Here is a 72,089-nt window from a genome sequence, read left to right on the forward strand (position 1 = left end):
TCCCAGAAGTGGCTGGCTGAACTCTGGGAGCTTGGTTTGGTCTCCCCACAATGCAATCACAAAGCCCAACACCTGCTCATCTGTCTCCAATAGAGGCCTTCCCATGGAATATAGACCAAAAACCCCAACTCTGAAAGGACCCAGTGCTCTCATGCCACAGGTCCAAACAGGAAGGGTTACAAAATCAGCCCTGCACAGGACTCAGATCTCTCCAAACTGCTGGTCTCAGCAACGCAGGGGCCAAGAATCCCAGCTCCTCTCATGCTCTCAACTTTCCTTAGTGCAGTCCAAAAATCTCCTGTCTTCCCTGCTCCTCTATGCAGTGCTGCCAACCCCACAAGATGGAACAGTCTGTAAACCCACAGGTGGGGGGAGGGGTTCCAACCCACATTGGAGGTAGAATAATCCTTTCCCTTTTCCCCAAAGCCAAACAGTTTAGTCACTAATTGAGGCTCTGCACAATGCCTTCCAGAAAAGTAAAGGGTCCCTCCAAGTCACTACTGGTTGCAGGCCCCAGGCCCCAGGCCCCTGTTTTGGACCCACACACCACAGAGCAGTCTTTCCAGTAGTCAGAGCCTGTGGAGAATTTATCAGACTGGGAATGCTAACAATAAGCAAGCTCCTTAATTGAGAAGGTGCAGTCCCAGTCTCCCAAGCAGACAGAATCCTCCTGGTTTCCTCTGTCCAATGCTGCATGAGTTCTTCTTCCAGACTCTGCTGCTCTGGGTTTGAGATTTCTGCATGGGGATGAGAGCCCACACTCTCAAGGGGAAGGAGCTCTGCAACCAATATCACCCAGGCCTCTCAGCTGAGTTCCAGTTCCAGGGGACTCCCCCTTTCCAAGACTCCCCTTATATTACCTGACTCTATGTTGTTTCGTCAGTGCTCCTTAGATATAATATATCCAATCAGCTACACTTCTCTTGTTGTTTGTTTGTTTGTTTGTTTGTTTGTTTGTTTCAAACTGATTGTTCAGTCTTTTAGCTATAAATCCAGTTCCTGGCTTGGAGCAAGGGAATGCATCCTTCTGTTATGCTGCAGCCATATCGACCCCTCTCAGTTTTTGCTCAGTTTATCAAGTTTATTGATTTGCATATCTAATACCAATTTTGCATCCCCAGAATAAATCCTATTTATCATGGTATACAATCTTTTTAATGTACTGCTGTATCTTCTTTCTTAATATTTTGTTAAGGATTTTAGCATCTATGTTCAGCAGAGATATTGGCCTATAATTTTCTTTCTTTGTAGTCTATATCTGGTTTTGCAATTAAGTTAATGTAAATCTCTTAAAATGGGCTTGTACATCTTCCCTCTTGAAATTTTTGAATAATTTGAGAAGGGTAAGTGTTATTTCTTCTTTGAATGTTCGGTAAAATTCATCTGTGATGTAAACTAGTCCAGGACTTTTGTTTGTTGGTAGTTCATTGATTACTCCTTAAATTTCATCAGTTGTAATCCATTTATTCAGCTTTTCTGATTCTTATGATTCAGTTTTGAAAGATTCTATATTTCTAGGAATTTATACATTTCATCTAGATTATACAGTTTGTTGGCATAGAGTTACCTTAATACTTTCTTACAATCCTGTGTATGTCTGTGGTGTCAGTTATTACTTCTCTTCTTTTATTTCTGATTTTATTTATTTGGGTCCTCTCTCTTTTTTCTTGATGAGTCTAATTAAGAGTTTGTCAGTCTTGCCTTGGCTGGTGTGGCTCACTTGGAAGGGCATCATTCCATGCACCAGAAGATTGTTGGTTTGGTTCCTGGTCAAAGGCACCTGCCTGGGTTGCAGGCTTGATCCCCAATAGGTTGTGTACAGGAAGCAGCTGATTGATGTTGTATTCTTACATCAATGTTTCTATCTCTCTCTCCCTCTCTCTAAAAATCAACAAATTATTCTTTAAAAAACGTTTGTCAGGAAATTCCAACATGGTGGCAGGCAGGACCGGAGTGATGGTGAGAGTGTAAGTTAGCATGTGTGAGAGAGAGTGTGCTTGGGTATGAGTGTGGGTAGGCAGCTACCTGTCAATGGGGGAACCTAGGGGAGGCCATTAAAATGCTCCTAGCAGAGGGAGCTGCCAGCAGCAGAAGTGCTCTCCCAGCCAGGTGTTTCTCCCCACTTTGGATCAGAGAGTATGCTATTTTGGAAGATCCATAGGGTCCTCCTAGAAAAAAGGCTTCAGGGAACTGCAGAGACACAGCACCCTAGGCCACAGATAGACACTTCTAGCCCCACCGCCTCTCCCCTGGCAGCAGAGTAGACCCACCAGTGGCAGAAGGGCCTGCCACCCCCATGGGACCCACCAGCAGCAGAGAGCAACCATCCTACTGGCTCCACTGCAGCAGAGAGCCTCCAGCTCCACTGCCATGGCTGAGAGCTGCTAGTGCTCCCAAACCACTGGACTGGATCCCAGATCCAGGGTGCATGACCCACTCTGACTGACCTGACGTACCTGGGCACACAACCTACTCCTATGACCCAGCCTGTCCCACCTGGCCTCAAAACACTGGGCCAATAAAATGGTTAGACAAAGAAACAACCCCAAAATGAAAGAAAGGGAGGAATTTCCAGAAAAGGAACTGAATGAAATAGAGGGAAGCAATATATCGGATAAAGAATTCAAAGTAATGGTTATAAAGCTGCTCACACCACTTAGTGAGAATTACAAGTGACTCAATAAGAATTGTAAAGAACTCAGACACGAAACTACATAGGCATGAACAAAGAGGTGGAAGCTATGAACAAAAGTCAAGTGGAAAAGAAGAATGACATAGCTGAAATAAAAAATACCTTGGAAGGAGTCAGCAATAGATTAGAAGAAGCTGAAGACCAAATCAGTGAGTTAGAAGACAAGGTAGAAAAAAACACCTAATTGAAGAAGCAAATGGAAAATAAAATTTTAAAGCAGGAGCAGAGTTTAAGGAAGCTTTGGGACAACACAAAACCTAACATTTGCATGATAGGGGTACCAGAAAGAAAAGAATGGGAGAAAAGAATAGAGAACCTTCTTGAAGAAATAATGATAAAAAACTTCCCTAACCTGATGAAGGAAAAAGATACACAAATCCAGGAAACACAGAGAATCCCAAACAAGATGAACCCCAAAAGACCCACACCTAGACACATCATAATTAAAATGGCAAATATTAAAAACAAAAAAGGAATCTTAAAGGCAACAAAAGAGTCAGAAAGTTACCTACAAGGGAGATCCCATTAGATTGTCATCTGATTTTTCAATGGAAATACTACAGGCCAGGGGGGAGTGGCATGAAGTGTACAAAGTAATGAAAGTCAAGGGACTGAATCTAAGACTACTTTATCCAGCAAGGCTATTATTCAAAATTTAATGGAAAATAAAGAGCTTCGCAGACAAAAAAAGGGGGGGGGGGAGAGGGCTGAAAGAGTTTACTACCACCAAACCAACACTTCAAGAAATGCTAAAGGGACTGTTGTAAGAACAAGAAGAAATATATAGAGAGAGAGGAATACAGGCATAAAAATAAAAATAGCAACAAATAAGTACCTATCAATATAACCTTAAATGTAAATGGCTTAAATGTTCTAATCAAAAGAACCATGACCCATATATATGCTGTCTACAAGAGAGACACCTCAGAACAAAAGACTCACACAGGATGAAAGTGAAGGGATGGAAAAAAAAGTTTTCAATGTAAATGGAAAAAAAAAATAAGCAGGGGTAGCAATACTTATATCTGATAAAATAGACTTCAAAATAAAGGACATGTCCTGGCTGGTTTGGCTCAGTGGTTACAGCATCTGCCCATGGACCACTGAGTTGCGGGTTCGATTCTAGTCAAGGACATGTACCTCAGTTGCAGTTCATCCTCGACCCTGGTCAGGTCATGTGACATGGAGGCAACCAGTTGATGTGACTCTGTTTCATCAATGTTTCTCTCTGTCTCTATCTCTCCCTCTCTCCCACTCTATCTGATGATAAATGGAAAAATATCCTCAGGTAAGGAATTAAAAAAATAAAAATAAAGGACATAATAAGAGACAAAAAAGGTCATTACATAATATTAAAGGAATAAATCCAAAAAGAGGATATAACCCTGGCAAACATATATGCACCCAATATAGGAGCACCAAAACATATAAAAAAACTTCTGGAGGACTTCAAGGGAAAGATAGACAGCAACATAATCATAGCAGGGGACTTTAACACACCGATGACATCACTGCATAGATCTTCTAGACAAAAATTAACAAGGAAACAAAAACCATAAACAATGCACTAGATAAAATTAATTAAATGATATTTACTGAATATTTCACCCCAAAGCTGAAGAATATGTATTCTACTCAAGTGCACACAGGAAAATTGTCAAAGATAGACCACATGTCAGGACACAAAGTAAGTCTCTAAAACTTGAAGAAGATTGAAACCATATCAAGCATCTTCTTGGATCACAGTGGCATCAAACTAGAAATTAATTACAATAAAAACATTCAAACACATGGAGACTAAATAGCATGTTATTAAACAATGAATGGTTTACCTATGAGATTAAGAAAAAATCAAAACCTTCTTGGAAACTAATTAAAATAAACAAACAACACAAGATCTATGGGACATAGCAAAAGCATCCCTAAGAGGGAAGTTCATGGCATTACAGGCCTACTTCAAGAAACAAGAAAAATTTCTAATAAATTATCTAACCCTACAATTTAAAGATTTAGAAAGAGAACAAAAACCCAAAGTAAATAGAAGTAAAGAAATAATAAAGATCAGAGCATAAATAAATGACATAGAGACCAAGAAGACAATACAAAGGATCAATGACACTAATGCCAGTTCTTTGAAAGGATGAACAAGATTGGTCAACCTTTATCCAGACTCCCCAAGAAGCAAACTGAGAAGATCCAAATAAGTAAAATCAGAAATAAAAGAGGTTAATTAATAACTGACACCACAGAAATACAAAGGATTGTAAGAAAATACTATGAACAATTATATGCCAACAGATTGGACAATCTGGACAATAATGGACAAATTCCTAGAATCACACCGTCTCCCAAAACTGAATCAGGAAGAGTAAGAAAACTTGAACAGACCAATAACAACTAAGACAATTGAAGTTGTAATCAATAAACTCCCAGCAAATAAAAGCCCGGGTCTGGGTGGCTTCACAAGAGAGTTTTACTGAACAGTCAAAGAACTGACACCTATTCTCCTCAAACTATTTTAAAAAATTCAAGAGGAAAAAAGATACCAAGCTCTTTTTATGAAGTCAGCATAATCCTAATTTCAAAACCAGATAAAGACACTATGAAGAAAGAAAACTACAGGCCAATATCCCTGATGGACATAGATGCCTAAATCCTCAACAAAACAGTAGCAAATTGGATCCAACAATATACTTTTTAAAATTATTCACCATGACGACCAAGTGGGATTCATCCCAAGGATGCAAGTCTAGTACAATGTTCACAAATCAATAAATGTGATATACCACATAAACAAAATGAAAGATAAAAACCATATGATCATATCAATAGAGGCTGAAAAAGCATTTGACAAAATCCAGCACCCATTTCTCATAAAAAATGTTCAGTAAAGCAGTAATAGAGGGATCATATCTTAACATACTAAGAGACCATATATAACAAACCTACAGCCAACATCATACTCAATGGGCAAAACTTAAAGCATTTTCCTTAAGATCAGAAATAACTGAATGAATGGAAACTACACAAATCATCTCTCAGGACCAAACTGGAATTATAACTAAAATAAAGATAAATCGTTGGGGGAAAGCAACAGAAAAGCAGCTTGTGAGGACCATATAACCAGGGACACTAAATCAATCCTGGTAGGATTGCAGAGGGGTGAGAGCTGGGTTGGGATCCCACAGACAGCAGCTGTTTTAGCTGTGAGCAGCACCCTCAGGACTAAAATACAAAGCCCACTCCACAGTGCAGAGGGCTGTGACAGAGCACTAAAATAGCCACAGCAATTCACCCTGGGCTCCAGCACAGGGAGGGCACACTGAACTGGAACTGTGTGGGGACACTTGGGACTTGGAGAGTGCACAGAGCTTTTGCTGAGTTGTGGCCACGCAAGAAAATGGCCATCTTACTCCTTCCCAGGCCTCTGGGGAGAGGTGTTGACTCCTCCTTCAGAGATTCAACCCCTCACAAGTAAGCCATTGAAATGCAAATTAAAGCTCATTAACAACCAGCATCTGCCCCACACTCCAGAAATCCTCTTACACTGAACACTTGAGTGAGTTTTTCATTCAACTGAGAACCCAAGGCTCTTCAAGTAAGCTCGACTAATAGCCTCCAGGCAAAAAGCTAGAGGATAACTGAACCTTTCCTGGGCTTGCAAATCTACCCAGGAAAGTAAGACCTGACAGTGCTGATTAATGTGGTCCTCCCATACTCATGCAAACCCAGTAGAGGGAGCCACAAACAGCAGAACACCAACACCCACAGGGAAAACTTGGAAGGCTTCAAAACCCACTGAGACAGCCAAAATGGTGAAACAAAACAAACAAACAAAAAAAAAAAAAACAACAAGTCCCAAATGAAAGAACCAGAGACCTCTTCCAAAGATGAGATAAATGAAACCCAATTAAGCAAGTTAACACAGCAAGAATTCAGAGCCATGATCTTGAGGAAGCTCAAAAGCATTAGTAAAGACATAGAAACATTGAAAATCAACCAATTGGAAATTAAAAACCACCAAGAAGAAATCAAGAATGATATAGTAGAAATAAAGAACACACTGGAAGGACTAAACAACAGACTAGAGGAAGCTGAAGACTGGATCAGTGAATTAGAAGACAGGGTAGAAAAATCAACCAATCAGAAAACCAAAAGAAAAAAAAACAATTAAAAAACAGAAAGACAGCTTAAGAGAACTGTGGGACAACTGGAAACGTAATAACATTCGCATCATAGGAGTCCCCAAAGAATAAGAAAATGAGCAAGGGTTAGAGAATATATTTAAAGAAATAGTGACAGGAAACTTCCCTAATTTGGTGAAGGAAGAAGGCACTCAAGTTAAAGAAGCACAGAGAGCCCCAAGTAAGAAGACCCAAACACTCTCACACCAAAAAACATAGTAATTAAAATGACAAAAATTAAAGACAAAGAGAGAATCCTAAAGGCAGCAAGAGATAAGCAACAGGTTACCTCCAAAGGAAACCCCATAAGGATATCAACTGACTTCTCAACAGAAACAATACAGGACACAAGAGAATGGCATGAAGTAATCAAGGTCATGAAAAACAAGGATCTGAATCCAAGACTACTCTATCCAGCAAGGCTATCATTCAAAATAGAAAGTCAAATAAAGAGCTTCCCAGACAAAAAAAAAAAACAAACAAAAAACAAAAAAAGGCTAAGAAAATATATTAGCACCAAAACAGCACTGCAAGAAATGTTAAAGGGACTGCTATAATTACTAGATGAAATAGGAAGAAAAATAGAACCACACTAAACAAAAATGGCAATAAAGAAGTTCATATCAATAATCACTGTACATGTAAATGGATTGCATGCTCCAATATATAAAAGGAAACAGAGTAGATGACTAGATAAGAAAGCATGACTCACATATATGTTGTTTTTAAGAGACCCACCTCACAACAAAAGACTCACATAGGTTGAAAGTGAAAGTATGGGAAGAAAATCTTCCAAGCAAACGAAAAGGAAAAAAAAGCTGGAATAGCAATACCCATATCTGATAAAATAGATTTCAAATAAAGGTCATAACTAGAGGCAAAGAAGATCACTACATAATATTGAAAGGATCTATCCAACAGGAAGTTATAACCCTGGTAAACATATATGCACCCAATATAGAAGCACCAACACATATTAAAAATCTTCTGGAGGAGTTCAAAGGAGTAGTAAACAGCAATACAATCATAGCAGGGGACTTCAACATCCTGCTGACATCACTGGATAGATCTTCTACACAAAAATTAACAAGGAAACACAGACTCTAAATGAAGCACTAGACCAAATGGATTTAATAGATGTCTACAGAGAATTATACCCCAAAACTGCAGAATTCACATTCTTCTCAAGTGCACATGGGACATTCTCAAAGATAGACCACATGTTAGGGTACAAACTAAGTCTCTACAAGTTCAACATCAGTGAAATCATATGAAGCAACTACTCAGAACACAATGGCATGCAACTAGAAATCAATTGCGACAAGAACATGCAAAGATATTTGAACACATGGAGGCTAAATAGCATGTTATTAAACAATGAATGGGTTACCAAGGAAATCAAGGAAGAAATTAAAAGCTTCCTGGACACCAGTGAAAATGAACACACAACAACACAAAATCTATGGGAGGCAGCAAAAGCAGTTCTGAGAGGGAAGTTCATAGCATTACAGGCCTACCTCAAGAAACAAGAAAAATTTATAATAGTCTATCTAACCTCACAACTTAAAGAACTGGAAAGGAAACAAAAAGAAAACCACAGAGCAAGTAGAAGGAAGGAAATAGTAAAGATCAGAGCAGAAATAAATGACATAGAGACCGAAAAATCAATTCAAAGAATCAATAAAACAAAGAGCTGATTTTTTAAAAAGATAAACAAGATTGATGGACACTTAGCTAGACTCACCACGAAACAAAGAGAGAGAACCAAAATACACAAAATCAGAAATGAAAGAGAAGAAGTAACAACTGACACCACAGAAATACAAAGAATTGTTAACAACTACTATAAATAATTTTATGGCAACAAATTCAACAATCTAAGCAAAATGGACAAATTTCTAGAAACACATAGTCTCCCAAAACTAGACTGTGAAGAGATAGAAAACTTTAACAGACAAATAACAACTTAGGAAATTGAAGAAGTAATCAAGACTCTCCTAGCAAAGAAAAGCCCAGGCCCGGACGGCTTTACGGGGCAGTTTTACCAAACATTCAATGAAGAACTAACACCCATTCTCCTCAAACTATTCAAAAAAATTCAAGAAGAAGGAAGACTTCCAAACTCATTTCATGAGGCCAGCATAATTCTAATTCCAAAACCAGGAAAAGACACTACAAAGAAAGAAAACTACAGGCCAATATCCCTGATGAACATAGATGCCAAAATCCTGAACAAAATACTAGCAAATTGATCCAGCAATACATCAAAAAAATTATTCACCATGACCAAGTGAGATTCATCTCAGGGATGTAAGGCTGGTACACTATTTGCAAATCAATAAATGTGATAAAGCACATAAACAAAATTAGAGAAAAAATTGTATATTCATATCAATAGATGCTGAAAAAGCATTCAGCAAAATCTAGCACCCATTTCTGATAAAAATTCTCAGCAATGTGGGAATAGAAGGGTCATATCTTTACAAAATAAAGGCCATATATGAAAGACCTACAGTCAATATCATACTCAATGGGCAAAAACTAAAAACATTTCTCTTAAGAACAGAAACAAGATAGGAATGCCCACTTTTGCCACTCTTATTTTACATAGTACTGGAAGTTTTATCCATGGCAATCAGACATAAAGAAAAAAATAAAACAGATCCAAATTGGAAAGGAGGAAGTGAAACTGTCATTATTCACAGATGACATGAGAGTATACATAGAAAACCCTTAAAACTCCATCAAAAATCTACTAGACCTAATAAATGAATATGGCATAGTAGCGGGATAAAAAATTAACGTCAAGAAATCGATAGCATTCATACACACCAATGATGAACTCACAGAAAAACAAACTAAAAAAAAAAAATCCCATGTACCATCATGGCAAAAATTAAGACACCTAGGAATAATCTTAACCAAAGAAGTAAAAGACCTATTTGCAGAAAATTGCAGGACATTGAAAAAAGAAATAGAGGAAGATATAAAAAAAAAGTGGAAATACATACCTTGTTCATGGATTAGAAGAATTAACATCATTAAAATGTCCATGCTACCCAAAGCAATCTATAGATTCAATACAATCCCCATCATAATACCAAAGACATATTTCACAGAACTAGAACAAACACTCCAAAAGTTTATATAGAACCAAAAAGACCCCAAATAGCCACAGCAATCTCGGAAAAGAAGAACAATGTAGGAGGGATCACATTACCAGATTTCAGGTTATACTACAAAGCCACTGTAATCAAAACGGCTTGGTACTGGTACAAAAACAGGCAGGTAGATCAATGGAACAGAACAGAGAATCCAGAAATGGACCCAAGAAAATATGCTCAATTAATATTTGACAAAGGTGGCAAGAGCATACAGTGGAGACAAGACAGTATCTTCAATAAATGGGGCTGGAAAAATTAGACATCTACATGTAAAAAAATAAAACTAGAACACCAACTTATACCATACACTAGAATAAACTCAAAATGGAAAAAAGACTTAAATGTAATTCGTGAATCCATAAAAATTCTAGAACAAAATGCAGGCAGCAAAATCTCAGACATTATACGCAGCAAAATTTTCACTGACATATCAGCTAAGGCAACAGAAACAAAGGAGAAAATGAACACATGGGACTACATAAAACTTAAAAGCTTCTGCACAGCAAAAGAAACAACCATCAAAACAGAAAGGGATCCCACTATATGGGAGACCATAATTGCCAATGATGCATCAGATAAGGGGTTAATTTCCAAAATATATAGAGTGCTCATACAACTCAACAAAAGGAAGACAAAGAACCCAATCAAAAAATGGGCAGAGGACCTAAATACACCCCTCTCCAAACCAGACATACAAATGGCCAAGAGACAAATGAAGAAATGCTCAACATCACTAATCATCAGAGAGATGCAAATTAAAACAACAATGAGGGCCCTGGCCGGTTTGGCTCAGCGGTTGGAGCGCCCGCCTGCGGTCCGGAGAGACCCGGGTTCGGTTCCCGCTAAGGGCATGTACCTTGGTTGCAGTTTGTCCCCGGCCCTGGTTGGTCGTGCGGGTGGCAGCCACTCGATGTGTCCCTTTCACATCGATGTTTTCCTCTCTCTCTCTTCCTCTCTCTCCCTCCCACTCTGTCTGTACAAAAAATGGAAAAATGTCCTCGGGTGAGGATAAAAAAAAAAAATAAAAAATAAAACAACAATGAGGTATCACCTCACAACTGCCAGGATGGTTATTGTCAACAAATTATCAAACAAGTGTTGGTGAGGATGTGGAGAAAAGGGGACTCTAGTTCAGTGCTGGTGGGAATGCAGACTTGTGCAGCAGCCACTGTGGAAAACAGTATGGTGTTTCCTCAAAAAGTTAAAAATGGAACTGCCATTTTACCTAGTGATTCCACTTCTAGAAATATATCCTAAGAAGCTTGAAACACCAATCAGGAAGAATATATGCACCGCTATGTTCACAACAGCAGTATTTACAATAGCTAAGATCTGGAAACAGCCCAAGTATCCATCAGTAGATGAATGGATAAAAAAGCTGTGGTACATATACACAATGGAGTACTATGCAGCTGTAAGAAAGAAAGATCTCTTGTCCTTTGAGATAACATGGAGGGACCTGGAGAGTATTATCCTAAGGAAAACAAGCCAAGGAGAGAAAGACAAATATCACATGATCTCACTTATTTGCGACGACATGGAGGAACCTGGAAAGTATTATCTTAAGTGAAACAAGCCAAGCAGAGAAAGACAAATATCACATGATCTCACTTGTTTGTGGAATATAATGAACATAACAGTCTGGGGAACAGGATAGACCCAGAGACATGGAAGTATGGTACAGACTGTCAAGCCTCAGAAGCGGAGGTGGGTGGGGGAGAAATAAACCACAGAACTTATATGCATGTAGGCATAACCTATGGACATGAACAACAAAGCTGGGGATGGGGTGGGGAGATGTGGAGGATGGTGTCATTGGGAATAAAAAGAGAAACATCTGTAACAAAAATAAATAAATAAATAATCAGGAATAAAACAGGGATGCCCACTTTCACCACTCTTATTCAACATAGTACCGGAAGTCTTAGCCACAGTGATCTGACAAGAAGAAAAATAAAAGACATCCAAGATGGAAAGGAGGAATTGAAACTGGCATTATTTGCAGATGACATGATATTGTACATAGAAAACTCTAAAGATTCCATCAAAACACTACTAGATTTAATAAATGAATTTGGAAAAGTAGCAGGATACAAAATTATTATCCAGAAATTGATGGCATTCTTATACCCCAATAATGAACACTCAGAAATGGAAACTAAAAACAAAATCCCATTTACCATTGCAACAAAAAAAAAATGAAGATGCCTGGGAATAAACTTAACCAACAGGTAAAAGACCTGTTCTCAGAAAACCACAGGACATAGATGAAATAAATCAAGGAAGATATAAAAAAGTGGAAGCATATACTGTGTTCATGGATTGGAAGAATCAACATCCTTAAATTGTCTATACTACCCAAAGCAATCTACAGAGACAATGCAATCCCTATTGATGTACCAATGGCATATTTCACAGATATAGAACAAATATTGCAAAAGTTTATATGGAACAACAACAACAACAAAAAAAACCACATAGCCACAGCAATCTTCAGAAATAACAAAATTGGAGAGATCACCATACCAAATATCAAGTTATACTCTAAAGCTATCATAATCAAAACAGCATGATACTGGCACAAGAACACAAATATAGATCAATGGAACCGAACAGAGAAGCCACCAATCAACCCAAGACAGTATGCACAATTAATATTCAACAAAGGAAGCAAGAGCATATAATGTAGAAAAGATAGTCTCTTCAAAGCATTGTGTTGGGAAAATTGGACAGGTACATGCAAATAAATGAAACTAGACCACCAAATTACACCGTACACAACAATAAACTCAAAATGGATAAAAGACTTAAATGTAAGTCATAAAACTTCATAAAAATCCTAGAAGAAAACAGACAGCTAAATCTCAGACATCACATGAAGCATATTTCTTTTTGTTGTTGTTTTTTAATCATCACCAGAGGACATTTTTCCATTTTTTGTTCAAATACAGTGGGAGAGAGAGAGAAGAAGAGAGAGAAACATCGATGTGAAAGGGACACACCAAGTGACTGCCACACACATGACACAACCAGGGCTGAGGACAAACTGCAGCTGAGGTACATGCCCTTAGCGGGATCCGAACTCAGGTCTTTCTGGACCACAAGCCAATGCTCTAACCACTGTGCCAAACCGACCAGGGCATGAAGCTCAATTTTCACTGATACATCACCTAAGAGAAGAGGAACAAAGGAAAAAAGTAATAAATGGGACTATATCAAACTAAAATGATTCTGCATAGCAAAAGAAACCAGCATCAAAATGAAAAGGGAACCCACTCTTTCGGCTAACATATTTGCCAAAGATACACTGGATAAGGGGTTAATATTCAAAATATATAAAGTACTCATACAACTTAACAAAAGGAAGACAAACAATCCAATTAAAAAACTAGGCAGAGGACTTGAATAAACACTTCTCCAAATTGGACATACAAATGGCCGAGACATATGAAGAAATGCTCAACATCACTAATCATCAGAGAGATGCAAATTAAAACAACAATGAGGTATCACCTCACAACTGCCAGGATGGTTATTGTCAACAAATCATCAAACAACAAGTGTTGGTGAGGATGTGGAGAAAAGGGGACTCTAGTTCAGTGCTGGTGGGAATGCAGACTTGTGCAGCAGCCACTGTGGAAAACAGTATGGTGTTTCCTCAAAAAGTTAAAAATGGAACTGCCATTTTACCTAGTGATTCCACTTCTAGAAATATATCCTAAGAAGCTTGAAACACCAATCAGGAAGAATATATGCACCGCTATGTTCACAACAGCAGTATTTACAATAGCTAAGATCTGGAAACAGCCCAAGTGTCCATCAGTAGATGAGTGGATAAAACAGCTATGGCACATTTGCACAATGGAGTACTATGCAGCTATAAGAAAGAAAGATCTCTTATCCTTTGCGACGACATGGAGGAACCTGGAATTATCTTAAGTGAAACAAGCCAAGCAGAGAAAGACAAATATCACATGATCTCACTTGTTTGTGGAATATAATGAACATAACAGTCTGAGGAACGGGGTAGTCCCAGAGACATGGAAGTGGGGTACAGACTGACAATCCCCTAAAGAGGGGGTGGGGGGGAGAGATAAATCACAGAACTTATATGCATGTATGTATGAACAATGGACATGGACAACAAAGGTGAGGACAGGGTAGGGAGGGAGGGGGAGGGGAAATCAGTGGGTGAAAAAGGGGAAACATTTGTAACAAAAATAAATTAATTAAATTGAAAAAAATTGAAAAAAATAAAACATGGGAGATGGGGGACAATTTCTTTAACCAAGGCACAGTAAGTCACAGCCCATTGCCCTTATTAAGATATGAGTTTCTAATAAAATATTACTTTATAGTAAATAAAACACACACACACACACACACACACACACACTGTATGCAGTCCAATGTTAGCTGTGTTTCACGTCAGAGAGTTTGGGAGAGTTAGACTGACAGCGAACTTTAGCCCTGCCAGAAATGAAATGAAGGCGTGCTGGAATGGTTGTGTCCTGATGCTACCGTATAAAATAGCTTCAGGTATAGCTTTAGTCTCAGGTCCTCCTATAGATATAGTCCTCCCTATTTTCATTGCAGCATTATTTATAATAGCCAAAATATGGAAGGAACCTAAGTTTCATCAATAGATCATTGGATAAAGAAGATGTGGTTCAGTAGACAAATGGATAAAAAAGCTGTGATACATTTACACAATGGAATACTATGCAGCTGTAAGAAAGAAAGATCTCTTACCCTTTGAGATGACATGGAGGGACCTGGAGAGTATTATGCTAAGTGAAATAAGCCAGTCAGAGAAAGATAAGTATCACATGATCTCACTTATTTATGGAATATAATGAACAATATAAGCTGACGATCAAAATAGTTCCAGAGACATGGAAGCAGTGAACAGACTGACAAACCTCAGAGGGAATGAGGATGGGGGGGTAGTAAAAGATAAACAAAAGAACTTTATATATATATATATATATATATATATATATATAAAACCAATGTGTGTGTGTGTGTGTGTGTATATATATATATATGTATATATATGTATATATATATATATATATATATATATATATATACAACCAATGGAAACAGACAATAATGTGGGGAAGGCAGGAGTGGGAGTGTGGAGGACGAGCTCAATAGGGGAAAAGCAGAGAGATATCTATAATAGTTTTAACAATAAAGATTAAAAATACATAAATAAATAAAATTATACCAATAAAAAAAGTTTAGCAATCTTGTTTATCCTCTCAAAGGACCAGCTCTTATTTTGCTTTGATCTTTTGTATTATTTTTTTAGACTCTATTTTATTTCTACTCTGATCTTCATTTTTTCCTTTCTTCTACTCACATTGGGTTCTGTTTTTTGTTCTTTTCCTAATTCCTTTAAGTGTAAATTTAGATGGTTTATTTTAGATTTTTCTTATTTCTTGAGGTAGGCCTATAATGCTATGAATTTCCCTTTTAGAACTGCTTTCACCGTGGCCCATAATTTTTGGGTTGTTGTGTTCTCAGTCTAATCTGCAGTGATTTGTAAACAAAGTGGAAGAAAACTGACCTCTGTCGCTTGAAATCAAATCGGAGATATCAAGGGAGTTACTGTACAAGTTTGGTATCTATTATAATCGTGTGATGTTTCTTTTACTTAATAGTATTGGTGTGTTCCATTGAACACTGTCAAAGAAAAATGAACATTACAGCACAAGGTAAACATTGTACTCTGTTTATCAAAGAATCTGTTAGGAAGTATCTTTGGTGATAGAGCCTCTGATTTCTTCCACTAGTTCCCAACCTGGCTGTAGAACAGACTGCCATTTCATAGCTATAATAATCAAACAAATTTTAATAAAATGGATCTTCTGCTTTAGACAGGTAGACAGAAAGGAAGACAGCTTGAATCAAACCTGAAGGTTGTCAAGGGAAATATTTTGTTTCATCTCTCTTCCCTCCCACTCTCTAGATGTAGGGACAATCACCTAACTGGGAATACTGTCAGGAGCAAATCTTTAGTTCAGACATTAAGATGAGAATTTGGATTTTTTTAAATGACAACAATATTTAGTTTGCTTAGCATAGCCTAATTGCATTATTCTATTAGATCTTATCCATAATTTTTAAATTATTTCTTTTGCTTTTTGTTGAGTTGTAGAAAGCTTGCTCCCTCCCTCCCTTCTTTCCCCTTCCTCTATCAACTCATACTTTCTCTCTCTCTCTCCCTCTCCCTTTCTCTCTCTCTCCATATATATATATACACACACACACATATATATTTCCCCCAACTAAAATTTTTATAATAATCCACAGCTGTTTGTGTAAGCCAACTAAACCTCCTCTTATATTTATGTATGAGAAATATGAAATACCTCTCCCATGTTTGAACATAAATTCAGAAAATACCAACCACAATTTGAAAACTTGAAAGTCCCCAGCTAATAATGAGCCTTAAAATAATAATAATTTTAAAATAACTAAGCTTGTGCCATAGATATTCACCTCCAATGCATTTCTACCAACCCCACCCTCTTTTAAGGAAGCCAAGGATATAACACAACCTTCATATCTAAAGGTTTGAAAAATATCTGGGGCCAGAAATCACCATTTGGGCATAAATTAAAGGCAAGCTAGGGTTACATGTTACAGCCCAGTGGTAAAAGCCTCTGAATCAGGGTAAAACAAAAGCAGTTGTCCACAGTCATTCGTCTTTTTCCAGAACTGAACTTGACTGAAAATCTTCTAGGACAGATTTTGAGCAGATTTCTTTGAGGAGTCAGTCTTCTGAAGATTTCCCGAAAGACTATTACTAAGTCTAAAAGAATGAATTCAGTTCTCTCTGTGTCCGGCTGCAATTCCTCTACTGGATATCATCTTGATATTAGGAAAAAATAAACATGACTTTTACAGCCTGTTCTTTTGAAACTTAATGGTGCTGAGTTTATGTAGCATGAAATTCTACTTAGCAAGGCTCTCAAAACCAAAAGGAATAAGTTCACAGCTTTGGGCATCTAATATGGGGTCTTATCCAATGTGTGACTGAATTTTTCCAACTACTATGTATATTGTGTTAGGAAGAGAAGAATGAGCCATGAAAGAATGGAGTATTTTTATCTATGATTTCATACATTTAACTTTACCAAGGGGTGAAAAGATTAGCTGAGATTAGATCTAAGCCTCGAGCTGCCACTATAGATGGAAATGCTAGATAGTAAATAACAATAATAACAACAACAACATATTTTTACTGAATTCTAACTCTGTATCTGCATTGTTTTTAATGAATACGTACAGGAAAACAAAAGGCATTCATGTGTCTTCAATGAGCCCTTACAATCCAATAGAGTATACTCTCTCCAGAAACTCCAGTTTGTTCTTCCTTATCACCATGTTCACAGGACAATAAAAACTCTTATCGTCAGAATTTTTGTCAAGATGGCAGAGTAGGTAAACACTATGTGCACCTCCTCCCACAATCACATAAAAATTACAACTAAACTATAGAACCATCATTGAGAACCGCCAAAGATTAGCTGAACAGAAGTCCTAAAGCTAAGAATGTATAAAAGAAGTAATGCCAAAACTAGTAGTAGGGGTGGAGATTTGGATTGGACATGTTCCACATCAAAAGTGTGGTGGTTAAGAAATGAGAGGGATATCTCAGCTGTGGATGACCCCTTGAGGAGCAAGGGTCCCAGCCCCACACTGGGCTCCCCAACCCAAGGCTCCAGTACCAAGAAAAGAAGTTCTCATAAATTATATCTGTAAAAATTAGTGGGGATTCCTTCTAGGTGAGACAGAGGTTCCGCTACAGTCTCAAGCATTTCTCTTAAAGGGCCCATGCATGCATTTCTCACAGACATACTCTGAGCTCCAGCTCTAGGGCAGCAGCTTAAAAACCATGAGGTATATACAGGAAGGAACTGAATTGTCTGGCTTCAGGGCAAGGGCTGGAGGGGCAGTGATGTCCCAACAGGGATCACTGTTCCTTTGCTGAGCCCTCCCCTCATCCAGCCTGCAGGCACAGGTAAACACCAAGTCTGAGATTCCATCAACCTGGCTAATGTTGTTTGCCCCACTGGTGATTCACCCCATCCAACATGCAGGCCTATCCAAGATGCTTCTAGAAGCTTTTCCATACTAGTGACATGTCTTGGCTCCTACTGCAGACTTTCCTAAAATCCCTCAAAGGTTTACAAACCCCAAATAAACAGCATCTGGTCTCAGTGTGTCCCATACCTCTTTCTAAGTGGCCCCAAACCCAACACTAGTGGCAGCCAGCCTTGGTTCACAGTTTAGCCCCTCCCAGGTGCCTCCAAGCACAGCAAAAGTAGCAACCATCTGAAGATCACTTTGTAGGTTCTATGAGGTAACTCTTGGCTGGGCACAAGCAGCATCTGATATTACATTGCACCAGAACTCCTCCTAAGAGGTCCCAGAAACAACACACCGGTAATCAGCTTACGGCCACACCAGAACACCACCCAACCTCCTCCAAACATGAAAAACCCAAAGGGCCACCTCAGCAGGCACCAGAACATTTTTAAAGCAAATCCTGCTCTGGGAGGGGGGTCAGTCACTACTCAGCAGGTCCTCCACTGTAGTCACAGCCATTCCTCAGACAATCAGCCTGAGGGTCAATCCCTCCTACTGAGGTACCAACAGAAATTAAGGCTCAACTACAACAGAAAGTTACACACAACACCAGGACACACATCTGGAGCCCCTAGCTCAGGTGACTGAAGAGACTGCACCACTGGTCCCACAGGACACCTACTATATAAGACCACTCTACTAAGACAGGGAGGCAGCCAAAATGAGGAGACAAAAAACATGTCCCATATGAAAGGACGCAACAAAACTCCAGGGGGAAAAAAACTAAGGAAAATGAAAACAAACAATCTACCAGATGCAAAGTTCAAAACACTGGTTATAAGGATACTCAATTAATTTATGGGAAGAAGAGATGAACTCAGTGAGAACTTTAAAAAAAGAGATAGGAAACATAAAAATGAAGATAGAAAATATAAAAAGGAACCAGTCAGAAAGAAAGAGTATAATAACTAAAATGAAAAAATACATTAGAGGGAATCAACAGTTGATAGATGAAGCTAAATGTTAAATCAGTAATTTGGAAGATAAGCTAGTGGAAAACACTCAATCTGAACAGCAAAGAGAAAGGAGGAGGAGGAGGAGGAGGAGGAGGAGGAGGAGGAGGAGGAGGAGGAGAAGTTGTTGTTTAAAAATGAGGATTGTTTAAGGGGCCTCTGGTACAACATCAAGCATAACAACATTCACATCAGAGGGGTACCAGAATCAGAAGAAATAAAGCAAGGAATTGAAAGCCTATTTGAAGAAATAGTGACAGAAAACTTTCCTAACCTGGAAAAGGAAATACACATATAAGTCCAGGAAGTGCAGAGAGTCCCAAACAAGATGAACCCCAAAAGGCCCACACATCATAATTAAAATGCCAAAGGTTAAAGACAAAGGTATCATCTAAAAGGGAACAAAAGAAGTTAGTTATATACAAGTGAGCTCTCATAAGACTGTCAGCTGATTTTTCAACAGAGACTTTGCAGGGCAGAAGGGATTGGGATGAAATATTCAAGATAATAAAAAGCAAGTACCTACAACCAACATTACTCTACTGAGTAAGAATTTCATTTAGAATCAAAGGACAGATAAAGAGTTTCCCAGACAACAAAAGGCTAAAGGAATTCATCACCACCAAACCCGTATTACAATAAATGTTAAAGGGACTGCTGAAAGAAGGAGGAGGATGAGGAGGAGGAGGAGGAGACCAAATAGATAAACAATAAAATTACAATAAGTACATACCTATCAATAATTATTTTAAATGTAAATGGATTAAATGTCCCTATCAAAAGACATAGGATGACTGAACAGAAAAGAAAACATGACCCATACATATGCTGCCTACAAGAGACCCACTTAAGATCGAAAGACACACAGACTGAAAGACATGGAAAGATATTTAATGTACATGGAAATTGAAAAAAATCAGGAGTAGCAATACTTATATCAGACAAAATAGACTTTAAAACAAAGGCTATAACAAGACACAAAGAAGGGCTCAGCAATTCCACTTCTGGGTATTTATCTGAAGAAACCCAAAATACTAATTTGAAAAGACATATGCATCTCTATATTTACTGCAGCATCATTTACAATAGCCAATGTATGGAAACAAACTAAGCGTCCATCAGTAGATGAATGGATAAAGAAGATGTGTGTGTGTGTGTGTGTATACACATATATACTAGAATATTACTCAGCCATAAAAAAGAATGAAAGTGTGCCATTTGACTATTTACAATAGCTAAGATCTGGAAACAGCCCAAGTGTCCATCAGTAGACGAATGTATCAAAAAGCTGTGGTACATATACACAATGGAGTACTATGCAGCGGTAAGAAAGAAAGATCTCTTATCCTTTGAGACGACATGGAAGGACCTGGAAAGTATCATCCTAAGTGAAAGAAGCCAAGCAGAAAAAGACAAATACCACATGATCTCACTTATATACGGAATATAATGAACATAACAGTCTGAGGAATACAGTAGACCCAGAAACATGGAAGTAGGGCACAGACTGACATCCCCCAGAAGAGGGGGTGGGGGGGGTGGGAAGAGATAAACCACAGAACTTATATGCATGTATGCATGATCAATGGACATGGTCATCTAAGCGGGGGTGGGGTGGGGAGGGGGGTGCCAATGGGGTAAAAAAGGAGAAATATTAAATAAATAAATAAATAAATAAATAAATAAGAAATTGTGCCATTTATAATAAGATAGATGGACCTAGAGGGTGTTATACTAAGTAAAATACGTCAAACAGAGCAAGACAAATTACCGTATGATTTCACTTTCACATGGAATTTAAAAAAATGAAAAAAACAAACTCATAGATACAGAGAAAAAACTGGTGGTTGCAAGATGGGAGGGCTTTGGGGAATGAATGAAAAAAGAGGAGGAATTAAGAAGTGCAAATTGCCAATTATAAAAACAGTCATGAGATGTAAAGTACGGCATAGGGAATATAATCAATAAAATTGTAGTAACTATGTATGGTGTCAGATGGGTAATAGACTTATCAGGGTGATTACTTCCTAAGTTACTTAATGTCTAATCACTGTGTTGTACACCTGAAACTAACATACTATTGTATGTCAATATTTATTTTAAAAATAAAAAATATTAAAATAAAAATATTATTAAAGCAATATAAAATATTTTAAAAACTTATTGTGACCCATATGTCAACAATGAAAGTCTCCTCAGTTGGGCTGTGAGGTCTTTGAGGGCAGTTTTTTCACTTACATATCCATTTCACCTAGCAAAGACAGTAGACACCCACTGAAAAATGTTTGAATGAATCAAGAAACTAACAAATTTAAAACAAAAAGTAGGTAAAAACGCTCAACAATGTGAAAATAGAGGGATCATATCTCAACATAATAAAGGTCATATATGAAAAACCTACAGCCAACATCATACTCAATGGGCAAAAACTAAAAGCATTTCCCTTAAGAACAGGAACAAGACAGAGATGCTCACTTTCACTACTCTTATTTAACATAGTAATGAAAGTCTTAGCAACAGCAATCAGACAGGAAGAAAAAGTAAAAGGGATCCAAATTGAAAAAGAGGAAGTGAAACTGTCAATATTCACAGATGACATATTATACATAGAAAACCCTAATGACTCCATCAAAAATCTACTAGACTTAATGGATTTGGCGCCCTGGCCAGTTTGGCTCAGCGGTTAAAGCGTCGGCCTGCGGTTCAGAGAGACCCGGGTTCGGTTCCCGCTAAGGGCATGTACTTCGGTTGCAGTTTCTCCCCGGCCCTGATTGGTCGTGCGGGTGGCAGCCACACGATGTGTCCCTTCACGTCGATGTTTCTCTCTCTCTCTCCCTTCCTCTCTCTCCCTCCCACTCTATCTGTACAAAAAATGGAAAAATATCCTCGGGTGAGGATAAAAAAATTAAAATAAAATAAAAAATAAATGGATTTGGCAAAGTAGCAGGATACAAAATTAATGTCAAGAAATCAACAGCATTCTTATACACCAATGATGAACTCACAGAAAGAGAAACTAAAAAAAAAAAAAAAAAAAAAAAAAAAAAAAAAAAAGTCCCATTTACCATCACGGCAAAAATAATTAAGATACCTAGAAATAAACTTAACCAAAGAAGTAAAGGACCTATTTGCAGAAAACTACAGGACATTGAAAAAAGAAATAGAGGAAGATATAAAAAAGTGGAAGCACATACCTTCTTCATGGATTGGAAGAATTAACATCATTAAAATGTCCATACTACCCAAAGCAATCTATAGATTCAATGTAATCCCCATCAAAATACCAATGGCATATTGCACAGAACTAAAACAAATACTTCAAAAGTTCATATGGAACCAAAAAAGATCCCGAATAGCCACAGCAATGTTGAAAAAGAAGGACAAAGTAGGTGGGATCACAGTACCAGATATCAGATTATACTACAAAGCTACTGTAATCAAAACAGCCTTGTACTGGCACAAGAACAGGCATATAGACCAGTGGAACAGAACAGAGAACCCAGAAATAGACCCAAGACATTATGCTCAATTAATATTTGACAAAGGAGGCAAGAGCATACAATGGAGTAAAGACAGTCTCTTTAATAAATGGTGTTGGAAAAATTGGACAGCTACATGCAAAAAAATGAAAGTAGACCATGAACTTAACGCCATACACAAGACTAAACTCAAAATGGATAAAAGACTTAAATGTGACCCATGAATCCATAAAAATCCTGAAAGAAACTGTAGGAAACAAAATTTTGGACATCACATGCAGCAGAATTTTCACTCATACATCACCTAAGGGAACAGAAACAAAGGAGAAAATGAACACATGGGACTACATCAAACTTAAAAGCTTCTGCACAGCAAAAGAAACAACCATCAAAATGAAAAGGGAACCCACTGTATGGGAGAGTATAATTGCCAATGATACATCAGATAAAGGGTTAATTTCCAAAATATATAGAGTGCTTATACAACTCAACAAAAGTAAGACAAAGAACCCAATCAAAAAATGGGCAGAGAAGCTAAATAAACACCTCTCCAAACAGGACATACAAATGGCTAAGAGATATATGAAGAAATGCTCAACGTCACTAATCGTCAGAGAGATGCAAATTAAAACAACAATGAGGTATCATCTCACACCTGTCAGAATGGCTTCCAACAACAAATCATCAAACAAGTGTTGGCCAGGGTGTGGAGAAAAGGGGACTCTAGTATACTGCTGATGGGAATGCGGACTGGTGCAGCCACTATGGAAAACAATATGGTGTTACCTCAAAAAATTAAAAATTGAACTTCCATTTGACCCAGTGATCCCACTCCTAGGAATATACCCTAAGAAGCCAGAAACACCAATCAGGAAGAATATATGTACCCCCATGTTCATAGCAGCACTATTTACAATAGCTAAGATCTGGAAACAGCTCAAGTGTCCATCAGTAGATGAATGGATAAAAATTTGAGGTACATATACACAATGGAGTACTATGCAGCTATAAGAAAGAAAGATTTCTTATCCTTTGAGATGATATAGAGGGACCTAGAAAGCATTATCCTAAGCGAAACAAGCCAAGCAGAGAAAGACAAATACCACATGATCTGACTTATTTGTGGAATCAAATGAACATAACAGTCTGAGGAATAGGGTAGACCCAGAGACATGGAAGTAGGCTACAGACTGCCAACCCTCAGGAGAGAGGGTGGGGTGGGGGGAGGGAAGTAATAAAGCACAGAACTTATATGCATGTACGCATAACCGATGGACATGGACAACAGAGCCGGCTATGGGGTGGGGGTATGGGTACAAGTGTGTCAATGGGGCAAAAAAGGAGAAACATCTGTAACAAAAATAAATTAATAAAAAAAAAATGAAAAGTAGGGACTACCCAAAAATAAATCAGAAATGAGTCAAGGTTGAAAGTTTCCAATCTTATCTTTATCCAAGATACTCTCTGCACTTCTATCAAAGTGACCTTTCTCACAAATTTGATCAGATCACTGCCCTAGTTGAATGGGTCTGCATTGCCTTGAGGATAAATGCTGAACCCCTTAAGAGTAGTACACAAGGCCATCAATGACATGCCTTCTGCCTGCCTCATCTGTCACCATAGCATGGGTCATACTATTTTAACCATTGCTGACTTTCCAACTAGACTATAAATTCCTTGAGAGTAAAAATCTCGTATAATTTATCTGTGTGGTACCAGCACCTAAATCAGTGTACCTTAATACCTACCAAACATTCACTATGTACCAGATCCCTCCAGTGATACTGGGATGGTACCACATACTCATTTATCCTCATATTTCCTTTCATTTAACTGTGCTTCACAGCCCTTATAAAATTGGTCAAATAAACAATGATTTCATTTTCCTTTTATAAATTAGTAAATTCAACTTCTAGTCTTGGCTTTCCTACTATTTAACTGAATTTGTCTACCTGTTTTCTCATTCATAAAAGAAAAATAATATCACATTTACTTTTTACCTTCCATTATATTTTAAACTGATATACTTTCTGGAATGTGGTAGAATATAAATAAATACCTACATGCACAAATGTTGTAAAAAGCAAAAAAATGTAATTATATAAAAGGAAAATGGTAGAGCTATAATAATTTATATAGATTGACTAAGTCTGAAGTCAGATTGCCTAGATTCAAGTCTTGGTTCAGATATCTGTGATCAAGTGTTTTTTTCATTACTTTCTTCATAGGTAAAGAAGAGATAATAACTGTACCTACTTCTTAGAGTTGTGTTAAAGATTAAATGAATAAATTCATGTAAAATGCTTAAAACATTACCTGGCATGGGGTAGGATGTTCAACAAGTGTCAGCAATGTTTTTCCTGTTATTGGTAACTTGACTGTGGCAGTGACTATCAAGTTATCCATCCAGTAAAGACATCAGCTGTCCACATCTGATGGCTGCCCAAACCCTAAAATTTAAAGCCCAGCATGCTAAAAAATAGACTGGCCTTTAAATTCTACTCAAAATGTAATATATATGACCAACTCTTGAGAACTTTCCAAACATGTAATGTATGCCATCAGATCCTCAAGATTGAGTACCTTTTCATTCATTTGGAAACTTTGTGAATTTGCCCCAGTAACCAGGGACAGTTCCAAATTTACACATTTTCAATGTAAGAGCCAATCCCCCCTTGAGTAGGTATGATATGAGTGGTTCCCCAAAACCTGTTTTCCAATAAATACCCACCGAACTGTTTTGTTCCACTGCCCTCCTGCCTGATAATAAAACCAATTGTCAGAGCTTTCTTGAGTCAGCCAGAGATCCAGAGAACAAAATCTGGGGGAGACCTTTTAATGTTTATCACCTCTCAGACTCCCACAAAGGGTAACTGAACATCCTTGAGCAAGTTCATCTTGATTATATCTTATTAAAGTTTCCCAAATTCTGTTCAAAGGTTATCATAGAGAACTTGATTTGGAAGGGAAGTCCAGAAGGGGGAGGTGTGCACATAAAGTAAATGTGTTTGATTTTAGACATTTTAATTTGTAGTATAGCCCTGGCCGGTTTGGCTCAGCGGTTAGAGCGCCGGCCTGCGGTCCGGAGAGACCCGGGTTCGGTTCCCGCTAAGGGCACGTACCTCGGTTGCAGTTTGTCCCCGGCCCTGGTCGGTTGTGCGGGTGGCAGCCACTCGATGTGTCCCTTTCACATCGATGTTTCTCTCTCTCTCTCCCACTCTATCTGAACAAAAAATGGAAAAATGTCCTCAGGTGAGGATGAAAAAGAAAAGAAATTAATTTGTAGTATAGATGGCACCATCAGTCCTTATTGATCCTAAAGTCAAAGACTACCAGGGATAAAATATTTTTACTATCTCTCAAAACAGAAAAGGATTTGAAAAGGGTAATTTGCATGGAGGGTTACTTTTGAAAGGATGAAAGATATTTGAGTCCTTTTTTAAATTCTGGGAGAATGGACCTAGAAATGAGAGGGAAAGAGATTATCCAATGGCTTCCTCTAGAAAAACTGATCGAAAGATGAGATACGAAGATAATAATTCACTATTTTGTACTAACTCTGATTGCCTCATCTGTATCCCAGCCACTAATCTGCTAGCAGATTAGGGAGGGTAGTATTGTTTTGTTTTCCAGCAGTCTGTTTTGATGAATTTACGCTTGTAATAAATTCTAAGTATATTGTCAACATGTGTTTTCCTCTATCCTCCTCCAATGCACTTATTTCTAATGTTATTTTAGAAATTACTTATTTCAGTTGCTTCCGCAGATCACACACAATTCCCAATGACTAATTTTTTTCTTTTGTTAGCATGTTTCTATGAAAGATATTGCCATTCTTCTTATCACCCAGATTTAAAATCCAAATTTATTTTTCCTTTTTATTGAATTTATTGGGGTGACACTAGATAACAAAATTATATAGGTTTCAGGTACAAAATTCCACAACACATCATCTGTACTTTGTACTATGTGTTTACTACCCCAAGTCAGGTCTCTTTCTATCACCATTTATCCCCTCTATACCCTCCTCCACTTCCTCCTACTCCTCTCCTCTTGGGAATCACCACACTGTTGCCCATGTCCAGGAGTTTTTTTCTCTTTTTTTTCTTTTTTGCTCAATCCATCTACCTCTTCCACCCAGCTACCCCCACCCAACCCTCCACAGCTGTAAGCCTGATCATTTTAACTTTTTCATCTGGTTCCAAGAATAAGCCAGTGCCCAGCAGAGAGCTGATGTTGCTCTTGGAAGACTGCACTCTCCTAAAAGAGAAATGCAGCACAGGTCTCCAATTCATCAGACCAGTGGACATCTCTAGGTACGGTTAATAGGCCTAGGTAGAAGACATGTGGTTTCTGCAAGCGTAAAACTTCTCAATCAGATTCTCAGCTCAGAGTTATTCCTTTTTTAACATATTTTTTTCTGTATTGACTTTAGAGAGAGAGGAAGCTCTCTCTCTCTAGGGAGAGATGAAAACATTGATGAGAGAGATCATCGATTGGCCGCCTCCTGCATGCCCCCCACTGGGGATTTGGCCCACAAACTGAGCATGTGTCCTGACCGGGAATCGAACTGGCAACCTCTTGGTGCATGGCTTGACACTCAACCACTGAGCCACACCAGCTGGGCCAGAGTTATTCTTTTCAACATCCTACACTCAAAAGAGATTAAATGTCCGGTTCTGTAACATTTTTCCAACTTTGCTAATGATCAACATAGTGCTATCAAATCATCCATTTTGATTTGACATATTAGTTAGTTGTCTCTAGCAAAGAAAGAGTTGATTCAGTCCTACATTCAAGTCCATTTTTCAAGTCAGTCTAAAAAATATTTAAGTCAATTTGGTCAAGGAAACATTCTGCCAGTCAATTCAATCAAGCAATTACCTCACTTAAATAAATAATTCAGTCTAACAACAGATCAGTCCTGCCTGACAACTGGTTAATTCAGTATAACCATTTATTAGTTCTCTCAATCAGTAAATTCATTTGGCCTATCAAACAATCAGATTTAACAGATTACATTTACCCCATTGGACAAGAATAGGCAAAAATGCTTAGCAGTGTTGGGGAGAAGGGGGCACAGGTTTCCTGAAAGATTCCCACATCTAAATTAAGAGGTTATTCTCTTTCCTGGTATGTATTGAATGTGTCTAGCCAAAGCAAACTCATAGAAACCCTGAACTAAGGGTTAGTTATTATAAAAATAAAATTGCAAATAATAGCTCATTGTTAGCATGATATACTCAAGATAGACTGTCAAGAATATTTTTGAATGTATTATTCACATTTTGAAATATTGGTTCAGAGCTTTCAGCTCCTCTGCAAGAAAGAGTTTTATCAATTGTATCCTTAATAGATCACTGCAAAAATGACTATCAGCATCATCAGTAGCATTAAAATGCATTTATTAAGAAACTTACCTCACAGGGGTATTAGACCAAAATTTATACAACCTTAGCCAGCTCATTCGTAGTTTATATTCTAAAGCTGAGTCAAATGTGTGTTTATAGGAAATATATACAACTATATCAAGACAATAAACCCAAGATGAATAAGCATTAAGATATATGTATCCAGGTCAAAGGTAAATATATCCTACAAGTAAAGACAGGATCAGCAGGAAAGTTTTTCTGTTCAAATAATATGATATAGAGTGAGGCTTCACCTCTTGTCTCACTGATTCCAGAAGATTTTGTGAAGTTGGAAACCAATTTTGACTTAATCAGATCCTCTTACACACTAACTTCTCCTTCCTCTCACCATACACATACTTCATGTCCACGTGGTACAAATACTAGAACATTTCTAATTCTCTAGAATACACCTTTTTGTGCCCTGTATCCCCACCCCCATTCCAGTATATTATGATTTCCAGTTAAGACTCAAATGATAAATTTAACACTAAAAGTCGTTATTTCAGGGCACATATACTCTCCAAAAATATGTTCTTCAGTAGCTGCAAAGAAATCTCTGTGTTTTTAAAGTGTTCTTTTCAGATGCTAAAAACATAAAAGTAGCATATTCTTCAGGACATGGGAATTAGGAATATGGAGTCCTCATTGTATAATTATCTTTTCTTTTCTTATTGTAAACCAGTGGTTCTCAACCTTCCTAATGCTGCGACCCTTTAATACAGTTCCTGATGTTGTGGTAACCCCCAACCATAAAATTATTTTCATTGCTACTTCATAACTGTAATTTTACTACTGTTATGTCTTAGGTGACTCCTGTGAAAGGGTCATTCAACCCCCAAAGGGGTTGTGACCCACAGGTCGAGAAGCGCTGTAACCAAAGTAATAGAAAAAAGGAGGAAAAACATATTAGTTCAACATGTATTAAGCTCCTGCCATGCCAGACTCCAAGCTTTTTGAGACCAGGAACCATGTATTTTTATTTTAAGGTCCCCAGCACCAAAATTTTTGGACACAATATACATTTAACATATTTGATGATAAAATGAATTAATGAAAGACACTTTGTAGCCAGCTAAGATGACTATGACATGGCTCATGCTCTCTCAAAGAGCTCACACTATAAGAAGAATCAGTTGTACAGATGGTTTACTGAAATACAAGACACATATCATAATGGAAGCACATAATATGGACTATGGGAATAAAAGGAGAGCAGTTAATTTTGACTGGGGGCATCTGGGAAAGCCTGCAGCACTTCAGCTGAGTATCAATCCAGATTTTTGTGCAGCAATTTTGACACCAGGAACTTTTTGACCCGGCCACTTTAATTCAGACATTTTGATGTGGCCTAAAACAACAAATCATTATAATTTCAGCTGTTTCATAAATTGCCAAGTAATGTGTAAAACAGGAGACCTTACCCCATTCCCGACACTCACCATTATGCCAGCCTCTACCCCTGGGAAGAGTGAGGTTCAAGGATGGAGTGGGAATTTCGCATATGTATGTTTTTCATGTATCAAAGATGGGGTATTGGCCACCTCTGGTCATTTTATAAAGGGCCACCAGTCATAATCAGTAAACTATCATCTCACTCTCCAAGAATTTAATTGTATCTTGATAGATACTTCAAATAACCTGATTTTTTTCTAAAAGTCAAACATGTTGGAGAAATAAGGTATTTGGGCTATATTATGATCTCTTATTCTTAGATCCAGGCTATACAGAAAATCTTTATTTTAATCTAAAATTAATCTCAAGCATCTGAGTAATATACATATATTTAATATCATAACATTCCTTTATTGAAGGTTTTAAAAAACATTATTGATACTTCCTTAGAAGTTAACATGGCTGGCTCTAAGAGATATTTTTTCTTTTTTTCTAAATATGACGGTAATACACTCATCAAATTTTTTAAATAAAAAAAATTAATAAAGGACAACTTCTAACTAAAATTAAAGTTAGGTAGAAATGTGTGCTCTGCACATAAGGTGATAAGTTTAAAACAATAATAATCATTCCTAGTTGGTACAGTTCCATCAAAATGACCATATCAAAGTGTCCTGCTTTAAATTTTTGACAGTAGAAGATGGTAGCTTATTTGAAAAAAAGGGGAACCAGAATAAAAGAAACTGATGAGTTAGTGATAACTAAGAACATTACCAGAGTAAGAAAAACTGTCATCAAATAAGCCTCTACAAGCTCACATTGCATATAACTTTGTAAAATGGAAAAGTGGGGGTGTTTTTATACTCCATGGAAGTGAGAAACAACTTAAAGCAATGAAGGAAGGATGAAATTAAATAGTGACATCAAATAGATAAGAAACTTTTTTTATTTGTATATATGTTTGTATTTCTGTAAACCTTACTCTACATTATATACCATGGCATATATAAGGAAAAATAAAGATCAATGTTTATTATTTATTTTAACCAAAGAATAATATGCTAAATGCTCTCTATATCCAACTGTTCCGATGTAGTGTGTCTACAGGCAAACACATAAGATTCCACCATTCCCTTGTCACCCAATACCTATAAAGCAGGAGAAACTAACCAGGACCAAGCCTGTAAACCTGAATCTATGTAGCAGTGCTTCTTACCTTTAGATGGATTTTACATCTTAGGGAATCTGATCAAAATAAGGACTCCAGAAAATTAACATATTCATATACACATGAGGATTTTTTTGCATATACTTTCTTGGGGCTCATAGAGTTAAGGTTAACGGCCTCTGTCTTGGTGTGTTTGTTTGCTTGTTTGTTTGCTTGCTTGTTTGTTTTTGGCCCTGGGCATGGTGCTACCTTTCCTGGCTAGAGATATAACATTCTTACCTGAATGCTAGAGGGGTCACCTTCCAGACACTTTCTCCTTGCTTTCTCTATGTCTCAGGTACAAAGCTGATGAAGTGTGGATAGTGACACAGCTCAACTTCACTTGGGGTCCTGAGGAAACTGGCATGTTGCCACAACTGGTAACTCTGTCTTGAAGGCTAATGTGCCAGCTCATGTATAGTAATAACATAGTAAAAATAACAGAACAGGAATTCCCCAAAGTTTTGTGTTTTTTTTTTTTTAGTTTTTTTTTTTTTATCCAGCACATTGACAGGCGTGCAAACTCAACTGGAGGTGTAATTTTTTTCGCCTTCTTTCTACATTAATTTTTCTTCCTGATTTCAATTAGCCAAACTTGAATGGAGACATTACAGACAGTTCAACCCCACCTCACAGAGCTGTGCAGACAGCTCTTGCTGCCAAGCTGTCTATCACCAAGACAACTAGGCCAATGTGCTTTGCTCTGGGTAAATACCTCATCAGGGCCAGTTGCAGAAGGAGCCTCTTTGTAATGACCTCCCATCAGATCAAATCCTTACTTTTAACAATCCAAAATATTTCTTAATGTACATGCGTGTAAATAAGCATTAGTATTTTTTAAATAATTATGTATACTGATTAACAGGAGGCTTATTTCCAGAGATAGTCTTACATGAAGGCAGGTTGATTTGGGGGATCTAGAAAGCTCTTTCCTCCCCAGTAAGTTTCAAGTTCCTCTTTTTGTGAGTCATTTTTTTTTTCATTTTCATTAATCATAACTTTCTTCCAACACTTTTTTCTAAACCACAAATTCCTCTAAAGTGGTCATTGGTAATATAGCAATTTTCTGTCTCAAGTCTCTTATTTTTGAAACATTTGAATAAGAAGAGATGATAAATGATGAAATGATTGGCTTCCTTCCTCAAATTAAAAATGGAGGAAATGGGTTATTTTGACACAGTGGCAACGTGATATTTTTGATAAGTTCAGTACATGTAAATGAGTAAAAAACAGAAAAACTCTACTTCTAGCAGAATCAGTGAGATTTTTTTCAAATTTCAGAGGGGGAAATAGCGGCATTTTGGGTCCTTAGGGTCCCAGTAGAAGTACAAAATTATTGTACTCCTCCCATCTAGTGTCCACTACCACTGATCCTCCCTGAGAAGCCCCTTACAGCTTTTATTGTTTGTTGGTCTCCTTGGTGGCAGGTGTCTGCTAATCAGAGGCTTAAGAAGGTGTGGGGTTTAGGAGTCAGCCCTAACTGGAAGGAAAACTTTCCATTCAGCCTTGGGCAACAATATTGAAGCTTTTTTAAAAATGTTGTAATCAACTCTGTGCCAAGTGGGGCCCAATCTCCCCCTACACAGCCCCAGGAATCCAAAGAAAGAAGTGTTTTCAATTCTCTTCAGAACGTCTGATCTCCCACACTGCAGACCAAATAAAAACAGTCTGGGCCAATTGTGCCTCCTCCTACCCCCATCTACTGTGAAATGCGCCTGGGAGAAACTCAGAAAAGTTGGCCTCATGCCAGCACTGGCCTTCTGTAGAGGCAGAAAACTCCTCACCTTCCCTCTATGGGCTGTCCTGGACACCAAAGAAAGAGCTCCCACCTCAGATATCCCATGGTCAGGGGTGTCTGTGGGGGTCATGGCAGGACCTGAGATAATATAGCTGGGATACCAAGACTGAAAAAGTTTTAACACCTGAGTTGGTACTTTCTGTGTGCTCACTATTTTGTTGTCTTGTTTTCTCTTATCCAGTAGACTTGGAGAAAAAGTAGACAGCGTCGCTTGGGAATCCAAATGTCCAGGGACTGAATCTCAGCACCAGTGCTGACTAACCATAACATTATACAACTTGTTCTACACACCAAGGCTCTCATGCCAGTTCTCCCACTGACTAGCTCTGTGACCTTGGCCAAATTACGACCCCAACCTTGGTTTCTCTGTGATAAAAAGGAGGAGGTTGGACTGAAAGATCTCTAAGGGCCTCTTCAAGTCTGTTTAAGTCACTTCTGGAGTCCTGAATTTGGAAAACACCCAAGTGGCATTAGACACTTGGAAGTCAATGTTCACCCAATCCCCAACCTCCACAGACCTCAACGGGCTTTGGCCATAGTTCTTCAAGCCATTGAGGTGGGGGCTACAGGCCTAGGAATAGGAAGGAGGAGCAAGCAATGCAAGGCTAAGTCCACAACAAAAGTCCAGGTGGCCATGTTCAAAGTAAGAGCAGTTTGAAAATACAGGTTTCCAGGCCAGAAATACCAGTTTATGAGCTGATAACAAGGTAGTAGCAAGTTTTCCCTGAGAATATTACCAAGGAAAGCTTGTTATGTGATCAAGAAGTACCCTGGAAAACATGGCTCAAAACCACCATATCCAAGGCCTTAGCTGGAGCTCCAGCTAATGCATCCCAAGCATATTAAGGGAGGAACAAATGGTTCCGTGGAGAGGAATCAGGGAACATGACACCGAGAAAGTTCTTCGGGACAAAGTTATAGAAGGAAACACCTCTAAGACCCCAACAAAATGATACAAGGACAGAAACCCTTTCATGCTGCAGGTATTATCAACTATGTGCCAGACAAGATGATGCTAAAGGCCTGGATAAACCACAGACAAATATTAGAATGAGGACTCTTGGAAACTAAAATTCTTTTAAGGACCTAAATAAACAAAATATTAAAAGGCTAATTATGAAATTTAAGATACTGTCATAATTTGTTAGGGAAAACTATTGGAAAAGTAGAATGGGATAGTGATATTGTAAAGGATTCCACAGAACATTTTTGTTGTTGTTCTTAAGATAGAATCGTCACCACTGAAAGCTGTTGGGGGTAGAAATATGAAGGAGAATATAGTGGAATTCTAAGCACTATGAGACATACAGTAAAAATACAGGCTATTTCCATACTCAAAATATTTTAGTCTGAATTTATTTTTTAAAAAATAAATAAATCTACAATAAAACTAAATAAAAAACAAGGCTAAACTCAAACTTATGTTTTTGTGTTCATGACACTAAATAAACAGATTTCAGTAAATTCTCCCTTTTTAACTAGTTGATTGGTATTGTATAGATGCAGCCAGCATTTAATATGCTTTCAATTGTGTCCTCGGCCCTCAAGACCCTGGGGGTCTGAAATCTCAGCCAACTTTGCAATTTAATCCAAAATCCAAGGCAGTTCAGATTCCAAGTAACCTGTTACCCTCTGCTAGCAAAACATCACTCGTGGTTTGAAAAATACCATTTTTAATAACCTCTTTTCAGTTTCCTGGCAGGGCCCCAGCTTCACTTCAAAGTTGATTTTCCCCAGTGAGTGTACAGCTGGAAGAATCCAGAAGTGTATTGTGCCACGCTCCCACTATCCCAGGCTGTGAAGGCCCAGCTCTAGGGCAACGAAGAAGGCTGGGGTTGGAAGGCAGGCAGGGGAGTGACAGACTGTGGATCACAGGGAAACAGCCTCAGCTCAGGCTTTCCCAGAGACAAAACAATGCATCACCCTCAACAGTTAACAACTAAAGAAAATGACTCCAAATTGAATTATGGATTATATCATTTGGCTTATTTTGAAGTAAATTTGATAAAAGGGAATTCATTATAATTTGGGCTGCCCAGAGTGCCATGTTTTTTGTGCTTTATTTCAGTGACCCACTCTTCAGATGTCACACATACAAATGTCAAGAAAGCAATCTATGAAGAGAGGCACTGGACGCAGGAGTGAAGGCAAGAAAACAAAACTTCATCTTTGGAAACCTAGGGTCTTTTAAGACAAGTGCAGGCTAAACTCTTAAACTCCAAGACAGTAGCCTTGAAGTCCAAAATTTGCTCTTGTGTTTCTTGCCCAAGACTAGTGAAGTTGGAGTTGCCAATAAAATGACCACTTTCCTCAAAATGTTGCATTTAAAATCCAAGTCTTCTTAAAACAGCAGAATAGGATTTTGGCCAGAAAGTGCTTTCTAGTACAACCACTAGTGCACTTTTACAAGGCAGGTAAAGCCCAAAATTATGTTGCTAATTAATTTTACATTTCCTCCAGCTACCTAGAACCAACTGCAGACCAACATTCCCCAATTGGGATTTTGCCAAGAATTCAGATAATGCCATTTATGGACCATGCCAACAGCTGAGGTCATACTTTCTGTCTAAAGGGGAAAAAAGAAAGAAAAAATAAATAGGGAAGGATTCATGGGAAGTACATATTAAGGGATAGGGGTAGAAGGAAAAGAAAAGAGACAATATAGCAACCAACCCCAAACAGACACGCATACCAGAGGAGGGCCTGAATGCTTTGAATTTGTGTAATTCTAGGGTGAAAGTGAAGAAAAACAGGACAACACAGTGATTGTAGGGAATGTTAGAGAATCAAAACTTTGATCTCAAAGAAATAATCCCCCCAAATGTAAAAGATTATGAAAAGTGAAAGGCCTAATGTCTTGCATCATGGTTCATGCAAATGTTCTTTATTATGTGCATGCTATCAGTGTGAATTGCTTACTACTTGATTTTAGGTTCTGTAATTATTTCCTTTTTTTAAAAACACAAACTCAGATTTCAAGGACTAGAAAGAACCTCTACAAGTTACAATATCCTAAACATTAGAGCTAGAAAGGACTTTGGATATCATCTAATCTAATTGTCCATTTTCTAGGGATGAGGTAACTGAGGAAAATGAAGAAGAAACTTGGCCAAATAACATACAGTAAATTAGTGGCAGAGTCAAGACTAGAACCCAGATCTAGTAGGGTGATTCCTAAGTATCAGCTCATAATTAACATTTCACTGGACCAAGGGAAAAATGATAAAAACAAGAATTATACAGTATTTGTTTTATGAAGTTGAACATTTCAAACTCTTTAATTTTGAGATTTTTGTTCATTCTACTTTTTTATGTTAAAATATCCTTTCTGTTCTAAAATGATGAAAATCACAGAGAGTAGCTGTTATTTTATAATATCTTTAATTAGCACAATAATAAATTGACAGCCCTATATGAAGCCCCAACATTTTTGGGGAAATGTGGTGTGTAAAAACTGTAAATCTTCTATCATGAGTCTAGTCCAATTCCCTGGTGTTAGGCAGGATATCACCACTTGATTCAAGGTTGCTTCTGTCCCTAAAAGGTTGTGTACTCCTTACATTTACCACTGAAGTGTCATGTAGTGAATAAAGTATTAGAAAGATACTGGTTTAGCTGGGATATGGGGTGAAAGACACACTAGAAAAGGAACAAAGCACACAGCAGAACATGAAGAAACAAAGTGGTTTGGGATCAATGCCTCATCCTGTTTTTGTTATGGTAATTTCAAGTTACCATAATAGCCTGATTATTAATACACAACAGCTCTTCTACTATATCTTTATATTTTTTATTTGTGGCTTAATTAAAATTTTCATCATGAGGGAAAAAAGCACAGGCAATAAATTTCTGTGAGGTAGGTATATTGTACAGAAAAAGCTATGAGAAGTTAAGCGACTTGTCCAAAACAAATAGGTTCATATGGGACTGAGCCAGGAATAAATCCTAGAACTTCATTCTAGATCTCATAATCCTACGTTGAGTCCAAATTTCTATCTCGTGTCCATCTAAACTCAATTTCTAGGGATGAACCATCATCTGGCCAATGACATTGTGGTGTATACCATTTGTCCCCAAAATGTCCAGCATCACCAGTCTAGGTGTCACGTTCCAGAAGCACTAGGCTCCAGAACCCAGAATGATTACAGAACCCAGAAGAACTACAAGGTTACTGAGAATATAAAGGTCTCTGCCTCCTGGCTACTCACTGATATGATTTGTGGGGGATAGGTGCCCCAACAGTTCTATCACTTTAACCACCTGTTGCTACCACTTCTAGCCAGAGGAGTAAACTGGTATATGAAATTGCACACCCAACCATCATCATAATCACCAATATCTATTTTATAAAATTTCCAGTGATCCTCATGGACATGATTTGACTTATGTATTATCTAGGTTAAATGTTTCATCCTAGTCATCACCTTCCACTATTCAATCAAGACCCTATCTGATAATCCAAACAGATTTTAACAACAGCCTAACCCAAACATAATTTTAAAGGTAGAGCAAATAATACTAACCAAAAATAACACATAATATACTCTAAAGCCAAAACCAAATGCCTTTGAGATTCCTGCTATTTGGAACTGTCACTGTCTGGGATTGCTGCTATTTGGGATTCTGGCTGTTTGGGACAATCCTCATCACTATACCCCTTTACATGGGCAGGAATAATGGGGTTTTTCTGCTTGTTTGTTTTTTTGTTTGTTTTAAAAGCAGATGGTAAAGATTGCCTTCTGGATCCTGGTTAGGTTGGTGGTTAGCAACTTCGAGAGCCTTGACTCAGCACAGTACTAGGAAGAACTACATATTAGTCACTTAGATGTGATCCAGCCAAAAACTGCTTTCATTCATTGTAAAAAAAAAAAAAAAAAAAAAAAAAAAAAAACTTGGGGGAAAAAAATAGTATCTCTATCTGAATAGGCACACCACAATACAAATTTCAGACCTGGCCTATCAATAAATGTTTATCTCTCAGACCCTGGTAAAATAAAACAGGGCTCAGGGGCTTTGGGTAAAATAGTCAGCTTCCCAGACTCACATGGGAAAAAAGTTAATATGGTGGTAATGAGCCACTTAAATGCCTGTCTGCCTATGTTACAATAACATGCCCTTTTCATTCCTTCAAACAGCTCCCAAAGGACACTTTGGACAGCCGCATTTTGTGGGTACTTCTCCTACTCCACATACCTACCTACAGAGCAAATCAGTCTTATCTCTCCCAAACTTTGTTTTTTTATAGTTATTGGGGTTTCCCCCTTTTATTTAAGTTTTTTTTCTTTTTGTTTTGTTTCTCTTTCTTTTGTGCTTTTTGTCCTTTGAGATCTTTTTTCCCCCTCAGTTTCAGTGCTTAGGTATTTTCTCTTTGTTTTTGTTGCTGCTGTTGCTACTAATGTTGGGTTTCCTTTCCTTCTTTTTCCCATTTTTCATTATGTTTTGTGGTGATTTCCTTTTCTCTTTGAGGGATTTGTTTTGCTTTTGCTTTGTTGTTTTCTATTTTCTTGGGGATTTTCTGTGTTTGGTTTGTGTCTTTTAAGGGGGTATTTTTTTAATTTTCCAGGGGTTTATGTTTGTTTTTGTTTTATTTATTTATTTTTTTGTCTTCTTTTGTTTGTTTGTTTTGTTTGTTTTTTATTTATATTTCCCACGCTTTTTTCCTTTCTTTGGGTTTTGCATTGTACATGTTTTTCTTTTTGTTTTGGTGTTTGGGGGGGTTGAATTTTTAAAATTTAGGGTTTTTCTTTTTCTTTTAAATTTTTTTCTATATTGTTTCTTTAATTTTTTTTTTTAAATTATCTCTTCTTTTCATGTAAGTGCATTATTTTTCCACTTTTTGCCTCTTGTCTTCTTTAGTAATATTTTTTTACTTTGGAATCACTTTAAATTTACAGAAAACTTGCAAAGATAGTACAAAGGGTTCCATATACACAACACCCAGTTTTCCTTGTATTAACATCTTACATTAGTATGGTACATTTGTTACAATTAATGAACCAATTCCAATATGTTATTGCTAACTAAAGTCCACATTTCATTTAGATTTCCTTAGTTTTTACCTAATATCCTTTTTCTGTTTCATGACCATCCAAGATATCCTATCACGTTTAGTTGTCATGTCTTCTTAGGCTTCTTTTGCCTGACAGTTTCTCAAATTTTTCTTGTTTTTGATTACCTTGATGGTTTTGAGGTAGTGGTCAGGTATTTCATAGAATATTCCTCAACTGGGATTGTTTGACGGTTTTCTCATGATTACATTAAGGTAGTATGTTTTGGAGAGGGAGACCACAGAGGTTAAGCTCTCTTCTCATCACATCAAAAAGGGGTACATACTGCCCTGGCCAGTTTGGCTCAGCAGTCAGAATGTCAGCCCACAGTTGCAGGATCGATTCCAGTCAAGGACACGTACCTCGGTTGTGGCTGTGGTCAGGGTTGTGCAGGAGGCAACCAATCTATGTGTTACTCAACATCAATGTCTCTCTCTCTCTCTCCCTCTCTCCCTCTCTCCCTCCCTTTCTCCCTCTCTCCCTCTCTCCCTCACACTCTATCTGACAATAAATGAAAAAATATCCTCAGGTGTTGATTAAAATAAAAATGGGGGGGGTACAGAGTATCAACAGGACCTATCACTATTGATGTTAACCTTTATCACCTGGCCAAGGTGTGTTTGCCAAGTTTCTCCACAATGAAGTTACTCCCCCTCCTTCCATACTGTACTTTTTGGAATCAAGTCATTAAGCTCAGTCTATACTTTGATAGAGATTAAGCGCTACCTCCTGGTGGGGGGATAGGGGGAGAGGGCAGGTACATAAATAAATTATTTGAAATTCAATATCATGTTATTTATTTTATTACTATAATTGTTCCAGCTTTGGCCCTTGAAAGTTTTTACAGGTTTACTCCTATATTTCTTTGACATGCTCCTTTCTTTTTATTTGTTCACATTTCTTCAGTTTCCTATTTCATTTTTATTTTCCTTCTATTCCTATTTTCCATTCCCTCTTTTCTCTCTTCTGTTAGCATTCAATATTTTTCCTTTTTTTGTTTTCTTTTCCACTCATGTTTTCAAAATAATTTTCTCCTTTTTCAAAATTCTTTTTTTATCTCTTTTAAATTTTTACATAACATTTTCTTTATTAACATTTTAAATACATTCTATATGATGATGAGTTTATTGTACTAAGTATAACAATGAAAAATGCAAAAAGAAAAACATACCCTCATTTCTACCCTCTCGGCTTCACTACCAATATCTTGGATCCTCTACTGGTTTCATGGCACCCCTGTCTAAGCTTGGTGCTTCTTCACAGGAATGGCCAGAGGACCCTTTGTGGTACCTTCAGAGAGCCTGCTAGCTTCCTTTACAACTTTATTCCTCCAAAAGTCATAGTCATTGAACTGAAGAGTGGCTGGAATGCCAAAGCAGTACTCAGACATTTAATGCCTTTCTTACATAGAAACATTCATATTAAAATCACTTTAGCTGGTTATGACTAGAGAAGTATTCTCCAAAGTCCTTCTCCAAGAACTTCTAGCTCCTAGCATCAGGACAGTGTGTGTGTGTGTGTGTGTGTGTGTGTGTGTATACACACACACATTTCCAAACTCTCTTGCCCCAAATTCAGGGAGCTATATGAGGAGTAAGACATGAATGGGAGCTTAGGTAACTTGGGGGGAAAGGGTTTGATTGATCAGAAATGAGATATTCATATAGATAGAAGGCATCAGGAAGACAACGGCAGCCTCACAACTCAGGATCAAGAACAGCAGTGGCTTATTTGAAGGCACCATTCTGTGTTCATTCTTTTACCTTAATTGTTTCCTTTCTGTCCATGTACATTTGTGAAGTTGAAATTTCAAGCCTAACCCCATGCATAGCCACACTGGCAAGTGAAGCTGGGTCCCCAAATTCCTTTGTTTTTGTACTCCAGCTTCCCTGGATGGAAATAGAAATTGTAATCCTAGAGCCTTTCCTAACAAGTATTGAAAAGTTCAGCAGTTAAGAGCTTACTTCAGGTATAATTTTCCATGGAAGCAAGGGGTGAGGGAAAGAAAAATAAGGTTATTTAGATGACCCCTAGAGCCTTCTTCCTTCTGATGGTGTGACCCGGTCATCTGAGGGCTTCTTCAATTGCCATCAATTGAGGTTGACACCAGGAGTCAAACAGACAATGTGAGCTAGAAAATGACTGAATCACTCTTGGAGCTGAAGAGAGGAGAGAACATCACTCTAGATCCTATCAAAGGCTTCTAATACTCCCTTTCATTATCATGTCATCTGATCAGAAGAGAAGCCAGAGATAAGTCCATTAAAAGCATGTCCTTTATTTCCATGCAATGAATCCCTTCCAACTCAGCCTAATTTGTAATGGTGTTCTGAGTCTAGGACCCTGGCCTGGAACACAGTTTGCTGAATGGTAGAGATCTACTCCATAGTGTCAGAGAGCTGCTCTTCCTGTCTTTTGTTTTCCACTCTATACCAGCCAAGGTCTGATATTAGCACTGGGACTTGAGACCACATGACTTTATATTCCATAAACATGGTATTAATTTTTATCAGGAAAAGAAAAAGAAAGTGGTTAATGGAAATTAGGCACTTAGAATAACAAGAGTGACAGAGTTTTGCCTTAGGACAGAGCATACGTGTTTGATCTTCTCAGAATGCTCAACCTGATTCTGAGGTCAGTATCAACCAGTTTGGGGGGCAATACAAATACATGAGGTGAAGACTTCAACTCAGGGCCTGGAAACAGAAGAACCCACTGTGTGGGGTTGGGGGGTTGGAGATGGATGTTTTTTAACCTTGTGTTAAGCACTCTCAACCTTGTGTTAATGCATTCTTGGAATCCTAGCGGGGGGAGGGGGGACCTGGCCCACCCAGGTATATTGGGTGCTTCATTTGCATGTGAATAAGAGTTTGTTGTCTTTTGGCTTCAAGGTCTCTTCCTGTAAAAAGCAAGAGACAAAGCTAGGGTGTATATTTTCAGTAATGCTATCAAAAGGAAATAATTTACTTAAATCCACTTGTGACCTTGGGGTACCAATCTGCAAATAAATGGGACTGCGTCCAGAGATCTGAAGCATTTGCTACCTTGCAAAGCTCCCCCTCACTCCAAGCAGTGTGTGCTTGTAGTTTCATTGCATTGCACTGATCCCAGCAGGCCGAGAGACAGCACACTAGTTCAAGAACAGAGTGGCTTTAAACAGTCAGTGTGTTGGAGGCCTTTTCAACAGTGTGGCTGTAATCTATATAGTTGAACAAACCAGCTCTGTGAGGTAATGCAAAAGGGGAAAGGTAATAATGAAATGTGGGGGTAAGGGAATATAAAAAGAAGTTCTACAAGAATGACGGAGTTTCTGCTTTGTTGGTCCTATCTTTGCCTAAGGCAGGAAAAACAAATCACTGTTTATAAAAGTAAGTTGATGTGGGGGACAATAGAAAGGTCTCCAACTAAACATCAGCCTTTTTTAGGACCAGACATTTCACTGTTAATGTTAATCTATTTCTTTGGTTTAAGAAATGTGAACTCCCTGGGCTGTCCCTGGGGGGAAAAAAAAAAGTGCATTCAATCCTTGGCACTGTAAATTCTAGAAAAGGTGGAAAAGGAGGACCAGGATGGAGGATTGACCTCTGTAATATGAAATACTTGTTTCAAGTGAACCAAAGACTCATAGAGCAGGAAGCGACCTTAGAGATCTTTTAACTTACTTTGAAACTTAAGTATAATAAGCAGTTTCCCACACTAACAATTAGAAATGAGGTTTGTTTTGCCATGGCCGGTTTTCTCAGTGGTTAGAGCATTGGCCTGCAGTCCAGAGAGACCCGGGTTTGGTTCCTGCTAAGGGCACATACCTTGGTTGCAGTTTGTCCCTGGCCCTGGTTGGGTCCAGGGTCGTGTGGGTGGCAGCCACTCAATGTGTCCCTTTCACATCAATGTTTCTCTCTCTCTCTCTCTCTCTCTCTCTCTCTCTCTCTCTCTCTCTCTCTTTTTCCTCTCTCCCCCTCCCACTCTATCTGAACAAAAAGTGGAAAAATGTCCTCAGGTAAGGATAAAAAAAAAAAGAAATGAGGTTTGCTTTTAATTTCTCTTTCTAATCATTCATTATTAATGTATACAAAAACAATAGACTTCTGTATATTTATTTTTTATCCTGTAATTTTACTGATTTATTAGTTCTAATACTTTTTGGGTGCAGTTGCTAGGGTTTTATAAATATAGTATCATGTTATCTGCAAATAGTGACAGTTTTACATCTTTTCCAATTTAAATGCCTTTTATTTCTTTCTCTTATCTGCTGTGGCTAGGACATCCAATACTATATTGAACAAAACTGGTGAGAGTGGGCATCCTTGCCTTGCTCCTGATCCTAGAGGAAAAGCTTTCAGCTTTTCACTGTTGAGTATGATGTTAGCTGTGGATCTATCACATATATGTTGAGAAATGTTCCTTGTATACCCATTGTGTTGACAGCTTTTATCATAAATCAATGTTAAATTTTATAAAATGTTTTTCTGCATCTATTGAGATGATCAACATCACTAACATCATGGAAATGCAAATCAAAACCACAATGAGATATCACCTAATACCTGTCAGATGGTTATTATAAAAAAGTCAACAAATAACAAGTGTTGGTGAGGATGTGGAGAAAAGTGAACTCTCACACACTGTTCATGGGATTGTAAATTGATGCAGCCACTACAGAAAACAGTATGAAGATTTCCCAAAAATTTAAAAATAGACTACTTTATAACCCAGCAAATCCACTTCTGGGTATTTATCCAAAGAAAATGAAAACACTAATTTGAAAATATATATGCATTCCTATGTTTATTACAGCGTAATTTACAACAGCCAAAATATGGAAGCAACATAGGTGTCCATCGATAGATGAATGAATAAGAAGATGTGAATATATATATAAAGAATATTACTCAGCAATGGCAAAGAATGAAATCTTGTCATTTGCAACAACATGGATGGACCTGGAAGGTATTATACTAAGTGAAATAAGTCAGACAGAGAGAGACAAATACCATACAATTTCACTTATACATGGAATCTAAAAAAAAAAAAACTGAACAAACAAAACAAAAAAACTCAGACTCATAGAGAAAGAGAGAACAAACTAATGGTTGCTAGAAGGGAAGGAGTAGAAGGATGAGTGAAAAAGGTGAAGGGGAATAAGAGGTAAAAAACTTCCAATTATAAAATAAATAAGCCATAGAGATGTAGTGTACAGCACAGGAAATACAGTGAATAATAATTTGATAGCATGGCATGGTGAAAGATGGTTACTAGACTTATTGTGGTGATCACACTATAAGGAATATAAATGCTGAATCACTGTGTTGTATACCTGAAACTAATATACTATGGCATGCCAACTATACTTTAATAAAAAAAATAATTAATGAAAAAATGAGGGCAAGAATTTAGACATAGACTAGAGAGAGTTTCTAGGTTATACAAAAGGGTTGAACTAAGAAAATATTTTTATTTTGGGGGGGTATACAACCTGGAGGGGAAAAAATAAGATTGTACTGAGAAATGAAGGGCACAGGCAAAACGAGGCCAGTGTATGCAGCAAAAGAGTTAAGGTATAAAATTTTTTAAAATAATAATTTGTAATGAATTTCAAGGGTGCAGAGCATTCTTTTGAATGATCAACATTTACATGATTGTTTTCTTTAGTTTAGGTCCCTCAGGCTAATTGAGTGTTTCTGTTAAGCGAAATACCCAGGAGACCTCAGAGCTAGTTATAACCCCCATTCAAATAAAGTTATAGGTAGAAGCGGTAGTAAATGTGTATGTTTTTCTCTCTTTGGAATATAAAATATAGAATGTATACTTTTGAGGTTTGTTGTGGACCTATTTGGAATGTTATAGGATATAAGCCCTCTCAGGAAAAAAAAAATGGCAAAAATTGCAGCAGCAAGCACCTCTCCTCTTAAGTTTCCTTCCCCTACCCTCAGTCCTGTGATATGTAGAGGAGTATTACAGTGTTACTCAGTGAAAGTGAAAAGATGAGAAAGAAGTGGAATTTTCAGCAGAGTATTTATTTATTTATTTGTTTTATTTATTTATTTTATTAATTAATTTTTGTTACAGATATTTCTCCTTTTCCCCCCCACTGAATCCCCCTCCCCCTCCCTCCCTGCCCTGTCCCCAGTTTGTTGTCCATGTCCACTGTTCATGCATACATGCATATAAGTTCTGTGGTTTATCTCTCCCCCACCACCCCCTCTTCTGGGGATTGTCAGTCTGTACCCCACCTCCACGTCTCAAGAACTACCCCATTCCTCAGAGTCTTATGTTCATTATATTCCACAAATAAGTGAGATAATATGATACTTGTCCTTCTCTGTTTGGTTTGCCTCACTCAGGATGATACTCTCCAGGTCCCTCCATGTAGTCTCAAAGGACAAGAGATCTTTCTTTCTTACAGCTGCATAGTACTCCAAGGTGTATATGTACCATCCCTTTTTTATTCACTCGTCTACGGATGGACACTTGGGCTGTTTCCAGATCTTAGCTATTGTAAATAGTGCTGCTACAAACATGGCGGTACATATATTCTTCCTGATTGGTGTTTCAGGCTTCTTAGGGTATATTCCTAGAAGTGGGATCACTGGGTCAAATGGAAGTTCAATTTTTAATTTTTTGAGGTAACACCATATTGTTTTCCATAGTGGCTGCACCAGTCTCAGCAGAGTATTTAAAAGTTATTCTCTTTCACTATCTGTGTGTGTTTTAAGCTTTGCAAGGGTGATCCATGCACATGGTAAACATATGCATAGTAATGCACGAAAGCATTAAACTTGCTAGAGGAAAACGCTCTCAAAAGTTCCTGTGTTGCCCTGGATGGTTTGGGTCAGTGGTTGGAACGTTGGCCTGCAGACCAGGGAGTCCTAGGTTCAGTTCCCACTAGGTACATGTACCAAAAAAAAAAAAAGTTCCTGTGTTACCTTCCAGAGATAATCCATTTATTTGCGAGCATATATAAGCATATTATTATCATTTTGGATGTTATAAAAACCTCTGTGGCCCTGGCCGGTTTGCTCAGCGGTTAGAGCGTTGGCCTGCGGTCTGGAGAGACCCGGGTTCGGTTCCCGCTAAGGGCACATACCTCGGTTGCAGTTTGTCCCCTGCCCTGGTTGGGTTGTGTTCGTGGCAGCCACTCGATGTGTCCCTTTCACATCGATTTCTCTCTCTCTCTCTCTTCCTCTGTCTCCCTCCTACTCTATCTGAACAAAAAAAAATGGAAAAATGTCCTCAGATGAGGATAAAAAAAAAGAAAAATTTTTGGAAGTCCTGAAAAAAATATGCATAAAGTGTTTAAAACAGTGCCTGGCATAAGGTAAGTGCTATATAAGTGTTAGCTGCTATTATCATCAGTATTAGTTGTTCTTGCTGTTGTTACTGGAAGAGGATACCTTGGGCTTCTTGAAGCGATTCCCTATTTTCTCTGGATTTTCCTCACAGGCACCTCCAAATTTGGGAACCTCTATGTGTCACTACTCTGAGATACCTCCCCAACCAGGATCTAAACTCTGGAGCCAATTGGTATCCAAACTGGTATCTCAAAAGCTCTCCTGGACACAAGGAATACTTAGCCTCACTGCTTGATTTTCTTTTCATGGCGTTAAAGTGATAAACTGTTTCATATGTTACTACTCACTACTGTTCTTGTCAAGACCATAGAAACACATGGACAGACCAGCAGCTCACCACACTTTGGGGGGAATTACTCAACCCAGAACATGTTCTTTCCTTCTCCTGTGTGTGATTTTGGTCTTCCTTATTCCTATACCTCTCACTGCTCCTGAGGAGTTGCATGTTACTGGCTAGCCACAGATGCTGCATTGCCTTAGCCTGCTGGCTGGGCCTTTAGGAAGCTGGTGCCACTGGGACAAGCAGGACTCTACAATCACAGGTAAAACATCCTCTGCAGCCTGAGTCTGCCATCTCATTCCCTTTGAAGCCCTTCAAGGACGGGAAGCCAAGCTCACAGATACCCAGTACAACTTCTCTCACCTACCTGTTTGGAAGAGTAGGTAAATGACATCTGAGACACTAGCTTTCCCCTACCACTTAGTCTCATCACTGGCATCTGCCTACTTCCTTGCTTCTCACAAATATATATTGAATGTCTGGCTCCTGATGCTAGTCTTTGCAACATCATGGAGGAACTTTAACATCCGTAAAGTTAACCATAGAGCACCACTTTATTGGTTCAACTCCAGTGACCTTTTTCTGCACATTAGTTGTCCACACCCAGGTCTTTTTGTCACTCAAAACTGTTTCACTTCTAAAATCTTAAATTCATATATTCCACTATCTGGCAAATTTTTTCTTTTTTTTTTTTTTTTATCCTCACCCGAGGATATTTTTCCATTTTTTGTACAGATAGAGTGGGAGGGAGAGAGAGGAAGGGAGAGAGAGGAAAGGAGAGAGAGAGAGAAACATCGACGTGAAGGGACACATCGAGTGGCTGCCACCCGCAAGACCATCCAGGGCCGGGGACAAACTGCAACCGAAGTATGTGCCCTTAGCGGGAACCGAACCCGGGTCTCTCCGGGCCACAGGCCGACGCTCTAACCGCTGAGCCAAACTGGCCAGGGCGCAAATTTTTTCTTTTCAAGGGCTTTTACTTCTTTATTTCCACTACTCCTATTCTTTGGTCTTCTGTTTTATCTCAATTTATTAATCCAATCCAGCTTAATTTTCTTCCTTTCTGGCTTTGGCCTTACAATTTGTTATTTCAACCACTATATTTTCCATACTACTAAATTACCACATTTTACCTGGTACCACTTGAAAATTCATGCTCTCCTGCTCCAGAAAAGTTCTTAGTGCCACATAACAATTGTCCCAAGAATTATGGCTAGCTTTATATCACATCTCTTCCTATACACCCAGAGATCTCTTTCCATGAATCACTTGCCCTTACTTCTGACTCTTCACCTTTTCCATTTCTAATGGCTTTTTCTCCTTTGTACAACAATATTTTCAGACCTCTTATCATTTAAGAAATATTCCCTCAATTCTGTCTCTCTGTTTTCTGCCCTCTCTCCTCTTCTTAACTGAGCTTCCTTAAAGAACTGTCTACATTCATTGTCTTTACTTTCTCTTCCCTCAACACACTGTAATCTGGTTCTGTTTCTGGGGTAGATCACCTCCTACCCTTGTTTGAACCTTTGTCATAAAATTTATCACCATATTGTAACCACCATTAAACCTCAGCACCTCAAAAAGTAGGACCATGTCTAACTTCTCTATGTGGTCCTAGAATCTAGCACAGTGCTTGACTGACTGTGTGTCAATAAACAAATTTTGTTACAAACACTTACTAAACACGTACTAGGAACCAAGCATTGTAGCGACTCCATTAGAATCCACAACACATGAACCCCTATGATCCACCAAAACTATATTCAAGCATCCTTACTCTCACAGAAACTTTCTCCCTTTTGTGAATGTCAAGCCAGTGCTTGCCCTGTGCTGTGCCTTCCTCATAGTAATTATTTAACAGCTATTGAATGTATGCCTGATATATCTTAGCAGACCCAAGAGCTGTTATTGTAACACAGAGGGGCCTGTTTTGGGATTTGGTTTCTTACAGAGGGCTTTTGGGATTTTAAGAGCCATTTCTAAACAGTTCCTAGAAATACGTTTATTTGCATTTCAATATTGCTGACAGTTTTAGTAAGCCAGTTAAAAATGTCTCCCTTTCCTTTATCTTCAACTTTTCTCCCTTCTCTCCAGGCTTCTAGCCCTCCACCTATAAACAGGTACAAAACTCTCTCTTAGCCACAGATAAAATTCCTAAATTAGAAACCCTGACCTGATCCCAAAGTCCCCCTTTACCTAATAAATACCCTTCCTTTCTCCACTAATCTTTTGCAAGGATAGTCTACACTTGCTAGCTCAAATTTTCTTCTTCCTATTGGCCCCCACATCAAATGGTCATAAAGAATAGGATACGGGTTAGGTTGGTCAGGGAAAAGACTCATTGACAAGTAAGTCAAGACTTAACAGACAGGGGAAAGTATGAGGTTAAAATACAGGAGATGTAAATGTATTGGGGAATTAGGAGGTTTTCCCATTTTGTTCTTAGTCTGTTTTATAATTTTTAAGAGGGTAACTCATGCATATGATGTATAGTTCAAAAGGTTTGCAAAGTGTTCTTCCCACTCCCACACAATTCCCCTTTCTAGAAACAATCACTGTTAAAAGTTTCTTGTGTATCATGCCAGGTATAGTCTAAGCATTTATAGATAATTACATATATGGAGTCTCTATGCACAATTGTAGAAAACAATGGGAAGTGTTATGAGAAGTGTGAACTGACAACCACAGGAGGAGTTGTTAAAGAATTAGAAAATGCCATCTTCCCTCCAATATACTCTTTCTCCTGAGTACCCACCTCTATTAATAGCCTTTCCATTCTCCCAAGTTGCCAAAAGTTCAAAGCTTCTGAGAAGTCCCAACTGGTACAGTGGTCTGCAGTTTACAGGACATTGCTATAGCCCTTACTTTATCTAACTTTGGCACTACCCCTTGAAATAAGCAGAGTCCTAGTGGTTATCTGCACATTACAATTAAACTGATTAATAATCCCTCTCCCCTTGCTACTACTATATCTAATTTTATTTCTAAAGTATAAATTATATACATATACTCCCACAACCTCCATTCTTCAACCTTCCTTCAAGCTCTCATTACTTTTCATCTGTAAAAATGAAATAATTGTCTACTTTCTGGGGTGGTTAAATACACTTGGTAAAATTAAATGAGGTAAGAGTTATAACACTGCAACAAATGTTTGTGCTCAACAAACATTTGTTCATTTCTCCTTCTCTCCCCAATATTTCCTCACTTTTAATCCATTCTCCACACTACATACCTGATTCATCAAAATGATGTAGAATTCTTGAATTTTTTTCTGTGTCCATCCTCTATTGATCCCAATATCAGGGCATCAGAATATGACAAGTTACCTGGATTTTGAGGAAAAGCATTAGAATATTCTAGGTGCAGCCATACCAAAGGTAAATTACTCTTAGTGCCTCTCAAAAGCATTGCTTTTAGTCTAGGGTATCAACATTGACATGTAGAAGAAAAGAAAGTCAAGATTTACCCTGCATTTTTCACCTAGAAAAATCCTAGATATCCTTCATTACTCAGTTCAAATGCCACCTCCTTCTTTATTATTTTTTTTTTTTGTCACCTCTTTCTCCACACCATACTAGGAGTGGTGTGTCTAGCTTTCAAATATCACACCTCCTGCCCTGGCTGGTTTGGCTCAGCAGTTAGATCATCAGCCCACGGACCAAAGAGACCAGGGTTCGGTTCCCGCTAAGGGCACGTACCTCGGTTGCAGTTTGTCCCTGGCCCTGGTTGGGGTTGTCTGGGTGGCAACCACTCGATGTGTCTCTCTCACATCGATGTTTCTCTCTCTCTTCCTCTCTCTCTCCCTCCCGTTCTATCTGAAGATAAATGCGAGAATGTTCTCTGGTGAGGATAAAAAACAAACAAAAAAAAGTTACACCTCAGGAGTGATAAAACCAAAATATGATATGTACTCAAAAGGACAACTTGGCTAGTGAAGAGGTTAGAAATGAAGACAAATGCAGAATTATCACAGATAATTCTGACATCTAGCCTAGAGAATTGAATCTTCTGGATAACATGACTTTCAACCTTAAATAGCTGAAGAGATGTCATGTGAAAAAGATTCCTTTGCCCGGGGAATGCTATCCATGCATGTAATTTTATGTACCTTCCCCTTGGCTGTTGATTCTCAAATCCATATCTCCTAAGCTTCAGCCCTTCTGAAATCTCTACACTTGGATCTTTTACAAGCACCACAAACTCCACATGATGGAAATCAAACAATTATTATTCCCATTTTCACAACTAATGAATCTGAAACTCAAAGAAGTTAAAGAATTTCCCATGGGTTTCACTAAAGAAATTAAACCCAATCTGTCTAACTCTAAAGCTTGTGTTCTTTCCATTTGTATTTTGTTGGCTTCTACAGTATTAGGAAAAAAACAAACCAGAACATTATATATATATCTTGTAGCTCTGAAACAGAGTACCAAGTTTCACAGGGGAGTTAGTCCTACCTGAAAAACAAATCTGCTCTAAGAAACGCTAATATTAAATATGCTAGGTTACATTTAAAATTAAATAAGTCCCTGGCAATATCAGGGACAAAACTATCAAGTGGAAGAAGTTGGAGAAATCCCTTCCCCTCTCTGTATCACACTATCCTGTTCTTCAAAATAGATAGGCTTGTCTGGACTTTGAAGATCTTTACATTCTCTTACAGCTGTGCCATTCTGAGAGTCTATGGAAGACAGTGTTCTGTATAAGGTACAGACATTACGAATAAATAGTCATGCCAATTAGCCTGTGTAATAGCTCAGCTGCGTTCCAACACTATCCTCCAGGACCTGCTGGACTAGAGGCTGATCATATATCTTCATATTCTCATCTACTCCAGGCACCCAGCCCAGCATGACGCACTTATCCACACAGTTCTGACTCGCCTCTGGCAATACCAGCTCTTTACTCAACTGCAGAGATGATCAGGTAAAAAAGTAGAAATTCTGTCACGTTTTTCCCTAAGTAGGGTTTTGATGTGCTCCCCCAAAGTCAATTAACAGCTGCATGACCTTGGGCAAGTCACTTACCCTCTCTGGGCCTCAATTTTCTCATCAGGAAAAGAAATACTAATATTACATAATGCACCTCCTTGTTGTGAAAATCAAAAAATAATATATGTGAAATCACAAGGCATATACTCAGTGCTTAGCAAGTGATTCCTTCTTCCAGTGTCATCCTTGGCTGGGCCACACCAGCTAACCCTAGGGTTTCCTTGAATTCACTAGTTATTCTCAGGGTTTACCTTATATATATATTTTTTTAATTTTTCAAACTTTATATTTTCTGTCTAGAAAAGTTTAAAGAATACAGTCGGCCCTCATTTATCGTGGTTAATCAGTTCCAGACTCTACTAGGATAAATAAATTTCTGTGAAGTAGGGTTCTTTATACACAGTCGTCCCTCGCCACTTCGCACTTCGACTTTCCCGGCTTTACTCTATTGCATTTTTTTTCAAATACTATACTTGAAAAAACCATGATAGAGTGAAGGCGCGAAAGTTGAAGCGTGAAGTGGTGAGGAACAACTGTAATACAATTAACATCTAAATCATTTCAACTAGATTCAGCACCAATATAACCTTAACATAAAAAAAAATATTAACACCAAAATAAAATATCTTTTCAGCATTATTTTGTATTGACTTCAGTTGTACAGCATAGTGATTAGATAGCTATACTCTTTACAAAGTGTTCTTTCTGATATTTCCAGTACCCACCTGGCACTGTATATAGTTATTGCAATATTATTGACTATACCCCCATGCTATAGTTTACATCCCTGTGACTATTCTGTAACTACCAATTTGTACTTACTCCCTTCACCTCTTTCACCCAGTCCCCCTCCCCAACTCCCCTCTGGCAATCACCACTCTGATGTCTGTGTCCATGAGTCTGTTTCATTTTTCCCTATACCTCTTCTTTCTGATCACCACTCCCTCCATCAACCAAAGAACATTCGAAAAATGCTCATGGCGACTCTCTCAATCCACTAAACGGTGGCAATTAAGACTGCATTTGAAGTTTTGTAGCAAAAGCTAAATCCTTAACAAGTGTTCAGCCAGCTTCTGCTCAAAGGTTTCCTATGATAAGCAACTCATTTCCATCTAACTGTAAAAAAAAGGGGGCCACATACTAAACCTGACGAGCTCAGGGGAGGTCTGCGTGGTGGCCTTACAAACTCAGGCCAGGTGGTCTGAAATTAAAACTTTCTAACTAAAAGCAGTTCATGGAGGGTAGGTATGTCCCAGACTGGTCTCTTCCTTGGCAAAGGTCAATCTGTACCTTAACTGAGCCTGTCCACTGTCTTTTTGCATCTATGGTAACATGCCTTTGGAATGTCAGAGTAACCCCTTTTTCCAGACCCTGAGGACACAAACTCCCACCACAGCACCAGAAGCCCTCATCGTTATCTTGTTCTCCTGCATACCATCTCTATGTGCTGTACATGTTAATTGTTAACTATCCTGTACCTACCAATGTAAAAGATGTATGCATCTATCCATTTTACTTTTTATTCAATATCAGAGATTTACTCCGCTTTCTCCTGCCTCCCTAATCTATCACCAATGAATTTCATGTAACGTCTTACACCTTCTCCTTAATGTATAAAATAAACTTCAACCCTGGCCGGTTTGGCTTAGCGGTTACATCATCGGCCCACGGACCAAAGAGTCTTGGGTTCGAGTCTGGTCAAGGGCACATACCTCGGTTGCGGTTCTGTCCCTGGCCCTGGTTGGGGTCCTGCAGGAGGCAACCAATCAATTCTCATTCTCTCTCTCTCTCTCTCTCTCTCTCTCTCTCTCTCTCTCTTTCTCTCCCTCTCATTATATATGAAGATAAATGGAAAAATATCCTCAGGTGAGGATTTAAAAAAAATAAATAAATAAACTGTAAACTGCAAAACTGCCATTCTCCAGAGCATTTTCTCAATCTATTGAGATTTTGCTTCATGAACATTGTCATCAGTTGGGCTCCAATAAACTCATAAAAATTCTCTACAGGTTTGAACATTTCTCATGTCAACATAATACAGCCCATCTTATCTTCAGTCAGCTCTGCTATAACTTCTATTTATCAATCCTAATTCGGTCCCTTGAGATCACATCATACAGATAAAATACTCTTTCTTCTGACAATCTTGCAGATACTGGAAGACAGCAATCATGCCCGGCTCTGCCTTCTAGGCTTCTCTTCTTAACCTCTATTTTGTCTTTGTCTCTCTTTAAACAATAACTAAGCACCATACTTAATGCAAATATACTATAGCCATCACATAATTGCATTTTTAGTCAAATGACCCTATGAAAAAAGGCCACGTTTCCAAGCCCATAAACCTGAATACAGGACACAGGTCCTTAATGGGGCTATTAAAGCCACAAATATATTGAAGTTTAATTTTTTTCAAGCTCATGCTCTACTGCCTGACCTGGCTCCCATCTTCCTTACCTGTGAATGGCAGAATCAGGACCTCCACGTTCATGAAGGTCCACATAATTACCCTTACTCTTTCTCCTTTACCTGTTCCTGGTATTTTTAGTGAGGATGTCAAATTCCAGATGAGGTAATCCAAGCTTGCCTTGTAATAAAATAATTTCAAAATATTGTGGCTGAAGTACAGTTTGTGATACTCCACCCTCTTTACACTGGGCCTCACCTATTACCTATATCTCTTTCATGATACCCCATCTCCCACCCTCACACCACAGGTCCAGGATGAAGCAGGAATTGTGTCTGGAACCAGAAATATCTGTGAGTTGAAAATATTGGAAGCCATTTTATGCTGTGGCTTTTCTGTGTCACTTTAATGATAATCAACATATTATTATAAAAACAACAATTGCTCACATCTATATTTTGCTTTATATAATTTGCTTCTCAGAATAGTTCAATAGCTTCTTTTGGGAAAGCACCTGCTAAAAATTTAAAAATAAACTGTCCTTGTCAAGTTAAATTAAGTATTATTTCCACATATATATACAAAAATAATTCCTGCCACAAAATCTAGTTAAATCAAACAAAAATATTGAATGGCAGCTACTTTGCTCCAAAAGGCATTAAACTCAACTCTAGGGTTCTTCTATTTAGGACAGATGATATTAACTTTATTTTTCAAATGAGGTATACAAACTTTTGGGAGGTTAGCTAATTGGCTCAAGGTCCACATAACAAATAAAACCACAATTTAAAGACTAAGTTAACTAACTCCAAATCTTCTGATTTTCTTTTCTACCTCAACATTTAGAAATTCCATTCAATTTACTTGACTAAAATGGCCACCATCCTCCCCTGTCAAGAAACAAGCAGTGACCAACTAAATCCATCTTCCTAAAAGAAATCTTTCAAATTACAGGATACTAAGACAAATTCTCTCACAAAAGGATCAATTTCCCTCCCAGGAAACTATGTTCTTCTGCCATTCTAAGAGTCCTTTCCTTTTTACATTAAGGTAAGCAGCCACATAGAACCTCGTCCTTCTGCAGAAAAGATCTTGAGACATAAACAGCACCAAAACAGAGCTACAACCCCATCCTCAGTCTTGCAGCATTCTGTCACTCATCATCAAAGCATCCTCCCTACTCATTGTCCCACAGCAGAGATTTTGTACAAATTAGAAATGCTATAGTCTATAAAAATGTCCTTATCATCTCTACTTTTTTTCAATCCCTACCCTTCATACTGTGTCCTCACAAAGCACAGAAAGACAACCATCTGGGAGAAATCCAGACAACACTGGCCAATTTTTACTTCAGCCCACAACAATGAGATAGATAGCCAGTCCTACAAATGAGAAATCAAATACTGTTCTCAACTTAACTACTTTCTTTTATACATCTCTTTAAAAAATTACAAGGTATAGTCCTCAACTCAATTCTAATTAACTGAGTCATTCACTTCATGTCTTACCTATTATAATTAGCTTTTTTCTGCAAGATTTACCAGTCTCTTCTTCTAACCTAAATAGCATTCCTAAACATCTAAGAAGCATCATCACAGTCCAGAGTCAAAGGAATAGGAAGGTTTCATTTGTGGTCTGGAACTCTAATAATTGTGACCTAAGACCAGACACAAAGAATAGCCCTAGGGGTTGGCTTTCAAATCCAAGAATCCCTGGAGTCACATAAAACTCAGTATCAGCTCCAGCAGGATGGGGATGCTAAATGGTATCAGTTCCCAGACTGTTGTCCACATATACCAAGGAAGAGCCAAAAATCCTACATTACCTCCTCAAAATGGCCTCTCACCTCTCAAAAAATATGTTTGGGTACAACTAATCTTGTTTGAGCCTCCCCTCAACCAACCCTGGCTCCTGTATTTTCCAATTTTATTTGATCTGTTTTCTAGTTCTCAGCTCAGTTTCAACTACTGTAAGTACCTGATTCCTTGCTTTGGCTCGAATCAGCATCATCTTCAACCATCTTCCTGGGTTTACCAACCTCAGGCTCCAGCTCTGAAGAATTAGTATAAACTATTAAAAATAGATTTGAACTGGTCTGAACTAATATTTTCTTTGTGAGAAAAGATTTGAACTGTTCAAGAGCAAATCTGACCACTTTAAACCCATTTGAGTCAGTTTTACATGGCTAATGCAAGAACCAGCCACTGAAGGGATCAAGATGGATCTGTTTAGAAGACCAGTTGGGGGTACAAAAAGGACCTGATGCTTAGGATCATACCATCTGTGGTGGTGATGCTGGAGGGGGAATCAGAAAGGACCTAATAGTCTGTGAGGTAGGATCAAACCACTGTAGACCCCGGAGGAGGAGCTAAAAGAAACTGATGCTCAATGATGCAGAACCAAATCATTGGCTTGAGACAGAAAGGAAAAGATGCTGATGCTCTCTGGACAGGATCAGACCACTGAGATGTACAGGAAGCAAAACATGGATGCTGTTCTATAGGTGTCATAAAACCTCTCTGGGGTAGAGATGAAATGAAGAAGGGAGAGTAAGACCATAAAGGGCCTAGTCTGTGGGGCAGGATAAGACTACTGTGAAGGATTAGCAGTAAGGGGTGGTTGTTCTAAGAGGCAGGATCAAACCACTGTGGAAAGGAGGGGAGCAAATGAAGCTGACATTTCTTGAAACAAATTTAAATTCATTTTAGCAAAGTAAAAGAGAATATGTTCTGTAAGACAGAATTAAACTCTGTTTTATAGTTAATAAAGGGCCTTTACATGTATTATCTCATTTGCTCTTTACTCTGCCCTAATGGTTGGATCAGACCATCTTCCCACAAAGACCTCTGAGGTAATTTGCAGTTGCCCTTGATGGTTGCTAGGCAACAGTGTAGCGGCTGCTTGATGAACCTTGCCCTTTTGGCATTAACCCCTGACTTTCTGGAAGGGGAATAATATGTACATACATGAAAAATTGGGGAGCAAATTGAGACAGTATCATCAAATGCCAAGTGGAAAATAGTGAGAGATAACCACACAGACCTTAAAAATAAAAAGAAGATTGCAAGTAGTTGGACAATAATAGCTATGTGGAAGAAGGAAAACTCACAAAAGCATAGTCCTATAGACTTAAAGTATCATGTCCAAGCCCCCACAAGACCTTTGAGTCCTCCTAGACATCCCTAACTAGTGGTGCTTGAATACATTTGGTGAAAAATGAGTAGTTCTAACTTCCTAGGAAATCCATTCCATTTTCCCATAATTCTGGTCTTTTTATTTTGAGCTAAACTCCCTCCCCCCATAGTTTCCCCCCAGTAGTCCAAGTTCTGTCTTCTAGAGCACAGGTTGGCAAACTAGGGCTTACAGGCCATATCTACCCTACTGCCTATTTTTTATAGTGTGAGCTAAGAATGGTTTTTACATTGTTAAATGGTTGAAAAAAAGAAAAAGAAAAAATACTTTGTGATATGTGAAAAATTATATGACATTTAAATTTCAGTCCATAAATAAAGTTTTGCTGGAACACAGCCATGTTCATTCATTTACATATTGTCTGTGGCTGTTTTCCTGCTACCACAGGAGAGTTGAGTAGTTCGATCAAAGACCTATGGCTCTCAGAGCCTACAATATTTATTATCTGCCACTTCATAGAAGTTTGCTGATCCCTTATTTAGAGGATCAAAGATTTAGTTTTGCATAAGACTCTGCTTATGTAAGAATGTAATGGGAATACTAGATATGAAAGGGAGTTTAGAGTCCTCACAAAGAATCCCAAATTCTCTAAGGGAGGGAGAGGACTGGTGCCAAAGTTGTCTGAGCTCACAAATAACGTTAAGCTACTTCTCATGGGCTTCGGGGGATAAGGAGTAGATTTAGTTTGTATGGAATTGCTGAGAGTCTCCAAGAAGAATGAGAGAACAGCTGGAAATGAAGGTTGGGATCAGAGGGTGAAAGGCCTTGAATACCAAATACTTGGCCATCCTGAAAGTAATGGAAGAGTCACTATTACATTTCAAATAGGGATAGGGTTGAGTGACAGGGTAAATGAAGGACTTGAGGAAGATGATTCATGCTTCCAGACATCTCCCTAGTTCTATTCCAGCTCTATACAAGTTGCAGTGATCTGAGAAGTTTAGGTCATTCTGGTCACTGAGGTTCAGAAACATCTCAATACAGGTATGATAGACTGAATACAATCTGGTTGGAGACCAGGATCCTACAATAAATCAAAGAAATATGTGGAGTCAGTTTCAAAGGATTTCTACCTTAGAAGCATAAGAGCAATCTCATCACATCCTTCTTTTTCTTACTCGCCTTTTAGGACTCAACTCAACCATATCTCTTCCGGGGCTCTTGCTCTCCTCTGAACTCCTAGAGCACTTATTTGTTCCACTCATGTGGTCCTCACTGTACTGTGTCTAGTACTGAAATAATTTCTTTGTGAAAATGGCGTGTTTCTCAGAAGGACCTTGAGTTCTAGAAGAAAGAAATCCTAAGTAATACTTTTCTGTGTTTCCATGGTGTCCAGTTGGTTGATAAGGATATTGATCCAATGATCTAATGGTTCCTCCATGTGGAAAGGCCCCCACTTAGGAGACCTCAGGCACTTTGAGAACTGTGTCAGCTCTAGCCACACATCCACCTTTCTAAACTGGATAGCCTGGGAAGAGGTGAAACCTAGCAATATATTCCAGCCAGTGACCATGCAAAGAGCAGGTAGCTCTTTCTGGCTCTGATGTCACAAAGACACTGGTTCCCCATCATTCCTGCCTTCATGGGCTCATGGATGAATGCCCTGGTCAGGAAGACAAAGCCCACAATTCTTGCTTCCAAGCATCCAGTCCCATTTTCCATGGCCTCTGTTGATCCTGGACCCAGTCTTCAGGCTGGACTCAACAGATTCAGGACGAAAATAGGCCCTTGGCTGAGAGGGCTGGCTTTCCACAAAGTGCTCTTTCCCGCAACAGCCAAAGCAAACGCTGCTGGCTGGGGCTAAAAGCCAGCCAGCCGCTCCCGACCTCTGCTGGCCAGCACCAAGGAGGCCCAGAGTCAACAGTGCATGGACAGGTCTGCTATTTCATTCCTTCTCATTCCTCAAACATTAGGTTTTCCTTCAGTGAATCTAAACAACAAACTAGAACTAAAGTCAGCTCTAGCCTCTAGAAAAATGTCAAAGATCCCCCATGGACCTCAATTGCTGAGAGATTCACATAGCCCCCGCCTCCATTCTCCTCAGCCTCTCAAACATACCCAAGTCCACAGCCACCTTCTGAAGTCTCTCTGTTGAAACTGATTTTGTCTTGCCCGGCCAGTGTGGCTCAGTGGATTGAGAGTCCTCCCATGGACTGAGAGGTCCGGTTCAATTCCCAGTCAGGGCATATGCACGGGTTGCGAGCTCAATCCCCAGTAGTGGGCGTGCAGGAGGCAGCCGATTGATGTTTCTCTCTCACACTGATGTTTCTATCTCTCTCTCCCTTCCTCTCCCTCTAAAAAAATCAATAAAAACATATTGAAATAAATATATAAATAGATTTTTGTCTTTGATCCATTGGTTGTTTAGGAACATGTTGTTTTGTCTCAATGTATTTATGTTTTTTCCAGTTTTTTCCTATAGTTGATTTCTAGTTTCATGTCACTGTGGTTGGAAAAGATGCTTGATATGATTTCAATTTTCTTGAATTTATTGACACTTGTTTTGTGGCCTAATATGTGACCTATTCTGAAGAGTGTTCCGTGTGCACTTGAAAAAAATGTACTTTGCAGTTTGGGGATGAAATATTCTATACATATCTATTAAGTCAATTTGGTATAATATGATATTTAAGATAATTATTTCCTTATTTTCTGCCTGGATGATCTATCCCTTGATGTGAATGGGGAATTAAAATCCTTTGCTATTATGGTATTACTGTGAAGCTCTCCTTTTATGCCCACTAATATTTGATTTATATATTTAGGTGCTCCTATGTTGGGTATATAGATATTTGTGGTTATTATATCCTCTTATTGGGTATTTTATTTTAAAATTATTAATATTTTAAAATTACATAATGCCCTTCTTTGTCTTTTTTTACATTCTTTGTTTGAAAGTCTATTTCACTTTCAGTCTGTATGGGTCTTTCATTTTTAAATAAGTCTCTTGTAAGTAGCATATAGATGGGTAATGTTTCTTTCTCTGCTTCCTTAGGGGAGAAGGAGGAGGAATGCAGGAATGAGCTATCAGTACTCACTGTTCTTCCTGGATCACAGGCCAAGCTGAGAGTCAAAACAGAGTTCAACCAGTCATTTTTCCTGAATATAGTAGCCATTCTCTCTTCATCATGGAGAGGCAGGGGCCAGGTTTCAGAAACTGGTTAAGAGGGATATGAAGAGAGGAAGAAGAGGAAGGGGAAGGAAAAGGAGAGTAAGAGAGGCAGGCAGAGATAACAGGAAGTATTTTTAGTCTAACATACAGAAAGCTCTCTGAGTGACTTTTGGCTGGTGACTGAGAATGGAGGATTGGGAAATCTTAACAGGGGTAAACCTAGAAAATGTCACTGCTTCAAGAATAATGTTTTCTTGTTTATGCACATAGAAATCACTCTCCTCTCTCAGGCTGGGGTGAGTTGATGTTGATTTAGAAGAAACCTTGAACTAGAAGGGATTACTACCAAAAGGGAGTCATCCTTACTCAGGGATATTCAACATCTGAGTCAAAGTAATCAATCAGCATCCTTTTTGGTAGCCAGGTTCCTTCTAATAGTAATTGCAGATATTTGACAATAATAATAAATACCATGTGCTTAGCACCAAATATGCGCCTGGTAATATTCTAGTCCCAAAATATGCACCAAGGCCCTCCATGGCACCACAGCCAACTCACAGGGGTACTGTAAGATATTTTTAATTTTTGAGGGAAACAACAGAGACATCTGCAGGACGTGGTATAAACTGCTATTATTTTTTGTACCAAATTATTTGGTAAACAGAAGTGTTAAGTATTTCAGCTCAGGGGTGCTGCAAAAACAATTACTGACACACTAAGGGCACAGCAAACCAAGAAACGTTGGGAACCTTTGCTATATGCATTACATGAATTATCTCATAAAATCCTCAAACTTTATGAGGTAGGTCTAAATATTGTTTCCTTTTTATAGATAATGAAATCAAGGCTCCAAAAGGTTAAGTAATTTGCCCAAGGTACCCAGTTAAGTGATGGCAAAGTAGAGGTAGAAACCTAGATGTGGCAGACATCATAAACTGTACTCTTAAACCATTTGCAACTGACTTCTTATAATTAGTTTTATCCACTGTCCTTATTGATATGCAGGCTGTGAAGAACACTTGATATGACAAGTGAATGGCTTTATGTTGTGAAAGTAGAGTTACTATTCTAGAAGTCCAGAATTTTGTCTCTAAATCAACACACATACAATAAGAGGCATATTTTACAAATATGAGGCATATGCTGCAATTGGGACTGCCTTTAAGCTATTTGAACTTTTCAACTGTTTTTGAACTAATTAGCGGGAGACCTTTCAAGCTTCCTACAATATAACTGTAAATGTTACTTGTCCTTATCCTAAGGTTCACTTTTATGTATGGTGTGAGAAACAATGTTCTCTACCTCACTGGATATAAAAGAAGCATCAAGCCTCAGTTGCCATTGCTTTTCCTTTTGCAACCATGAGAGAAACCAACACAAGGACAAGGCCCGCATACAGAGGAGGATAGTCAAGAGAATCACAGATAAAACGAGTAGAGTCATAACTGAACCATGCTTGAAGTTCCACCTCAAGACTTTTCTGTTGTGTGAACCAATAGTACCTGGTTTATTTCAGTCTGTTTAAGTTGGGTTTTCTGTACTTTGCAACTAAAATTATCCTGCATAATAGTTACTCTTTTAAAACATTATACAGTATACTTAGCACAATGCTTGGTTTACTCATCCATAAGAGTCCAATCCCAATGTCAATTCCCTAATAAAGCTTGTTCTAAACCCCCAAACAGAATTTGTATCTCTGCCCTTTCATAGCTTATTATATATAAATTTATAACATATCACATTGGGTTATTTATTTACAGTTATTTCTTTACCTATTATCTCTTCCACTGTAAGGTGAATCTGTGGTGCTTTATAAAATGCCTAACATATAGGAGATGTTTGATAAGCATGTTCTGAGCTGAACTAAAATGAAATAGTAATCATTTAATCGGTGTTAGTTCAATTCTCCTTCCTATGATAGGCAGAATGGTGCCTGGCAGGCCCTATTCTTATTGTGAACTCTGAGGGCTCATGAGGCTGACCCACTCCAGCCCCAGACACATACGGAACAACTACAAATGTCAATACTCAGTCTGCTCTTCCTGCATCTAACACCTTGCACCAGGCTTTGCAGAAATCAATCAAGAGTTTGCTGGGACAAGCCATAGGCCCCACTGAATCCAACCCAGACAGCTGCAGCACAATAATGGCCACCCCAAATGCAGTTAACTCTGAAATCAGAGAAGTGCAAAGGTATTTTCAGGAAGTTCCCAAAAATATACTCCTTTTCTACCTCATCTCCAAGTCTGCAATTCTACCATAGAAATTTAGTTGTTACCTGAGGTCTTTGGTCTACTTCAATGGCCAGTTCCTCTCTGTATAGTTGTTCCCCTTCTTCTGAATTTCCACTGTGCTTTATACATTCTTCCATTATCATTTCTCTTATTGGCTTGTGATTATCTATATATGGATCTGTCTTCCCCACTGGACTGTGAACTCCTTAAGGGTAAGAATTGTGTTTTCTCAGTCTGCATCCCATGGACATAGCATAGTGTCTAAAACAGAATGGGTGCTCATAAAGTGTTTGTTGAAATGAATTATTGTTGAAGCCCCTCAAAAGAATGTGTTAGATTTATGGGTTACATTTGATGGTATTTTTAATCCTTAATACCTCCTTGTGTAAAAGTTTAGGAATTGGAGATAGTGGTAGAAGACACAGATTTGAGCCTTGCTTGGTCAGTTACTAGTCCTCTATTCTTATATATTATATTTTTATATCCTATATCCTTGTATACTTGCCTGTAACTTCTCTGAACTTTCGTTTCTTTATTCTCACAATAAGGGAAATCATAAACATACCTCATAAGTTTGTAGTAAGGAGAAAATGTACTGACTGAGGTAGTACTTTGTGAATGCAATATCTTGTGAGAAAATTGAGTTATATAACGTAATTCAATTGAAAGAGAATTTTTTAATATTTTTTTTTTGCCTAGGGATAGAAGGAGCTGACTTCAGAGACCTGCAGAGATTGCCTTTATGTGTGCTGGATGTGCCCTGAAGGGTTTTTAATGGCTCTAGGCCTGTTCTTCCCACCCCCATTAGAAAATAAACGTTTCACATCCTTAGCTATCCGCTCTCAGCAGTATTCAAGGCTGGCAAATGGCAGTGGGAACAACCCAGAACTGGCTCTTAGAATCAGCATTAAAATTATATTCTTGCAGATGAGAGGTCTTCCACATTCAGCTACACTTCAGTTAATATTAACGCCAATTTATGTTTCCTGAACACCTGCAGGCTGGATAGTGAGCAAAGCCATCTAGGAACAGGAATGATGATGGGGGGAAAGTCACCTCTGAATGCCAAACTAAAGCTTGCAAAACTGCATTACTTACGGCTTTTCATACATGCCCTGTGATTTTTCTACCTTTGGATCTTTGCTCTTATGCTCCAGAGGTCTGAAATGGCCTCCTTCCACCCCTTTCTCAATTTCCAGTGCTAAATGTCTTTCAAAGTCTGGCTCACATTCTGTCTTTATGAATCTTTTCCCATACACAAACCCTCACCCTTCACCTGCAAGTTGTTTTTCCCTCTTTGATATTCCCCAAAAGCGCTGGCTTCTGGCACTTATTTTTCTGTTATCTGTCTCAGTTAATATCTATCCAACTTATCCTCTCCTCCTACACACTCATTATCTCTTGCCTGAATTATTATTATTAAATACTAAGGAGTCTCCCTGCTACCAGTTTTCATTCCTTCAGTCTGTACTCCTATGCTATTGCCAAAGGCAGCTTTCTGAAATACAGACCACTCCTCTGATTTGAAATTTCTGGTGGCAGGTGAAAAAGTTTAATTGAGTAACATGATACAGCATAGTATCTACCCAATATATATCCATAAACTCACTACATCAGAATCATGGCAGGGAAAGGGGAAGTAGCTTGTTAAAAACTTAGATTCCCAATGAGATTATAGTTTTCTAAAAATCTGTAACTTTAAAAGCATTGCAGGTCAGCTAAGTACAGCAAATATGATTAATCTCATGAATCAATTCAAATTGAATGCAAGTAGCCATTTGGAATATTGTGTTTAGAAGGATTCTAAGCCATATCCAGGACAACTGGGAAAGAATATTATGTCTGATTAACAATTTCTGCCATAGGCATGGGAGGAGCCAATAGTGATGACCATGCCAGGCATTTACCATACCTGCTCTAGACAAACAGAATAAATAGCTGTTCCCTAAACCAACCAGACAACCCCCAGCTTTGTGTGACATTCCATTTGTCTATAATGCTTGCCCCTACTCATACGTCTGATTTTTGAGTCCCTAGGAAATTCCTAATCATCATCTGAGTTTAATTCAAATATCACCTAGTTTGGGAAGCTTTGGTGGATTCATTCCCCATCATTTCTTCTTTCATCTGGGCTCTCATTACAATTTGTTCATAAGCAGAGATGATCATGTTTGCTACCTTCTTCATTTTTATTTTTTGTAGTCACTAAATAGAATCATTTAGTACTCTATGAGATAATTCACAAGATAAATAAAAATAGCACTGTTCTGCACAGGTGATAACAGAGTACAAGAACAAGGGCAAAATGACAGCTATTTGTGAATGACAATAATATGAGGTGCTTTTACTCATAAAATATAGAGAAAAACGAGAATGTAGCAGTGTTGGCAGTGTAGAATTTCCTTTTTAAATTAAATGTATTGGGGTGACATTGGTTAATAAGATTACATAGGTTTCAAGTATATTCTTGAACTGTACACTGAAGTTAATTTTTAAATAAAGGGAAATATAATTAATATATTTTTCCAATACTGAATTTTATGGTAAACTTCTGTGCATATCTATATGTTCTATCAGATGTTGACGTACTAGAGGAGGGTGACTGTAGCATATTTATCTTTTATTCCAAGCTCTGAGCTCAATGCCTAGTACCCATAGGGTTCTCAGTAAACATGTATTGAACACAGAGCTAACTTCATTTGGAGGGAGTTGGGAGAGGGAAAGCAAGAGAGTTGGTGACTACATTAAACACATCACCCTTCCCTGAAGAACCATGAAGTGCAAGTGAACACTTCTGAATGAATGAAGACAAATCACTGACAGGAATGCAGCCTGAAATAGGTGTAAATGTGTTTCCTTTCCTCCATAATGCCTTCTTGGACCACTGGTCCATTTCTCTTTGCACCATTCTTAACCCTGTTGACATCCATATAATTCAGGAAACCTTCCCAAAGTCTTAAATAATGTATAAGGAGGGGTGAACAAAGATTCCCAATGCTGCTGCCAGGCTAGCAGTTCTAGAGTGTCTGAACTAGCAGGCATCTCAGATAACATCTAGTCCACTGATGAACTCTGTTAGAAGCAAAGAAATAACCATTAGTCCTAGCTGTTCTTCTGCCTTCCTTATCCACTTCAACAGGCCCTGAAAGGGCTTTCCACACTCCTGGTGTACCACAGAGCAGAGTTTGAAAGGCACTCATCTACTCAATCAAGTATCTTCATTCATACATGGTACTGGATCCCAGAAAGGGGGAAATTATCCAGCCACAAACTGAATTCACAGCAAAGGTAGCCTGCACCCAGGTTTCCTAACTCTGCTCCATGCCCTTTCTGCTATAATCAAGCTGCTTTGTTTTACATAGGTTTACATATGCAATTTCTCAGATGATCATCATTTGTACCTATGGGTCCATATATGTCCACAACTCAAAGGCATAATTTGGACATCATTTTTATCTTTATTGAAAGTATTACAGATGACACCTCCTTTTTCCCCCCATTGACACCCTCTTCCCCAATCCCACCCCTTTCATCATTTTTTTAACCTTGGACGCATTTAAGGATTGTTTCTATGCTTGGAGGCTTCATCTGAAACAGCCAAGTTATTCTATTTAACTTTGCTATATGAACCACCATTTTGCCAGGTTCAAAACCCTCAAGTTTTTCTGCCTCTCCCTTATCCTTTATCTCCTCCATTTTTCCTGCTCTTATATGTCACCCTGATTCTCAAACCCTGTCTAAAATTATAATGCTCTCTTACATAATCTTTTTTTTTTTTTTTTTTTGGTTAATCCTCACCTGAGGATATTTTTAGAGAAAGAGAGAGAAACATAGATGTGACAGAGACGCATCGATTTGTTGCCTCACACACAACCCGGACTGGGGCCGGGGATTGAACCTGCAACCCAGATACATGCCTTTGACCGGGAATCAAACCCGCAACACCTCGGTCTGCAGGCCAATGCTCCAACTGCTGAGCCAAACCATCCAGAGCTCACATAACCTATTCTTCACCCCTGTTTTACTTCTCTCCTTGGCATTTAATACCACCTAATACAATACATGTTTTACTTATTTATCTTGTTTTTCTATCCTTCTCTCCAACCACAATGTAAGCTTTATGATGGCAGAGATTACTGTTTGTTCATTGCCCTATCCTCAGTATCTAGAATAATGCTTTGTATATATTAGCTATCAAAAAACATTTATTGAATCAATAAATAGTGTGGTGGCTTGATAGTGCTGAGATTCCCATCTTGTTGCTCTACCATTTTTAACATGCAGCTTCCAACTCATTGTCCAAAATAGCTGCCATGGATCCTACCATCACATCCAGATTCTAGTCAGGAGAAAGAAGGAAAAGGGAAGTAAAAGACACAACCTAGAAGTTGTATATAACACTTCCACTGGGCAGAACCTAGTCATATGGTCACACCTAGCTGAAAGGGAGGCTTATAAATATAATCTTTAGCGAGGCAATCTTGTGTCAGCTAAATTTCTAGTACTACAGAAGAAGAGGAGAGAACCAATATAGAACAACTAGCAGCTACACCTCACAAAGCAAAGAAAGTAAAAAACTCATGTATGGTTTACAAGCATTCTACAGCCTGACTATTTTACTACCTGTCCCCTAACATACATATATCTATGAGAAACAGCCTCTCTCCCCAGAAAATTATCATAAGCACAATAAAATTAAGTACTTCCATATGCATAATTTTTTTTCAGAGTTGGGAAACCTGTAAGTCCTAACTCTGTGTGATCTTCAACAAATGACATATCTTTGAGCCTGTTTCCTTGTCTACTGAACAGGGAAGTAGAAGATATAAAAGTGATCTGTTAACTGAAATGTTTTACACAGTTGACAAGCATTATTATAATGACACAAAACCTCAGTCTGATCCTCACAACTGCATTCTGGGGGAGGCAGCCCCAACCTATCCTCTCTGCAGCTACTCCACGACTAGGGTTCAAATTTAGTATTTCCATCGTACTAGCTTTTTGCTGTACTGGCCTCCATTACTGATGTCTATTTCAGCTACCTAAAGAAGAGGACTAACATGAGGCAGTGCAGAGAAATTTATCACATTCTAAAAATTTACCAACCCCTGAGAAACTACAGTTGACCCTTGAACGATGTGGAAATTTGGGGTGCTGACCATCATGCAGTCAAAAACTCACATGTAACTTTTGACTCTCCAAAAACGTAACTACAGTAGTCCTTCAGTATCTGTAGGGGACTTGTTCTAGGACCTCTGTGGACACCAAAATCTGTGGATATTCAAGTCCCTTATATAAGATGGCATAGAACCATGCATTCGGTTGGCCCTCTGCATCAGCAGATTCCCATCTGGGAATCAAAACTCTTTTCAATCTGTAGTTGGTTGAATCCACTGGTACAAAATCCAGGGATACAGATGGCCAACTATATATTTATTGAAAGAAATCTGAGTATAGCCCTGGCCATTTTGTCTCAGCAGCTAGAGCATTGGCCTGTGGACCATAGGGTCCTGAGTTCGGTTCCCGCTAAGGGCACATACCTCAGTTGCAATTTTCCCCCAGCCCTGGTTGGGGTTGTGTGGGTGGCGACCAGTCGTGTCTCTCTCACATAAATGTTTCTCTCTCTCTTCCTCCCTCTCTCTCTCCTGCTCTATCTGAAAATAAATGAAAAAAATAATAATAAGTGTCCTCAGTTGAGGATAAAAAAAAAATATCTGAGTATAAGTGAACCCATGTGGTTCAAGCCCATGTTGTTTAAGGATCACCTCTACTGGCATAATGAGACCCTTATAACATCATTATTTTAAAGGGTTAATGTGCTTTTGTATACTCTATAATATGGAAGATAGAGAAGTGGTTTCTGTTTTCAAGTAACCATGGTCTAAGTCATTTCAATATAGCACATGTGTTTTAGAGTCATACAGGCTTAGGTTTGAATAGCAGCTCCACCCCTTAATAGCTGTGTGGTCTTAGGCAAGTGATTTAGCCTCTCTGATTTCAGTTTCCTAGTCAATAAAATGAGGACAATAATAGTTTTTACTGTCATAGAGTATACTCAAAATATAATTGTTGGTCAAAAAAATGGCGGCGGAGTGAATGGAAGCTACACAGACCGTCTCCCAGAACCAAACTGGAATTACAACTATAACACAGACAAATCGACGGGAAAAACCAACAGAAAAGCAGCTTGCGAGGACCATATAACCAGGGACACTGACTCGATCGTGGTAGGCTTGTGAAGGTGTGAGACGGGGGCTGGGAGCCCATGGTCAACAGCTCGGCAGGCCTTAGCTGGGAGCAGCACCCTCGGGTTACACTCCCAAGCGGCTCCACAGCGCAGAGCTGGGACAGAGGCTAAAACAGCCACAGCCACTCACCTTGGGCTCTGGCAGAGTGACGGCAAACTGGACTGGAACTGTGTTGGGACACTCGGATTCGGAGGGCACTCAGAGCTTTTGCTGAGTAGCAGCCATGCAGGACGGTGGCCATATTGCTCCTTCCCAGGGTTCTGGGGAGAGGCAGCGGCCCCTCCCTCAAAGATCCAACCCCAGCCTGTGGGCCATTGAAGTGCTAATTGAGGCTCATTAACAACCAGCATCTGCCCCACCCTAGTGAAAGCCCCTTATGCTGAACACCTGAGGGAGTTTTTCAATCAACTGACAACCCAAAACTCATTAAGTAACCTCGACTGCTAGCCTCCAGGCAAAAAGCTAGAGGATAACAGTACCTTTCCTGGGCTGGCAACTTTAACCAGGAAAGTAAGACTTGACAGTGGTGTTTAACGTGGGGCCTCCCTCGCTCATCTAAACCCAGGAGAGGGAGCCACAAACAGCAGAACACTAACACCCACAGGGAAAACTTGACAGGCTCCAAAGCCCACAGTGATAGCCAAAATGGTGAAACACAGAAACAGAAGCCAAATGAAAGAGCAAGAGACCTCCACTGAAGATGAGATTAATGTGGAGCAATTAGGCATGTTAACAGAGCTAGAATTCAGAGCCATGATCTTGAGGACACTGAACACCATGAGTAAGGACATAGAAACACTGAAAATATGCCCTGGCCAGTTTGGCTCAGCGGTTAGAGCGTCGGCCTGCGGTCCCGAGAGACCCGGGTTCGGTTCCCGCTAAGGGCACGTACTTCGGTTGCAGTTTGTCCCCGGCCCTGGTTGGTCGTGCGGGTGGCAGCCACTCGATGTGTCCCTTCACGTCGATGTTTCTTTCTCTCTCTCCCTTCCTCTCTCTCCCTCCCACTCTATCTGTACAAAAAATGGAAAAATATCCTCAGGTGAGGATAAAAAAAAAAAAAAAAAAAAAAAAAAAAAAAAAAAAAAAAAAAGAAACACTGAAAATAAGCCAATTGGAAATTAAAAACCATCAAGAAGACATAAAATGACATATCACAAATGAAAAACACATTAGAAGGTTTAAAAAGCAGAGTAGAGGAAGCTGAGGACCGGATCAGTGAATTAGAAGACAGGGTAGAAAAAATGAACCAATCAGAAAAACAAAAGGAAAAAACGATTAAAAAACAGGAAGACACCTTAAGAGAACTGTGGGACAACTGGAAATGTAATAATATATGCATAATTGGACTCCCCGAAGAAGAAGAAAATGAGCAAGGGATAGAGAATATATTCAAAAAAATACTGACAGAAAACTTCCCTAATTTGGTGAAAGAAGAAGGCATTCAAGTTCAAGAAGCACAGAGAGCCCCAAGTAAGAAGAACCCAAACAGGCCCACACCAAGACACATAGTAATCAAAATGCCACAAATTAAAGACAAAGAGAGAATCCTAAAAGCAGAAAGAGATAAGCAACAGGTTACCTACAAGGGAAACCCCATAAGGCTCTCAGCTGACTTCTCACAAGAAACACTACAGGCCAGAAGGGAATGGCATGAAGTAATCAAGGTCATGAAAAGCAAGGATCTGAATCCAAGACTACTCTACCCAGCAAGGCTATCATTCAAAATAGAAGGTCAAATAAAGAGCTTCCCAGACAAAAAAAAAAAAAAAAAAAAAAGGCTAAGGGAATACATTAGCACCAAACCAGCACTGCAAGAAATGATAAAAGGACTACTGTAATTGGCAAGAGAAATGGGAAGAAAAATAGAACCACACTAAACAAAAATGGCAATAAATAAGTACATATCAATAATCACCTTAAATGTAAATGGATTGAATGCTCCCATAAAAAGACACAAAGTAGCTAATTGGATAAGAAAGCATGACTCATCTATATGTTGTTTACAAGAGACCCACCTCACAACAAAAGACTCACATAGGTTGAAAGTGAAGGGATGGAAAAAAATTTTCCAAGCAAATGGAAAGCAAAAAAACCTGGGGTAGCAATACTCATATTTGATAAAATAGATTTCAAAATGAAGGCCATAACTAGAGACAAAGAAGGCCATTACATAATATTGAAAGGATCTATCCAACAGGAAGATATAACCTTGATAAACATGTATGAACCCAATACAGGAGCACCAAAATATATTAAAAATCTTCTAGAGGACTTCTAAGGAAAAATAGACAGTAATACAATCATAGCAGGGGACTTCAACACCCCGTTGACAGCACTGGATAGATCCTCTAGACAAAAAATTAGCAAGGAAACAGAGATTCTAAATGAAGCACTAGACCAAATGGATTTAATAGATATCTACAGGGAATTACACCCCAAAACTACAGAATACACATTCTTCTCAAGTGCACATGGGACATTCTCTAAGATAGACCACATGATAGGACACAAACTAAATCTCTACAAGTTCAAGAAGATTGAAATCATATCAAGCATCTTCTCAGATCACAATGGCATGAAACTAGAAATCAATTGCAACAAGAACATGCAAAGACATTTCAACACATGGAGGCTAAATAGCATGTTATTAAACAATGAATGGGTCACCGAGGAGATCAAGGAAGAAATTAAAAACTTCCGGGAAACCAATGAAAACGAACACACAACAACACAAAATCTATGGGATGCAGCGAAAGCTGTTCTGAGAGGGAAGTTCATAGCACTACAGTCCTACCTCAAGAAACAAGAAAAATTTCTAATTGACTGTCTAACCTCACAACTTAAAGAATTAGAAAGCAAACAAAAATAAAACCCCAGAGCAAGTAGAAGGAAGGAAATAGTAAAGATCAGAGCCAAAATAAATGACATAGAGACCAAAAAAACAATTCAAAGGATCAATGAAACAAACACCTGGTTTCTTGAAAAGATAAACAAGATCGATGGACCCTTAGCTAGACTCACTAAGAAACAAAGACAGAGAACCCAAATACACAAAATCAGAAATGAAAGAGGAGAAGTAACAACCAACACCACAGAAATACAAAAGGTCGTTAACAGCTACTATGAACAACTATATGGCAACAATTTCAACAATCTAGGCGAAATGGACAAATTGTTAGAAACACACAGTCTCCCAAAACTGGACCGGGAAGAGATAGAAAACTTGAACAGACCAATAACAACTAAGGAAATTGAAGAGGTAATCAAGACTCTCCCAGCAAACAAAAGCCCAGACGCAGATGGCGTCACAGGGGAGTTTTACTGAACATTCAAAAAGGAACTAACAGCCATTCTCCTCAAAATATTTCAAAAAATTCAAGAAGAAGGAAGACTTCCAAACTCGTTCTATGAGGCCAGCATAGTTCTAATTCCAAAACCAGAAAAAGACAGTACAAAGAAAAAAAACTACAGGCCAATATCCCTGATGAACATAGACGCCAAAATCCTGAACAAAATATTAGCAAATCGGATCCAGCAATACTTGAAAAAAATTATTCACCATGACCAAGTAAGATTAATTCCAGGGATGCAAGGCTGGTACAATATTCGCAAATCAATAAATGTGATACACTACATAAACAAAATGAAGAATAAAAACCACATGATCATATCAATAGATGCTGAAAAAGCATTCGACAAAATCCAGCATCCATTTCTGATAAAAACACTCAGCAATGGGGGAATAGAGGGATCATATCTCGATATAATAAAGGCCATATATGA

The sequence above is a fragment of the Molossus molossus genome, unplaced genomic scaffold, assembly GCF_014108415.1.
Source record: "Molossus molossus isolate mMolMol1 unplaced genomic scaffold, mMolMol1.p scaffold_m16_p_2, whole genome shotgun sequence".
In the NCBI taxonomy this organism is placed as follows: Eukaryota; Metazoa; Chordata; class Mammalia; order Chiroptera; family Molossidae; genus Molossus; species Molossus molossus.